Source organism: Tachysurus vachellii, chromosome 2 (genome assembly GCF_030014155.1).
Source record: "Tachysurus vachellii isolate PV-2020 chromosome 2, HZAU_Pvac_v1, whole genome shotgun sequence".
Taxonomy (NCBI): Eukaryota; Metazoa; Chordata; class Actinopteri; order Siluriformes; family Bagridae; genus Tachysurus; species Tachysurus vachellii.
Genome location: NC_083461.1, coordinates 15,256,997 through 15,322,672, shown reverse-complemented (window position 1 = coordinate 15,322,672; position 65,676 = coordinate 15,256,997). Strand labels below are relative to the sequence as shown.

Sequence of the window (65,676 nt, the reverse complement as noted above, 5' to 3'; positions counted from 1 at the left end):
ACTTGGGTTTTTTTTTCTTTTTTGGGTGTATTTAATTTCTTGTTTTGGTTAGCTGACATTAACCATCTATATTTTTAGCCTCCGGTTGTCATATGAAGCTGTCATAGAATGCTTTTTATCCAGACACTTTGCTAAATACATTAATACCAATTGAAAATGCATAAGCTGTACCCCATATCATACATAATACATCATTATAAATTGCAATAACACATTTCTACACTAAATATGTTTTCTTAAAGATTTAGAATTTGAAGACTGTGCCTCTAAATGATGTGATTTGTTGCATGCATTTTCATGTGAAGAAGGAAAACTAAATGATCATGGCTTGAAACAGCATCAAAGGTTTAAATAATTCATTCATTTGTTTGATCATTCATTCAGTGATCTTCAGTAACTTCAGTATGAAGTGATCGTGTTCTTATACCGGACACAGTGGGAACAAGGCAGCTTGGCTGGAACACCAGGGACAATCTAGTGTAGTTAATCCACCTACTATCTTGTGTTTGGAACCCAAAGAAATCCACGCAGACCAGGGAAGAAATGTATCACAGGCTTGAGCTCAGAAGCAAACCTGAAAAGCTGGAGCTGTGAGACTAAGCCAATATGTCACACATAATATATCATTTATCCAGAAGGAGCAACACAACACATCATCACAACAGAACATTTCATCAACACAACAGAACATTTCATCCTATTACCAGATTTAAAAGGGAAATAGAGGTGCACTGCTTGACTAAATGGTCTGCTGCACGGTAGGTACATCTGGTTTGTGTTAACGATGGTGATTACTGGACTCTGTAATGAGCTGTGATGATGAGCGATTTGAAGTGGCTTTAAGGCAGAAATGTTCTGCAGACCTCAACTTTATGAGCAGGTTCATTCAAAATTCTATTTCTACAAGGTCTGCTTGTTTTCAGTGTTGACACTCCAGCACAAGACCTTAGACATGGATGTCAGAAGTAATTTAACATTTATACACCCAACTAATTAACTGAATGCTTTAGTGTTGTGCTACTCACAAGCCCCGGTTTTACACGTTTAACGGTAAAAAGGTCCAGTGTACTATTTTTAGTAATTAGTAAGCTACAGAAATGTGTTTCACATCTGTTTTTATTAATAATGCATTGGTTTTGTAATCCCATATAAATTGTTAAATTCAAATAAACATTTACTGGATTCACATTAAGTGTCATTATAAAGTCTACAAAGACGACGAAGATGAAGTGAATTCAATTCAATTCAATTCAAGTTTATTTGTATAGTGCATTTTATAATTGACATTGTCTCAAAGCAGCTTTACAGAACATAAACATAGAACAAAAGGTTAATATAAAGAATAATATAAAGATTAACAGAATGCAAAATTCAAGATTAATATTAGATAGATTTAGTTCACAATGTGTATGTATTTATTCCCAATGAGCAATTCTGAGGTGACTCAGGCAGCACTGGGGACGAAAAACTCCCTTAGACAATAAAGGAAGAAACCTTGTGAGGAACCAGACTCAAAGGGGAACCCATCCTCATATGGGTGACACTGGAGGGTGTGATTATAAAAATACAAAAATACAGTCAAAGAGATAGATGCAAAAGATCACATAGAAATCATTTAGGATATTTCCTTACTGTGTGTATTATTCCTTGCAATAGTGGATTTTAGTTTGTTTGTTATTTTATCTATTTAACACAGGAAAGAAGCAGGCAGTTTACTTTACTGTATAAGGATTGGGGTGTTTTCAAAATGCATATGTATAGAATCAGGATGTTTTATATAGGGCACACTAGATGATTTTCAGTGGGTTTTTTCCCCTTTTTTCTGTCTTCAAAGAAGGTTGCTTGTGACATCAGGGTGTCATCAGTATTGTCACTCACTATTATGTATGCACTCAATCTTCAGTTCCTTGGGGCCAGGGAGCATACTTTACACCTCACTGGGAGAGTCAGGAGATGGAGGGAAACAAGAGAAGAATATGGCACAGTTTGTCAAAAAAAAAAAAATGATAGAAAAAGATCAAACAAAACAAAAGTCAGAAGATAAGTGTTCATGAGCCTGACTTCTGTTTATTGTGTGTGTGTGTGTGTGTGTGTGTGTGTGTGTGTGTGTGTGTGTGTGTGTGTGTGTGCGTGTGCGTGTGTGTGCGTGTGTGTGTGTGCGTGCATGCGTGTGGGTGGGTGGTTGGCTAGGTGGGTAGGTGGGCTAGAGAGAGAGAGAGAGAGAGTTTAAAGCAGCAGTTACTGTGTATTTGCCAGTGATCTCTAGATCAAAATAAAAAAAGCACATTAATCTCTACTTTATACGAAGCTAATAAGCACTTGGGAATATTGGCAATAAGGACAGTTTTTAAGCAGGTGTTTTATTATATTTTATTAGAACATAAAAACCTTTATGAACATAGATTTTGAACTTTTAATGCTACTCCCATTAAGACCTCCCCTCATGTTAATCTTAACCATTATTTTTGAGCATTTTGCTGTTAACATTACTTAATACCAAAATAAAGATAGATCATTTCACAGAGGGTTATGTTTTAGGCTTTTCCCCTGTTAGATACACTCTCTGCAATGTGTGCTCTCAGGTTCTGTGACGGCAGATCACAGTTTTTACTAATTATGTAATGAATAATACATAATCGTAAACTGTGCTCTAATTTTCCAATACCATTCATTAATCCCATTATTTCTAAAAAAAATATATATATATAATATCTACTTCACTACAAATGTAATATCAAATCACAGTCTCAGTGAAAATGCTAAGTAGGATTTTTGTGGGCTTACATTTAGTGCCACATTACATTTACATATGTAATTGGAAAATAGCAAACAGTTGTTCAGCGTCAGAAGGCTGAAGGCTCAGATTCTTGATGGTTATCACACTTTTAGGGAACTACAAACGTGTTTATCAAACCTTATCTCTATATCATGTTTAATCTCGTTATATGTAGAAAAACACCAGACATGAAAATACTGTAGTCACAAAAAAGTAAAAAAAACCCATATATATATATATATATATATATATATATATATATATATATATATATATATATATATATATATATATATATATATATATATTTATTATTATATTTATTAAAACATTTTTATTATTATTTATTTTGAATATATATATATATATATATATATATATATATATATATATATATATATATATATATATATATATATATATATTCAAAATAAATAATAATAAAAAAAAATCACAGCTTCACAGATGAGTCAGTATTTTCAGCTGGCTCATTCCAAGGGGCAATAACTTATTCCTCACAAAACATCTGCCACTACATTACTGTTCTGTCCTCTTCACTTATTCTGAGCACACACATGCAGACTGACTGAAACCTAGTCTACGTTTCCAAATATTGGTCCACAACATCAACACTTTCCAGCACAAAAGAGAAGATAAATTAACATGTTACTTCTCTCATTAACAAGCACATTGCTGGAGTTTCTGTAAGAAGTAAAAAATATTCACTCATGACTCACTAGTGATGAAAGAAGCATATATAATATACAGCAAGACAGCCAAGATGAATGATGAATAGATTTGAACTATTAGACCAGTTTATCTCTTGCAGCTGGAATTTAAACCTAATTTAAATCCTCATCCAGACAGAATGATTTTTAGGAAGATAACTTGGAAACTTGGAAAATAACCTAGACACTTTTACACTTCTTTACTAATATTTGGTCCCTTAACATACACTCACTGTCAATTTTATTAGGAACACCGGTACAACTTACCTGGCAACTTACCTGGCAGCAGGACAACACAAATCTTCTTCTTTTTCTACTTTCGGCTTTTAGCGTTAGGGGTCATCACAGCGAATCATCTGTTTCCATCTAACTCTATGCTCGGCATCCTCTACTCTTGCACCAATTAACTTCATGTCCTCTTTCAACACATCCATATATCTCCTTTTTGACCTTCCTCTTGACCTCTTATCCTTCTACAGATATAACCATCTCCCTCCTCTGTACATGTCCAAACCATCTTAATCTAGCCTCTCTGACCTTGTCCCCAAAACAGCGAACCTGAGCTAATGTGCTTGTTCCTAATCCTGTCCATCCTCGTTGCTCCTAAAGAGAACCTCAACATCCTCATCTCTGCTACCTCCATCTCTGCCTCATGTCTTTTCCTCACTGCTACAGTCTCTAACCCATACAGCATAGATGCTCTCACTACTATCTTGTACACCTTTCCTATAATTCTTGCTGACACTCTTCTGTCAAACAACACTCATGACACTTTTCTACACCCACTCCAACCCACCTGTACTCGCCATTCCCCGTCACACGTGATGGTTGACCTCACTGACGACTCGCATGTTTAAATTTGGCACATTTTACGCCGGATGCCCTTCCTGACGCAACCCTCTCTATTTATCCGGGCTTGGGACCAGCACAGAAATCACTGGCCTAAAACCCCTATGGCTGGATTAGCAGGACAATGCAAATAATCCTGCAGCTCAGTTAATGGTCACATCAAATATCAGAATCGGGAAAAGTGTTATCTCTGTGATGTTAATTATGGCATAGATGTTGGTGCTGGATGAGTTGGTTTGTATGTTTCAGAAAATTTCCTATGTGTTAAATTGGCCAGGAAGTCTATAGTAACTTAAGTTATCACTCTTTACTACAGTAATGAGCAGAAAAGCATCTCAGCATGCAAAAAACTTCAGGTCCACATCAGGTTCCACTCGTGTCAGCCAAGAACAGATATTATGGACACACACACTTAAACTGGACAGTTGAGGAATGGAAAAAAAAAAATCACTTGTTTTTTTCCCCACTTTCAACTTCCTGATACAACTAGTAAACGAAAAATATTTAAGTATCCTTTTATCCTGTTTACTTGTATACTAGACTGCTATTTAACACATGACAATCAAACCCTGGGGTGTGTTTATGAAGTAAAATCCAAAATACATCAATGTTCAGTCACTGATCAATATCAACAAAAACTGTCCTTATGTATATAAATAAATGTATATATGAAAATATGTCTATGTCTTTTAAAAGCTGTTGCTGCACACATAGTCACATAGTGAGACATTAGATCAGACCTGGAGTGGAACTGACTGTTAAATCCACCTTATTCAAAAAGAAAGATTGAAATGAAAGACCTCTGGGGAGTCCATTTTAGTGAGCGATATCATGGTGTCTTTGCTATCAGATTATGCAAAGGAGACAAAGATCAGTCCTAAACTAATAAGTCTAGACTTTTTCAAAAACCTCCAAACCACAAAGGAATTTTGTCAATACCACATTCTGACACAGGGATGAAGGAGAAGATGATGAAAAAGCAAATGGGTAATTGTGGTCCAGAAAACAGCTTTGAGTAATGATTCTGAATCTTCATGGAAGTGGTTTCTTTAGCTGCTTTTTTTTTTTTTTTTTAGAAAGGTTTTGCTTTATGATGAATGACTGACTAAAAGGTCAAACCTAAAGAAAAGTGCTGAATGTTAAAAAAAAAATAATAATAATGGATTATTGATTTTTCTGAGGTCTGAGCCACTTTAAAAGTGTACATACAGCTGAGCAATTGTAATAAATGCAGGATTATGTAATTTAACGGTTGTTATGTAACATTGCTCCTTTTAAAACGATGCATCTTTTAATTAATTAGGAATTGGTTTAATGGCTTGAATGAGTAAACTCTCTGAGGGTTGGAGATTGTAAGTTAGTGCCTGGTGAAGATTTACTGAAAGTGATTATTTCTCTACATAACTCTTGCAGATGAGGTATTGCAATGAGAATCATCAATGCTTTAACAAATCAGTTATTGTTGTGAAAAGGTCCAACAGATTTCTTTACATTTCTTCAGTTGTAAACAAATACAGGTAGTCCCACTACAGGATGTAAACAACATGTGAAAGTCACATCCTGCATAGGATTGTTGATCAGAAGATCAGGGTTCAAGCCCCAGCACTGCCAAGCTACCACTGTTGGGCCCCTGAGCAAGGCCCTTAACCCTCTCTGCTCCAGGGATGCCGTATCATGGCTGACCCTGTGCACTAACCCCAGCCTCCAAAGTTGGGATATGTGAAGAAAGAATTTCACTGTGGTGTAATGTATATATGACACCTAAATACTTCTATATACTCTAACTACTAGTGCTAACAATCATCCTGCTACTTGATTAGCATTTCCTTATACCAACTCTTTGAACAGAGAGAAATGAATGGAAATCTATTCATGGCTAAAACCTAAAAAACATATACAATATATGGTTATATTATCAAACTAAGCACAGTACACAATAATTCATTAATAAGCAATACTTAGTTACTCAAATATTTAGGGGTGATGCTTATTTCAGAGGAAAGTTACACCGACAAAGCCCTTGAGGTAAGACGAGTCCCTGAGAACGAGCCCCTTTTTTTTCTGAAGGTTTTTGCTATTCATCTCACAAAACAGTCATGAAAAAGACTGGAATTTTCACATCGTCTGTATAAAAGGTCTATAATCAGAGTGAAAGAAGTTATTTCTAAAGCACTTTCATCGGAAATCTATATGTTTTGTCTGTTAGGAAAGGCTTTTGCTGGGAAGGAGAGGTCAGAGGACACTTTTAGGTCTCTTTTCCAGATGTATTTTATGCACAGAACTCTGTTGTCTCAGTGGTCAGCCTTGAACTCAAAAACCTTTTCTGTTTAGGGTTGTTGTTTCTGAACAAAAAAAACATCAGATTATATCTATACATAAAACATGGAAGCAATAATAAGAAGCTATTCCCAAGGCTGAATACACACATTTATACATCTTCATGTCTCTTCAAAAAATGTTCAAAATGTACACATTTCATTACAGTTATGCTAATACAAGACTAATAAACACTTTTAGTGTCAATAAATAAATAAATATATTTTTTCTTGTGTCAGTTATGAATCAGATTTTTTTTACTACGCATGTTGTTGCTTAGGCTACATAATGAATCTGGGGAAATTTCTAGGTCAGTTGTGGCATGTTTTACTTCATTGAAGATATTTGTTTGATAAATACAGTAATATTAATTCATGAGTTTATTTTTATTTCGGGCAAGTAAGAAGTCACACAGTCAGTATCATTAATGTTATTGCCAGTCAGCATGTGTGTGATGAGGCTTAACTTATCTGCTCCATTACTCTGCTCTGCTTTCTCCAATCTAGCAGTACTGCTGTATTTCCTAAAATAAAACTCCTTCTGGTTCCTGGTCAAACTGGCTAAATATACAGGCCTATTAGAATAAGAGAGAAATTACATGTTAAAACATTTGCATCAACCAATTGTTTTGTTCTGACAGTTCTGAATATAATAAGTGATACAAATTACCAATTGAAAGGTCCATTAATCAGGTGTGTGTGTGCTACACACTCTGCTGGAGTAATTTGCATTTATGACTTTCAAGGACACATGTCTGGTGATGAGGTAATGTTTTTCAGATTCTTTGAACTCTGTCTAAGTGTTAAAGTAATGTAAGACAGATGGTGATGATGATGTCCAGAAATATAGCAGAAGTCATATAATAAAATAGATATATAAAATAAACTTAATAGACATAATAATAATAATAACAATAATAATAATAATAATAATAATAATAATAATAATAATAATAATAATAATAATAATAATAATGTATATATATATATTATTCAATATTATTCATCTACACAGCTGTGACAATTGACTCCATTAATATTTTTTAAATTGACCCAATGTCACAACATATATAAAGCAAAAAAAATGCAGAGAGCACATAGACTTATCTGAGATGTGTTCATCTAGACTAACAAAATATTGTCTTCCAGTCCCAGAGAGACCAAACTAGTTCTCTTGCCATTTGAAGCATTATATGAGCTATTGTTTCCAGTGCATGTATTAAAACCCCCCTGCATTAGCCTTCAATATCAGATTTACTAATCTAGACATTTTTTTATTTCATTCCTCTGTACAGATTCAATACACTAGAATAAAATGATGTTCCTCTAGGACCATGATGCAGCACACTACACACAACAGTATATAAGACTACATAAAGTGCAACACAACAACAGTGTGAACCAAATGCAGGACAATAAATGTACACAACTTTTACTAATGCTGTCTCAGTGCTGTGATTTGGTCTGAATCCACACTGGAATTTGATTGTGAATGTGAGTTGTCTTCATTTAAGAACTCTGTGAGAAGACTACAGTACATGTTCACGTATTTCACTCAGAAATAGATTAGAGCCAAAATGAGAGGAATCAAGGTCTGGTTTCTTTAATACAGATCTTTAAGTGCTCTCTTATAGACTTACAAAAAAATATCAAATACAGCAACAATACAGAAGGAAAAATGCAGCTGCATTACTTTTTTTTAATTATCCATAATGTGTTGACATTGATAAATAGTAGACTCCATTAAACAGTATGTTAACATTATATTAGTTTAGATAATATTGATGTACAGTTACAGTTCTGATTAAACTGAAAAATATGTATGTTCAAACAATTGTTAATAAATATTGAGGCTATTTGGAAATGTTGCTGACAGACATTATTAAGTCAGTTTAAGAAAAAGGAACACAAAACAGCTCATCAGTAGATCTTCTGTTAAACAAAATAAATTAACATATAAATCGGTTAATAAAATGTTTGATTGCACAAACTCTTCAAGACTGATTGTAATCCATTCATTTAATAACATGGCAGAGCAGAATCCATTAGCATGCTACAGAGTAATCTACACCTGTCCAAGCAGATTATCTCCAATTAAGTGGTGATGTCCAAGGCACACATTCATTATGGAGATAGAGTAAAGCAGGCTCTTTACCAACTCTGTTCTGTCCGAACAAAAAAGTCTCACGCTGTCATTAGACAAAATAATTGAGAAAGGGAAAAAAAAGGAAACTGGAGCAAACACATTTTAATAAATTCTAACCTGGCAATAAGTGTTCTGGGTCCTTAATTAACAAAACCATAAGAGAAATTAAGAGTCTATTCATTTCCCTAATTAAAATTATTTTTACTTGTTGTATTATGTGAATTTTCCATTGCAAGTAAATTCCAGTTCAATTTAGAATAGTAACATGCCTTATGGTCATATATTATATCATGCATGGCACAGTGCAAGTTTTAAAAAAGTGACAACCTTTTTCACATTGCCTAATGTTTTGTTACGAGTTTGAAACTTATCACTGCTCTCTCTATACTAAGGCTAATTTCCCACCTCTGGACTTACAACAGTGCTCGTAATGCTACTGTTTTTTTTTTATAAATCAATCTGTATCTTGTTGCCTACTAATCTGTCATGCATTATTTCTTTAAAAAAAAATTAACATTACAAACTTTGTTCAAATGATTGTTCTTCCAGATGTTAGGACCGAGCTGGGAAAAAAAACATTTTGAACTTTAGTGCCTCAGCAACAAGAGCACTTAAAACTCTATTCACTGGTTGAATACACGGCAGATCTAAATAGCTTTGAGTATTGCCATGATAGAAGATGTTTCTGCAATATTTGGTTTATATATTGGCTTACAATGTCACAATATGCATTGTGGTTGTGTATTTTGGTCAGGTCACAATGGTTAAACAAAGGTTATTACCTTACTAACCTTCTAAATGATGGAAAACACCTCTCTCTTGAGTACACCAGTTAAACTGTAAACAGGACTCACAGACTAACAGGAAGAGGTGTGAGTGATATGTACCAGAGAGTAGGTTAGTGTTTACTGGCTGAGAAACAATGTGCGAAGCATCTGGGATTCCTGCCATTAGCTGAAAGCTGGCCCATGATTCTACACCTGCTGGATTATTAGAGAAATCCATAAAGGGATCCTTAGAGTAATATATCAGTTCTATTTCTTTCCAGAGAAATCTACAGAGGGACAGTTACTGCTGCTTTAACTAGTGTTTGTCAATTCTGCCCTAAGACATGTGTCATGCTAGATAAACCCACCTCTTATTGACCAATACCTTTGGTCAATACCAATAATCTTTGGCTTCTGTCAATTACGCTGGACAAAATTTGATTATCTTCATAGTTCACGCTTCTTTGACCTACAAGATTAAAAATTAGATGTTATTTGTAGAAAGTGCCAGATGGTGCTTTTATAATGTATCCTATCTTTGCTGTGGGATAAACAACAATTATTGAATGATTTTATGTAAAACTGTCAACACAGGAAGCACGTGAGGTTATGAGCGTGTTAAAAAAAATCACACATAAACACACATATTTGTGTTACTGTTGTAAGATTGTAAATCTGATCTGAAAATGAACCGGATATGAATTTATTATATTCAAATATAAACTGTTATAGTGTGTGCAAGGGGCCCAATTGTATTCATTTAATTATTTTCCGTTAACATGTTTTATGCCAGTAGATCAAAAGTGCCAACAAAATAAGTAAAGATCCAATCTGTTGTTTCACATTAGTTTTCACTGTTCTCATTGGATCATTAGATCACATGATACATCTAACAAATCCATGAAGTTATGTAGATAAAGAAACCGTCATTTATTATATTCATCATATAAAACAATTGGATCTTTGCATTTAAAAAAAAAAGCCTCACAGTTTTCCTAGTGTCCATACAAGGTCAGATTTGTATCCTTGTTCTAGAGTGACTCACCAAGATATAACAATATGCCCCTTCCACCAATCTGTGCCAGGACACTATAAATACAACGCAATTAGTGAACTGGAAACATATCACTCAGGTTGTTCAGTGCAACATTTTAGTATCCAGCTTTGATTGTCTGCCTGTCAAGTCAAATAACTGTCAGGTACAGTATTGTGTGCACAAGTAGGAGCCATCACAATATAGCTTAATTAATTTGATCTAATTTCAGACTAATGAAGAGCTCATGAAGAGAATTGCAAATGTTCTGTTTTGAAAGCCAGGAAGTGAGTCACTACCACTGAGGATAAACATTCACCCATACAGACCTTTCTTGTATTTACTTTAGCTAAGCTTCCTATGGGATGAAATATCATTGTTAGGATTATTGAGAATAGAGAAGAATGCAAAAGCTCTTCCACTAATCTGTTATTATTTGTTTGAAATACTGGACTCTTACTGGGGAGCCTAGTGGTTAAGGTGTTGGACTACTGATTGGAAGGTTGTAAGTTTGAATTGCAGATTAAACCCTCAATTGTATAGAATGAATTAAAGATGTAAGTTAGATAAGGGCATCTGCCAAATGCTGTAAATGTCTTGCTATCGGTTAATTCGAGAAAAGAAGGATGTCATATTATCTTGATGAGCCTATAACACTTATATATAACACTTAATAATATCAAACGACACAGACATTTGACTTTGACCTAAACTGCATTTCTATCCTTTATTTGAAAAATTTTAACTAAATGTCTTTTATGCTAATTTTAAATAATGAAATCAATAAAACAGTTCATATCATACAGATGTGCTGATGTACCAACTAATAAAAATGGTCAAAAAATGTAAACTAATGCAGGAATATATAATAATATTAAACAAATGGTGAACTGTTGTCCTGTTGGATGTTGTAACTTTTTGTGACTTTTTTCTAGGTTATATCTACCCTAATTTTAACTTTGTTTCAATGATATTAATATTAATCCATTCTTCATCTCTGTGAACTGTCAATGTTTTCTGATTTTGGTCTTGATTATTTAAGGCTAAACTACATAAACATGTGTGTGAGCTTGGTTAAAATGAATAGACAGCAAAAAAGACATTAAAAATGAAATGTAATATTTAAATAACATACCTAGAGTATGCCAGTAAGGATTGCATGCTAATAAATAAAGTTATTAAAGTTACATTTGTATTAGGTAATGCTGAATATATACTGTTTTGTAGATAAACGGAAAAAATAAGGCACATTTGTATTTTTTTTCACCTAGAAACCAAAGTAAATTTCCAATGTAGATGAACTAATGACTTGAGCTTACTAACCACACTGTCAACCTCATCAGCACTTTAAAAGTCTCTGTATTCTAGCATTGACTTGATTTTTATAGTTAAGTTTGAGTTTCTTGACTATAAATGCTGTGTAGATTTTACAGGATGTGTAAATGACCTTACCACACAATGTTTAGCACAGTGTGTAAATACTAAATTCATGCATTTACTACCAGCCCAATATTCAGCCATCATTTCTGGCAAATATAAATCGCTGCATTCTGTGGAAAACATTTTTTAATGACACCTTGGAGCAGAATGTTCTTAGTACGGTAGTTATAGTAGAAATATAAGTGACATTGCTGCATTGCTCATTATTAGGATGCATCCACTGTGACCCTGTCTGTGATTTTTGCATTAGCCTTGCTGTTTTTAATTATTATTTCATATGCCTGTATGCGAAAATACTAAAATGAAATATGGAAATGATTTATGGGATGAAGAAGACAGAGAGTGAGCACGGATAAAGAGTGAGAAGAGAAAACAGAAGGAAAGAAGAAGGCAGAAGGAAAAACAGGTAGAAGAAAAGAGAAAAAGATTCAGCCAGGAAGAAGGATTTAAATGAGTTTAAGTGAATCATTTAAAAAAACAACAACAAAAAAAAATAACAACTAAGTGTTCTGAAATGACTTGGGATGAAGATGCAGGACTGAAGCAATTAAGACTATTTCAACATGCACATGGAACCAAAACGTGAAATTGTGAGTGCACTTGGTTGGTCAGCTGTCTGCTCAGAACAACCTATATACAATAACATGAATAAAATGTCCTTTTACATTGAAATAGTAATGCATCCACTTTTCTTCTTTCTTTGCATCTCTGTGTGATATCTGAGTGTGAGGTGAACGTGAGCAACATTCAAATTTGTGCAATATTTGTGCAATATGTCTTCAGTGTAACCACTACTCTTTTTATACATTTATGTTTTTGTATATACTGTATATTATATTATGTCTTTATTCTTTTTATATATTTTTGCTGCTGTAACAGAGAAATTTCCCCATTGTGGGACGAATAAAGGTATATCTTATCTTATCTTATCTTATCTTATCTTATCTTATCTTATCTTATCTTATCTTAGGAACGGTACACGTATATACACAAAATTAACTGGATAAAACTGCATCACTTAAATCTTACATTTCATCTTCTAAAAGTCATTGCAGGAAGTGATGTCACCATTAATTTAGCAATGGATCTAAAGTGATTACTGTAATTGGAGCGCTAACTTCAGAAATATTAACAATGTGCACATTTATTTGATCCACAACTGAAGAAACTTACGGCGCTTGCACGTATTTTTCACATGAAGTCATGTATTAGATGTCAGAAATTAGAAAGACGTGTTCACATGAGATTTTTTCCATAAGGGTTATTAAATGGGGTGTGATTTGTAAATGATTAAGGACATGAGATATAATTAGCTGACATTCTGCAAATTTCCCTGAACCTCCCAACCTCCCATCATCCTCTTGTATAATTTGAGGACTATATGCAGTGTTAAGGTGGCAATTGCACTCATCTGAGTAACTCCAGAATGGGTCTCATCCAAATGGGTTGTATCACTGATGATGTTAGATTATCCACATACATGAGAGTGTAAAAAGCCTACATGATGTCAGTGATTTGAGACACTGTGCAGCTCTGTCAGAGAAAACATGGCACCATTATTAGGGACGAGGTTTCAGAGTGTGTGAACACCAGAAGAAGATTAGTCTCTACATAGAAGCCCATAAGAGTGACATGCTGTTAATTCACATTCCATTAACGTTTCTATAATAATATTTTTGACTAGCGTTGTATATTACGGTCTGCTTGGGAATTGCTTGGAGTGTACTATTTTAAATGATACAAAAAACACTTTGTTCTTTCCTAACTAAGGAAAGATAAGAAATACTGAGAAATGTGACTGCCTTTATACACCAGCTATTTTGGTGAATGCTTTCAACCTATAAAAAACAGAACAATTCTGGTGGAAATTAAACTTTTAACGCTCTGTTTACCTCCAGGAAATTCCCCAGTGAGAGACACAAATCTGTTTGAGCACTGTTGGAGTAGGAAATGGGTAGACAAAAGTATTTTTCCTGCTCCAGCCAGCTGCCTTTCGCCCTCCCAGATCTCCGACATGGGATGAAGACCAGCCCATCTGTGCATCCTCTATTATCCATAAATCATAGAGAAATAGATTGGGGGGAGGGAGAAGGGGGTCACCATTTGCCCCTTAACAACTCCTCCCATTAACTGGGCGCACACTGCACTGTCGGGTTTTACTGTCTGGAAACAGCATGTCTACAAAAACATCAATTCATTGAGTGGAAAGAAAATCTGCTTACTAAGTCCAGCACTATTAAAATGAAAGTGTAAATGATGTGGTATCATTTTTCCACGAATTATAACTCAAAATAAGATATTCATCATAATTGTATTGCAAATATGGTATGATTTATGGTTTAGAGCAAAAAAAATAATGTTTTTCTTATATATGTGCTATAAACACAGCGAAAACTATATCTTAGAAAATGAAAATATCTTGAAAATATTTCTAATTGTTTATTTAATTACTTCATTATGAGATTCAGACTGTTATTTGATGCTTTTCTTGTTGTTGTGATTTAAAGCTTTAATTTTTTATTCTTTTGACAGATCATTTTGCTTCTTTCTAGAAAAAAATACTAGAAATATGGGTCTAAGCTGTTTCTGCTAGCTTTAGATACATTTGAGTATATTCAAGATATTTTCATTTACTAAGATGTTATGCACTTTATTCAGTCTTGGTGTAAACAAATGTTAACTTGAATCATGAATAATCCAAGATATTTGAAAAACGTTAACACAATTAAATACAGTTACTTCCATAGTATTTTAATTTCATTGTTGCTACCTTGATATATAATGTTTTTTTTTTAAAGTAAGGTCTATGATATAGCAGAAGATAAGCAGTTTTATATTCTGTACTAGTTTGTTTACTTGTTTCTTTACAAAAAATGAATAAAATATAAGGATTTTTTTTCCCGCATCCAATATAACTGTTATCACTGCTACAGCTTTACCATTACCGCGTGTGATTGTCTAGCATAAGCGATCAGCTCCGAAAGCACATGCACAGCTGTGTGGAGTCGAGACCAATCATCTCTCAATCCACAAGATTTATAGATGTTCATTTCAGTAGCACTGAAGATGCAGCACTGAGGACCTGGACAAATCTAAGCATTCGTTAATAATATTTGTTGCAAATTTTACACAATATTTCTTCACGCATGAACATTTTGTTTATTTTTATCTCCCTCATGTTAAAATAAATGAAAGACATTTTTTGTTGATGTTGAAGATATTTTTAAGAACATATGGCAATACAGTTGTGGAATGTGTTTAATAGCTTTAAAACAACTTTGAAGTTTTACAAAACCAGACAATATTTTAATTAAAGTCTGTCTGAGGCTTTATCTTTAATCAAGGACTGCATTTTTCTATAATTAATACAGCATGAGAATAATGTGACTGTGTCTGGCAGCTGACGGTCTGGATGACACTTTTCTGGTTTTATTGGAACACACTAAGTGGCAAGCCAAAATGACTGCATATCTTTGCAGGATTAGGAAAAGAAAATCAGCATTTTTTGTTATATGTCTCTCTGTCTGTCGAAAGCCAGGCAGGAGCTCACAAACACCTCAGCAGGCAAGGCTCAGTAGCTGTAGGGAGAAATTTCACCTTCTCCAGGCTGCAACCATAACCCCAAAGGCTGCGCTCATTCTCTGATTACCAGAGCTGATGCACACAGCATGCCAGCATGCCAGGTCATAATCTCTTCAGTTTAATGGACAGTAACAATAGCTGAGCTGTGTGACTTTGGTTTGTCTGGGCTACAGTCCAAACATATGCAGGTGTAATCAATTATTTAAAGTAGAGTCAGGTCACGGAGCACCACACCACCATGGTCTATATTTCTATAACAACATGTCCAGAAACATTTGATTTCTTTTCAATACACAGCAATTTGCCAACAATTAACATTCTCAATCAAAAGAAAAACACATTTTACTTTGGAATAATTTTGGAATGTTGTGGAACGATCGCAAGCCATATTATTTCCTGATTTTTTTTCTTGCTCTCTCTTGAAGTTTAATAAAGAATAAAGACAGGAAACATAGAAGAAAACCTTGAATAGTCATTAATTTGCCTTAAAAATGTAACATAGTTCTGAGTAATAGATCCTCAGATCCAGCTTTGAACTTGAAAGTAGACGAAAAGACACTAAAGAAATTAAATCTCTTAAAAAAAATGTTGTTTTTTTTTCTGATTTGAACAAAACAACTGAACTGTGGTAGGAATGAAAACCCACAGACTTCTAGAACATTTCTTTGCTTATTTATTTATTTATTTATTTATTTATTTATTTATTTAATTTCAGTCCTAGATGTATTTCATAATTCTTTTCAACTTGCATGAGGTTACAGAAGTCATAACACATTATTTTTTGTATTTACTTCTACTATAAAATAAAAAGACATTTTATAAAAAAAAACACATGTCATTCTGTGTATATTTATGCATGTGTCAAATAAAATTTGAAGTTAAATTTGAATTTGAAATCTGAACAATCCAATAAAGTCTGTAACATTAAATGACATGACATAAAATAGTGTTTAAATACAATTTTAATTTATATACCCAATTTTAAGCAGAATTGTAATTGTATTTAAATCAGAAATGAAGGATAAAAAGAGTCAGACTAAACTAAGAAAAAATATAAAGGACAAAATTTGAAGTAATTCTAATTTTATTTGTCACATACACAACCGTACATAGCACATGTAGTGAAATGCTTTATCGATTGTCTGCATTACAAAAAGACAGAAAAATAAAAACTAAATAAAAATAAATAAGAATAAAATAATAATCAAAGAAAGAATAAAAATATACCAAGAATAGAATTTACAAATATAAAAATGCATATATGAATGCAGATGAGTGGGAGAATAGTATGACTGTTAGGAAGTGAAGATGTGTGCAATTTTAGTGTAATATATATGCTGTACAAGAAAGTAAAGTCCAGTAAAAGTGCATGTGTTAAGCAGACAAATCCAGAAAGGTCCAAGTCTAAGTTTTGTCCTTGATGAGGGCCTGAATGGCCTGGGAGAAAAAGCTCCTCTTCATTCTCTCTGTGTTGGCCTTTAGGGAGCAGAAGTGCTACCCTGACCACAGCAGAGAGTAAAATCTATTGTGTGGATGGCTGATGTCCTTCCCTGTCTTCCTGGCCTTGCTGGAGATGAACCGTAGGTCAGTGAGTTCAGTGTGGATGGGTCTCCCAGCTGATTGCACCATCCTCTGGAGTGCTGCCTGTTCTGCTTGGTGCTGTTCCCAAAACCAGGTTGTGATTCTTCCTATCAGGATGCTGTCAGTGGTGCAGCTGTAAAAGTTCCTCAGCACCTCAGAGGGCAGTTTAAAGTCTCTTAAGCATCTAAGATGGTAAAGTTGCTGACTGGCCTGCCTCATCAGGGGCGAAGTCCAAACAAAAAACCTGGGTCATATAAACTTGAGCCAAAATTAACAGTACCTAGGGACCGAATATGTTCAAATAATGTCCAATTAATAAATCCAACTAAAGACTAAGTAAAGAACAAACCTTAAACAAAGCAGAAAACACAAAAAGTGACACTTTAGCCATTTCATGCACATGATTGTACTGTATATCTGTTTTTTACCTGTTACTTACCTTTTTATTTTTAAGCCTCATGTGAAGGACAGACAGACACCACCTCTTATCAAACCTAAACAATCAGGACCTGAAGTTCAGAGTACTCTGTGATTATTTGATGATTTGTGTGTTCTTGTGTTTTACAAAATGTCCTTTCTGAGTGTAAGGGCTCTGTGGATCTCTGTGCTCAAAATGTTCCTTTAAATAAACCAAGTTATTTATGCATTTAATAGCCTTGTTATGTTTCCATGTTTCATGATGAAATGTAAGCATTTTTTTCCCAACTAAACAGGGTTGAGAGCCAAACGTACCACATAATTTCTGACCTTTTCCATTACAGCATGAAGAAATTGAATTAATTCTGAAATGTGGCACTGATAATTTTCATACTAATTTGACAAAGGGATTAAACTGGGACCTGCTAGAACTGGTGCACTGAGAGACCCAGGATGTTGTAGGCCATCTGGAAAGACCCACTGAGACCTGAGATAAATGAAACTGTCACGTGCTGTGTGTCTGAAAGAATGTGATGACAGTGGTAAGTGGACTAGTGTTACGTGAAAATACCTCAGTGTGTGTGTGTTTCCATATATTCACTATTATTCTCAATTAAATAAATCAATGATGGAAAATAAATACATCCTTTACAGGTGATATAGTAATATACCACACACAGTAATGATCCTAACAGAAATAACGCTGCCTCTGGATAATTGTGCGTCAAATGGCTAAATTATTCAAGCATGGAGTAGTGCTGGGATGTGAAGGTCAATAAACACATTTTCTCCCTCAGTGCCTCTCTACACTGTCATCAGAAGTACTCTTCAGTTTCCGTCATGCCAAATCTTTATAAGCTTATTTAGTCTACAAGACTCTTAAAAGAGCTTCCACCACTCCAGCTATAGAGACTGTGTCGTTCTTCACATTACTGTCTAACCGTAAAGATCTTTACACAGAGGGTGCAAACAATTTTTTTGTGTTATTATGAATTGTGGTTCCTGGAGATAAGGTTAGGTGTTTTCCTTCTTTGAATTTAAGTGTCATTGTGTCACAGTGACCAGTGTTGGTGAAATATAGCAAATAGAGACATATGGCAGCATGCGTGATTTTACACTGTTAAACACAGTGGGGTGCAGGAAACAGAGTGAGAGGGAGGCAATGTAGCGCAATTACCCACCAGGAGGCATCCTATACTATAATCCACTCGGCAATCTTAAACAACAAAACAGCAAAATAAAAACACATCAAAGCAGAGTTCGCTTTATCCTGGAGAAAGGTTTGTGTGCCTCAGCAACTGACTCGGGGTGGAGCCGTGTATTGTGAAACAGTCAGTTAAAGTGTTACAGGGACAACATGAGAAATACAGAAATGTGTACATTGGTGAATACAGTGAAAGGAAAAATACATTAAATGGAGAAAAATAAGCCTATAAATAGAGTTTAGGGTGTGCTCGGGTCCTGGGTGGTGCTTTTGTGTAGTATGCACAAACTAATTAAGATACAGTGCCACTAATTTACAAAACAAGTCTCCACAAAGTCTATATACATCAGGGATTTATGTATGTGCCTGGTATATAGAATGGCAAGTGATGCTGTTAGGTTTTTTGTAATTCTGTGCCCACTGTAGTATCATCTGAGAGAAGTGATGCCTGTGGACTTACTATAGACTTCCTGTCAGCTCACACCAGTCAGGTCACAGTCTGAGCTCTCCCACTGGCAAGGTGTTTCCACCTACACAACTGTTTTTTCAAACTCTGTATGGAGATCAGCAGATTCTGAAGTACTGACCCAGCCGTCTGATACTAGCAACCATGTTGCAGTAAAAATCACTGACTTCTCAATTTCGCAGTTTTGAATTTGCGGCCGAATGAATGGCTGATTGGATATCTTCAAGCATGTTCCCAATAAAGTGGTGAGTTAGTATTGGGAAGTTAGAGAGCACTCACAATTAGTCATGCACGCACACCACTTCACACAATGCAAAGGCTAACAATCCCAGCTCAGCTCATGTCTTCTCTCTTAAGATGCTACTTCCGTGTTGGCTGCTTCTGGGTGGTGACTGACATACATGATAAGCCCTGCCTCTCCAACAGTGAGTGTATATTATAATAATTTTAAAATGAATAGGTCAGTATCATATGCTCCTCACAGCAGATCAGCTGTGTGTCTCTCTTACGCAGTGCACATTTTATAGCAACCTTAGTTTCAGAAAATTTTAATTATTTTAATATTATAACTTTCAGTTGTATTATTGCAATTAATAATGTGGCACATGGCCATAACTGGGGCACTAAACAGTGTGGCTCAAACCTTCTAAACTGCAATGCTACTTTGTGCTTCTACACAGCACAGTAGACCAGGTGACATGACACCAACACTGTCTCCATTTAACCTGTAAGTCTGACTGCTTAGCATTAGCCAAAGCCCGAAGATGTGTCTTTTAGCACTTGCAATTTGAAGGTATTTCAAATTGCATGTGCTATTATGGGAGCCAGGAGCACTGAAACAATAATATGTTTCAAAGATATTCGTTCAAACAATACAGTACATGATATTAACTTTATTTAAATAATTTTATACAGCGTTCCAATTAAGTGCACTTGTAATTACAGAAGAAAATCATTACAGTAATGATACTCATTACACCAACAAGAGGAACCAAATTAACACAAATATGCTGTTTACTACCACAGTAAGTAGGGTGAATTTATATTCTGTTGTTGAGGTTAAAACTGTTTTTTTTTTCTTCTCCGTGTTTTTGAGTGTCTGTCATTTGACCTTGCATTCAATAACAAAAAAAAAATCCAAATATATTTTCACCCTTTTCTTTAAGCCATGTCTTATTTATCGGTTGACTGCTTTGTCAGCTTTACAGACCAAAATCTGGGTCACTTATATGCAGGAAACATTCAGCAACATTCAACTTTATTTAAATGGCTGCAGCAGCCAAACAAGCAACAACTTAATTTACATTTACGGTATTTGGAAGACCAAATTATCCAAAGCAACTTACATTTATCTCATCTGTACAACTGAGCAATTGAGGGTTAAGGGCCTTTCTCAGGGGCCCAGGAGTGGCAGCTTGGTTGTCCTGGAGTTTGACCTCAGAACCTTCCAATCAGTAGGCCAACACCATAACCACTGAGCTACAACTTCCCCACTCTATGAAGAGGAAGACTTAATTCACCATAACCAAAGACATGCAAAGTAGTTTGGGAAGTATGTACATACATACTGCTGTTGAGTAAACGGTACGTCCAAGCAGTTCCTTCATGCTGAATTTTCTACAAAGTCATGTCCCCAGACCCATGCTCTAGTTCCCCCCACACTTCACTTCACACTTCACATATATGGGGTTAAATTTCATTGACATAAACAAAGCAAGGTAATTAACTGCTTCCACAAGCAAATCCCATCCTCATCTGTTAAAGTGTTTTGGTTTTTTTTTTTACAAGATTTATATTCATTTCCTGTGTGACCATGGCTTAACAAATCTATCAACTGCTACTTTCAGAAGAGGGAGGACCCATGAGGCCAACAAAATATCAGTGAATGCCAGTTCCAGTGAGGTTTATTTATTAAATATCTATTTAATAAATAAATAAATAAATAAATAAATATTATTTAAGAGCTACTCACTTGGTGTGGCAAGCTAACATTTTAATGTACAATTAGTTTGACTGGATAAATTAGCAAGGAAAATTACAAGAACAAAGAATACAGGAGGCGAAAGGACTGCACGCAATCTATATCAACAGCTCTGAACATTTACTTTCCTTCCTTCAAGCAAAATCAGTGCTTTAATGATTCATTAAACAATCAGGTATTGCTTTTAAAAAATGTTTATATTATGATATGACTAAACTTATTATGAATTATTATATCTAAATACTAATAAAATGATTTTATTAATTGGTTGCTCATTATTGTTAAATTTGATCTTATTGTTGAATTTTCAAACCACTGAAATGTTTGAGATGTTAGTTGTAGTTTAAAAATAAACGATTCTTAATTAGTTAGTTAGTTAGTTAGTTTTGAATTATCTGTGATTTAATTGCTGCTTAAATGTGTTTCTGTTAGAGGAACTATAGTTGTCAGAGATAATGTAAAGCAAAAGAATTATATATCTACAATGGCATATCAAAGATCAGATCAATTTGTTTGTTTGTTTGTTTGTCAAAAACCTTTTTTTCTTCAGAACATTTACTCATTTGATTAATGATTTTGTTCAAAGCAACGTACAATTGAGACATGATACACTACAACAGATGAGGGTCTTGCACCGTAGCAGCTTGGCAGTGCTGTCATTTGACCTGATCAGTAGCTCAAAGCCTTAACCACTGAGCCAACACTCCCATTTTTATTGCCCTCCTTCTGGCCAGGGTTGTACCAAAACCCTCTGGCCAGCAGAATTCTAGAGATGGTTTAGTCCCAGCAATCAGTACCAGAGACTAATCTATGCTATAGTTCCAATGATCTATGATCAAAGTCCTGCTAAATGAGCACTATCAGTAGAGGATGTCACTTTCACAGTAACAACAAAGGGACTTGTGTACTAAATATTGGCTAGAGTAGAAGGGAAAGCAGGACACTATTCATGCCCTCATGGTCTGTGATCAGCTAAAAGTAAACCAGGTCATAAAACAGACTTTCATACTGTACACTCCTTCTTTTTAGATAGAGAATTGATATAATTAGACCTTTTGTTCCCACATCATCTTTTCTCACAATGACTGTTGGAGCTAACGCATAGTCGCTCAGACAAACAAAAAAAAAATAGATGGATTGTTTGTATGCGCCAAAATACTCCAAAGGATAATGACTATTGTAAATACATCCACTGACTGGTTTCCATAATGCTACGGTTAGACCTTGTCTAGTAGCAATTTTAACCGTGAGGAAAAAAAGACTGAATGCTTTGTTCTAAAAATCTGAATTTATGATGTCTGTTTTTGTTTCACAGTCGCTAATTTCCCGACATGGTTTCTGATTGCTGTTTATATCTGTGCAGAGCATAAAATATTACTCAAGCCAACAAAGACTTTCTTGTTGAATACATGATGATAGAGATGTCAAATGCATTGTCATGAAGGTTACTTAAATGAAGACTTATTGTCTGATGTATCTCTTATAGAGTGCTGAGAGTACATTAAAAAAATAATAATAACAGCATGAAAATATGTTTCCTTTTTATTGTGGAGGTAATTCTATTTCTATTTTTGTTGTAGCATTTTATTCTATTTTTATTCCGGTTAAGTCCAAAAGCATCTAATCACTAAAGGTCATACTATATGGTTGTGAAGCTCAAGGTTAATATTTATGGATTATATTAATAAATAAAACTGCAAAGGCATTTATAGTTTGAGTCATTATCATGATGAAAGGTGACAATTTGCTATCTAACAGAGGCTTCGGGGTATTTTTCCAAAATATTGGAATTTGAAACTATCCTTGATTTCTACTATCTAGACTAGCTTACAGCCCCAATGCATGATGCTGCCACCACCATGTTTCACCATGGCTATGGTGTTCTTTGGGTAATTTTTTTAGGGTACCATAAAGGACACCATATACATACAATGTGCTGCTATGAATAAAAAATATGGCAAAAGAAAATGTAAGGGTTAATTTTAGTTACATGAGATTGATGTCTCATGATAAGATTGATGTCTGTAATGTCAAAATTGATGGCAATTAAATAGACTTACCGTATGGCTACAAACAAGTGAGTAGCTCCAACAATAACAACAACAACAACAACAACAACATCATCATTATTCAGCAGCAGTTGATTCAGGAAGTGACATGTTGCTGTTCCAACTGAGAACAAATTACACTACTCTGACAATCAGAAGGTTGATTGTTGCACCCAAAATAGACAATTACACCTTGATTTCCTGTATATGCTTTCTACAATAAAATAAAATGATATCAATGTAGTTAGAGTAAGTTGACAAGCTACAAGCACGGAGAGTGCAACAGCCAAAGAGCCACGTGTGCCTCCACTGAATTATAATACATGCTTAAGCTGAAAAAAGAAATTGACTGTGCATTACTGCATGTTCTCAATGCACAATAGACTGGAATGTTGGCAGTACATATCCTCTTATAAAGCATATGTGTGTGTGTGTGTGTATGTGTGTGGGCGGGGGGTTGGGGGTGGGGGGTTACTTGTGCTTTACAGAACTATGAACTATGCTTATGAAATGGGGTTGATATAAGCATCTAATCATCTCCAATACTGAAATGGTGAATTTGCAAAATAATTAGAACAGGTGAAAGGAAAGCAGCTTTACAGTCACAGTATAGTGTGTCGACTATAATTTACACTTAACAATCTTAGTGCTGCATGCTAATCAATTCACTAAATATGAAAGAGACAGAAGGACAAACAGTACACTGTGTTCTCTCACCAAAGAAGCTGAACCTTCTGATGATTTTTTAAGTAAATTATCTTTATACAGCATGTTCACAAACATTTGCAGCACTGGATATGTATTCTGCACAGGATGTCTTATAATTGATCTAATGTCTAAAACCAATGTGCATCAATGTCCCCCATTTGAAAAAGTAAAAACGCACAATAAGGTATCAGGTCGACTAAAGAAAAATCTGGGTTCTTATAAAATTCTTATAAAATATGCTTTTCCAAAAGATTTCTCCTCAATAATATAGTAGAATTGACTTAAGAAAGATACACAGACATTCTAGTCTCCATTATGACAGTGAATGGTGTATCCCTGTGTAAGTATCAACATCTATGTCTGAAAAGAACTGCATGTTAATGCTTCATTTTTTTCATTGTTTTCCTGTATCAGTCAGCCACAGCATTACCATCACCATTAAGCTACTATTCTTGTCTTCAGTTTCAAAAACATTTAGAATGACATATTCTGATAGATGTACTCATTTTTTGCTCTTATAAATAACACATGCATACAAAACAGACATCAAGTCAAGAAGCTTTGACAGGTGAAATCATGACAGGTGAAATCATCGTTTGTCATTGAAGTCACTTGAAGAGAGCTATTATATCTTGAACATGAAAAGGTAAGATGTAATGGAAAGCTTTGAGATCTCGATTGTGCACGTATAAGGTTACTTTAAGGATACATATCAATATTTTATGCTCATTTGAATGATTGCCTGACAACGATTCTCTGGTTCTGTTAGAAAGGACCTTTGGGGAAAACAGAAATAAACAAATTTTTTTTCTGATCACGAGTCATGACATCTGGCTGAGCACTACAAGAGAATCAATATTATTTTATTAATGTTATCTTTTCTTATGGGAGGTTTTGCCATAGTTTTCTACATCAATTTCCTTGTTTAGAAGTTGTTGTTGTGGGTTTTTTTCTTTTGTTTTTTTTTTTTTTCATTTTATTTATTCATACTTATACACGGTGCCCTTACTGAGACTAGACAGTGATGATAAAACATGCAAAGATTACAAGAATCATTAAGAAATTAAAAAAATAAAATCAAATATGCAAATGGAAAAAAAGAAGCAGGTTCTTCATATGAGAGGAAACAAACCCTATGGTAGTAATTAGATCCAAATTATAGCAATATGAAACAATTCGATTTATTAAAGATATATGATTTAATATAAAGAGAAAAACATAAAATACCTAAAGGTTATTGGAGAATAGCATAAAATTATGTATGAGACATTATTATTGATGAGGAACAAAAATGGAAAAAATTAACATTCCCAAGCTAGTTTCTAAATTCATTCTTTCTGTATTTGAACATGTTGGTATGTGTGTAACTGCAGACAGACAGCTATTGAAGGTCAACACAGAGATCACGGTGATTTGTATGCATTCTGTGTTAGTGTTGAGTGCGTGACCTTCCCAATAAATAATATCCCAATCATTTAGAGCAGATAAAATACTGAAAGATATATCAAAGTATTTCAAATAAAACAAGACTCATTTCTATGCAAAGCATCAAATAAAATGAACATGGATTTACAATGATCTTCTTGTGCACGTTGACTGGTTCCTGTTTCAATTATGATGTTGATTCTTGGATTAGCTTTAACAAACAAGATCATTCAATGCCTTCTGTGTGTCACAGCATGGATTAATGTAATGCTAATATAAGAAGAGCATCGCTGGGAACAAGAGCTCAGTTTCAGCTGGAGTTCTAAATATAAATATCTATTATAGAAATAAGAGCAATGTGCCCTCGAGGAAAACTGAGTTCGGAATTGATTTTCATTTAAAACTAAGCACCATGAAAATATAATAAATAACTGAAAGAAAAACAGAGCACCCGTATAATAGCACTGCGAGCCATAATTGCATAATAATCAGGCAGAGGTATATAACCTGTATGTCACAGTGTTTTTAGAATGAATACCTTTGATTTAGGTTTTTGTGTTTCTCCATAGGAGTTGCATGAACCCTATGGAGAAACACAAAAACCTAAATCAATTCAAGACAGATTTCTTCCGTTTTCTGCAATAATGTGCTTGATGAAAGAAAGCTTGCTCTTTTTCAAACACAGATGGTCAACAAGCTACTCAGTATCATTAAACGAGTCAAACCCAGGTCACGTTAAGGATTCTCAGTATGCAGTACACTTTCACACTGACCAGCAACTCCTTAAGGCTGTTAATCAGCTCTGCCCTGTGTAATTACTTTTGATTTGAGTTCATCAGATCTTTTATGTGAATTAAAATCAAACCATTAGACTACAGCACACAGCTCCTTGTGTTTTACATGGATGAATGCTTTAGTCTCTGAGGAATCTTCTCAATTACATTACAATATTCTTTGTTCTCTGGCTGCAATTTTCTTTGCCTGCTACATTAACGGGATGTCAAAACAAATTTATAGTCTAAGCAGAAAAAAGTGATAAATACGCTTTAATAGAGCATCTATAATCAGCGTTATACTACCTTTGTATATAGTCTTTGTGATGATTTGGAAAAGTTGCTTGTTCACAACCTCATGAGAGGATAATGTTAATAAATACTTTAACTGTTAACAACTAGTAATGATATCTCTATTATGTTAGTAAGTCGGTGTGTGTCAGCTCTATATAAAGCTCAAATTAAGTGCAAATGCATTCATTCAAAACAGAAATAGACCACTGAGAGAAATAAAATAATTCTTATACCAAAATAATAACCTGGAAGCTGATTTCTATATTTTCCACAGAACTTCCACAGTGCAGCTGTATTATTAACAAACAAAGCTGCAAATGGCTGTTATAAAAGACATGGGATTTGCTTCTCTATAAAGATTTTCACAAGCAGTTATGTAAACAGGAAAAACAGTGCCATACAGCAAAACATTATACACTCATCATTCACTTTATTATGAACACCTGCACATTTATGCGGTTTTGTCAGGTGGAAGCTGCAGAATGCATAACAGATAAGGATCAAGAGCTTTAGATCATGTTCATATAAAACATAAGAATAAAGAAAATGTCTGAACTCTGAATATTTCAGAAACCGCTGATATCCTGGGATTTTTACTTAGAGATTATACAGTGTGGTGTCAAAAAAAAAGAAGGAATGAGTAAGTGACAGTTCTGTTGATAATAGAGATTGAAATCCTTGTTGATAAGAGCAGTTACAGGGAAATGGCAAATTGTTTCAAGGGAGGATTTAGTAGCTAATAATCACACTTTGCAACCATGGTAAGCAGAAAAGCATCTCAGCTTGCATAAAATATTGAAATTTGAGGAAGATGGGATTAGAACAGCAGAGAAACATATCAGGTTCTACTCCTGTCAGCCAAGAACAGGACTCTGAGGCTGTCTTGAGCACAGACTGGGCAGAAAACAATGACCTGGTCTTGGTTAAACAACTTAGAGCATAGCACTTTTGATGGCAGAGAATCCCATTTTTATGCACGATCCCATTCGTGGTGTGCACGTACTTCCTCAAGGACTGGTACTTCGGGGATGTGGGCTATCGCATACTGCTCAGTCTGGATCTCCTCACCATGCACGCAAGCATCTTCACCTTAACCGTGATGTGCTTGGAGCGCAACTTGGCTGTGACGAAGCCTCTGGATAACGCAAAGCACTCAAAAAGCTATCGGAAAACCATGGCTTGGGGGGTGTGGATACTCTCTCTAATCTTAACCATGCCTATGATAATCATGGTGAACCAGACGAGCAGAAAGGCCGCAGACGGAGGCGTTAAACGCATGTGCGCTCCCACTTGGGCACCTCATGCGTATAAGATTTACCTGACTGTTCTGTTTTCAATTTGCATATCCCTTTCTTGCAATAATCAGGTATTGTTTCTTTTTGTCAATTTCTCCCTTTAGTCTCATCATGCTCTTATGCTCAGTTGGGTTACGGTCTAGTGAGTGATCTGGCCAGTCTACAACCTTTTATTTTTTCCCCAATAAAGTCCTTTGTTGTGTTGGCATTGTGTTTTGGATCATTGTCTTGCTTTATGATAAAGTTTTTCCCAATTAGATTGAATGAATTTCTCTGTAAAGTGGCAGACAGACTGTTTCTGTAGACTTCATCAATAAAGATTAGTGAGACTGTTCCAGAAGCAGCCATGCAAGCCCAAGCCATGACAATACCTCCGCTGTACTTGACAGATGATCGTGTATGTTTTGGATCATGAGCAGATCCTTTCTTCCTCCACATTTTGTCCTTTCCATTACTTTATCTTGAATCCGGAAATTTTGTGGCTCATGTATTTATTTCTTTTGTGAATTCAAACCTGGCCTTCTGATTTTAACTGCTGGTGACTGGTTTGCATCTTGTGGTTTGGCTTCTCTATTTCTCCTCTAAAAGTCTTCTTTGAACAGAGTACTGTAATATCTTTACCCTGTCCTGTGGAGGTTGTTGTTGATGCTATATTGATTGTTATAGCGCTCACAATAATTCGCTCATCAACTGCTGTTGTTTTCGATGTCTGCTCTGGTAAGCACATCAGTAGTTTCTTTATCTTTCAGGCATCTCATTCAAGATTCAATATTTATATACTGTATACAACCTGCAGTGAAATTATTTTTCTTAGGAGAAGTCTTTACTTGTTAAAAATACATTAGAGCACAGCAACATACTTTTCTTTACATATCCCAGCTTAGAAGAGGAGGCAAAAGCACAGGGTCATCCATGATAAAGCATCCCTTGAGCAGAAAGGGTAAATGGCCTTGGCTTAAGGACAGTATGAGAATGCTGAGGCTTGAACCACCAACCTTTCATTCAACAACCCAAAGCCATGTCCATCTGAGCCATCAACATCCACTTGTTGTATTGGTATAGCTCAGTGCTTATTCTTATACTTGTTCTAATTGATTTTCCTCCTTTTCTCAGGTACAAAATCACATGCTTTTCTCCCATAGATAATTATCTGGACGTCATGTTGGTTTATCCTTTTTAACAACAAATGCCTTCTTAACATGTGCAACCCAAGCCTTGAACACACATACCAGAGGCTAAATACACAAAAACCAAAGAGCTTTCATCACTGAAAAGACACCAGCCTTTTATTTATCTTTGATGTTTTGGGGCTGTTTTGTGGTTGCTGGACGAGGCTCTTATTCAGATGGTACCAGGACCAAGGTGGTTTAAATTAAATTGATATTGTCTGGGACAGGAGATTAAGACTTGACCTAATAACAGAACTCAAGTCCCTTTGGCAGATTTTTTGACTGATTAACAGGTAAAAGACTGAAAGAAAATTTTTAGAAATAAGTACAGTATTATGCTAAAATGAAAACTATTGTGAGCCTAAATGTTTCTATCACTCATTATACAGTATGTGTATTATCAGCATGTGTACACATTCAAAAGCTTTCTCTCGATCTGCTTCTGATAACTGTTTGATCTGGTACAGGATTAATATTTACAGTGTTCTATTATTTTTGCAATAGGTACAGTGCTGAGTACCTTCTGACTTTTGGTAATTTAAAACAAATTCATATTGATCTCTCTCTCTCTCTCTCTCTCTCTCTCACACACACACACACACACACACACACCACACACACACGTACAAACACACACACGCACACACAAGCACAGAAAGAGAGAGAGAGAGAGAGAGAGAGAGAGAGAGAGAGAGAGAGAGAGAGATTACACTAATTAACAATATCAGCAATCATACATATTCTACAGTTACATACAGTTATCTGGAGTTAAATCAATACCGTTATTTGATCAGGTATAATTTCTAACAGAAAAATGAAGAAGGCTGTTCCAATTTCGCGGAATTCTGGAGTAAAATGTTTCTTTTCGCAAAAGCACGCTTGTATTATTACAATTATTACATATTACAATTTCTCTATTCAAATGCAATTAACTGCATAAATATTTTGCCATAAACTATTTGATAAGTATGTTATGATTTAGATGCTTAAGCAGTTATCGATCATTAAAACAATGAAGCGAGCAGAAACGTGAACTATTCTGGCGCAGAGCGCACTGGAACAAGAAAGCAAAGAAATGCACGGGGGGAAAAAATGCATACATACATACATACATACATACATACATACATACATACATAAGCAAGCAAGTAAATAAACTCATTAACAAATAAATAAATAAATAAATAAATAAATAAATAAATAAATAATAGTTTGATCTTATCTATATGCATATATAGTAGTCTACTGTCAGATTTATGGACAGACACAGAAGATGTCGTTAAGGCACTAATGCGGACCGCTTGCCGTCCGTGCGTAAAAGACGTGCCATAACCAAGACCAGCTGTTTCTGGTTCGGCGACAACTGCAGACGAAAATTCCGTAAGTAAATCAAACGTTATTTCGGAAGTTTAAAAATGCATCCTATACGTACATTATTGTTCATTTTTAAATAACCCGTTTTTTTTTTTGTTGTTGTTGTTTTAGCGCACTACTTTAAACGCACCTAATACTAGACAAGACGTGAGATTAGTGCTGATCTTTCCGTTTAAATTAAGAGATAAAGTAGCCACAACTTCCGATAAATCCTTTAAAGTCATTTGAGGCCAAAGACTCCACAAAACGCCAGGAGCGAGACGTGGTGGTGACGTCAGGAGGTGCGATGCGCCGGCAGGAACGCGCATTTCTCAATCCCAGTCTCTGTTGCGCACCTGCCAAAATCACCTCCGCGTAACAGCGCCTTCACGGACAGGACTTATATGAATAAGGCGCGATGAATTTTAGCCGGTCTCGCTCTTTTGCAGGCGCACCACGGAACATCAACTCGGGCTCCACCGACGAGCTGGTAATCACCTCCACTTTTGGCACGCTGCTCTCGCTTGTTTACGTAGTTGGCGTTTCGGGAAACGTGTACACTCTGGTCGTGATGTGCCACTCGATTCGCTTCGCTACCTCTATGTACATCTCTATCATAAACTTGGCGCTCGCGGACTTGCTGTACCTCTCCACGATCCCATTCGTGGTGTGCACGTACTTCCTCAAGGACTGGTACTTCGGGGATGTGGGCTGTCGCATACTGCTCAGTCTGGATCTCCTCACCATGCACGCAAGCATCTTCACCTTAACCGTGATGTGCTTGGAGCGCTACTTGGCTGTGACGAAGCCTCTGGACAACGTGAAGCGCTCAAAAAGCTATCGGAAAACCATGGCTTGGGGGGTGTGGATACTCTCTCTAATCTTAACCATGCCTATGATAATCATGGTGAACCAGACGAGCAGAAAGGCCGCGGACGGAGGCGTTAAACGCATGTGCGCTCCCACTTGGGCACCTCATGCGTATAAGATTTACCTGACTGTTCTGTTTTGCACCAGTATCATGGCGCCTGGCCTTATCATTGGTTACCTGTACACCAGATTAGCCAGGACATACCTTGAATCACAGAGAAGCACGGCTCTAAATAAGGGCAATAAGCGATCACCTAAGCAAAAAGTACTTATAATGATATTTACAATCGTGCTCGTGTTCTGGGCCTGCTTCCTGCCCTTTTGGATATGGCAGCTTTTGCCCCTCTACCACGAACCCCTGGGCCTGGCTCCTCACATACGCACGTGTATTAATTACCTGGTGGCGTGTCTGACCTACAGCAACAGCTGCATTAACCCGTTTCTGTACACGCTGCTCACCAAGAACTACCGCGAGTACCTGAAAAACCGCCACAAGAGCTTCTACCGCTACACGTCCTCGTTCAAGAAGCGGCCGCCGAGCTTGTACTCGTTGGGAAAGTCCGGGTCATCGAGCAATCAGTTCGAGTTTAACTCGGAGACGCTGGTCATGTCACAGCTGAAGGTGCAGTGAAGGGGTGAGGAAGAGGAAGATGACCAGGAGACATATGAGGGGGGAAAACATGGCCATAAGCAGGTATATATTTGTGTCAAATAATGTGAAACTATTTTTTCTCCCTCACTCAGCAAAATCAGCTTCACACAAATCTACAGAAAAGTATGAGAACATGTGATAAGAATGTATTCTTTGTTATTAATATTATAAATATATGTATAAATTACTAGAAATATGCTACTTTTATTTCCTTCTTCACACTCATTTTTCTACAAATTTGACAAAATGTGTTTATTTATGTCCAGACCCAAATACATATATTAGAAGTTCCTCACATTTTTTATTTATTTATTTATTTTTTTGCATATGCATACAACAGAGGCACTTTTAAATCTCTGGAGCCGCTGAATCATCAGTGTATCATTTTCCTGAAGCATATAGTTCATCTGTTCAGCTTTTCTTTTTTATTATGAGAGATTGCTATGCATGTAGCTTTGTCACTGTGATCAATGCATCATTAAAAACATGATTCCACACCCCATTTTGTGGAAATATACAAGGAATTCTAGTTTTAACTCCCGGTGTGACAGATGAGATCTCATTAGTAGAAACACAGTGACACAAATGTCACCCTTTTCACAAAACTGTGAATGTGGTATAATTAAAGTCTTGAGGTCCATACCAATTTCCTCATTCTAGGCTAGCCTGAATTAATTAAACATGAAGCAAACTTGTCCTCCTTTAACGAAGCATTATTGAGAATTTTCAGTGGAGTGTATGTCCATCAAGATATTGCTTAAACATGAATTAAACCACACATTCGTTCATGTATTCCATGCAACTCCATCATGAATGGCTCAACATCTGCTGAACTCCGATCTCTCTTTCACATATGCATAGATAAGCATAAGCATATTCAATTTATATAGGTGTTTGTGTATTCACACCACTCTTACATGCACATTTCTGCCCAACACATAGCACAGGCATGTTCTTCACTACAAGCATGTATTGATTAAGTCAAAGCACATTTAGCTCAATTAAAGAATAAAAATAAACTTAATAAATCTTCTGGACATAATTAACAGTTCATGACATCAGCCTTGAAACACAATTCTCTTTGCACTACAGGGAAAATAAATCTGCTCTTCATTCTGCTGTGTTCTTTTCTCTCTGGCGGTAACAAGAAAAGGAAAAAGAGAAGAATTCAGCACTCGCTGGGTCTCTCGAGATGGCAAAAGAACAAAAGCTCATAGCTAAAACCTGACGTTTTCATGCAGCCATCAAATTTAAAATGGGCTGAAACCCAGTCCAGGGTCAAAGTAGTGACTTGGATTTAAAGCAGTCCTTGGTGCTTGGCTCTTCACTAGAAGACAGTTTAAGCATCGTTTATTAATGCCGGGTTTGAAAGAAAGTGCAACATACGAGTCAAAGACCGACAGTCTTATTGTACCCATTAGCTCTGTTGGGAAAACACTTATTACCAAGTCACATTAAATAATAATTATAATATTACCTGAGCTGTAAAGTGTTGGGTAAAAATAACATACTTATTTATTATTAATTCACATATTAAATTAATTTACTTTACAGAAACAGTCTGTTAAATATTCCAGGAATGAAATCTCTGAGCTTATTCTAATGTTCAGCAGTAAGCACTTTTATAAAATAGCTCCTCTGTGATTTCAGAGTAAACATGCCAGCAGGATTCTTGGCTTACTAACTACTTCAGCCATACAAGCACCAGGACAGTCATTAAGTCTTTTACTGAGCAAGAGGTACTGGCTTTCAATATAGTATTACATGGCTCTGAAAGTCGTCCTGAATAAGAGAAATTACATAAATGGTTGGGTTCTGAAATTACTAACACTATGCTCTGACTCTCCACTGTTGAGCTATCAATAAAACATTGAACCACATCTGGACAGATGTATGACGTTTTTAAGCTTAAACCCATACTCTATCAAAGCAACTGTCAGCAGAGGCAGAAGAAAATGTGCTTCTGTCTCTTGAAGTCAATGAAAAATTATAATAAGGATGTACTGGGATTAACACAGAAAAAAGTAAAGTCAGTAAATAAAGAGGACAACATTCTCATGTGGTGTGAAAATTCTTTATCACCTAACACTTAAATAAACTCCCACACATCATTTGTGGCTAACATCAGCAACATGCCTTCTTTCATATGGTGCTCCCTTGGCCCACATTGTGATGTTAAACGTATACGTCCTCTTGTTCTTAAAACTTTTGACAGTACTTTTTTCTCCCATGTACAGGATTTTATGTCAGAAAACCACTTTAATCCCATTCATTTTAAGAATCCGTGTATCTTCGGTCATCCATAACATCAATCAGCTTCAGCTGTTCAAAGTTGAATGGTTTCACAATGGAAATAAATGACAAGGCTTTAACACATTTCCTCTGTAAAGCACATGGCTGCACCACCGTTGCAACTTAAATGATTAATTAAGCAACCATCACATGCATATTAATACCATTAATTAATAATGAATTAATAAGAATTGATCAATGTATAGTTTATTAATTAAGAATTCCATATCTTTTTTATCAAGCTGGTGCTGATGTTATACCTGTGGGAAAAGAAGAGCCTAGAGCTCAGCCAACACTCAGACTGTGAGTCCATCAAGTCAAAAAAAAAAAAAAGGAAATGGAATGTGCTTTTATGATTCTGAGGTTTTGACTCTTGAATTATAAAGTATAACCAGAACCACATATAAGACACGTATGCACTAAAATCGCTATGAAACAAAAGCAAATTGCAAAAGATGGCAAAGGAGCCTCATTCGTTCAGTTATGTTATGACAGATGGTAAATACTGGTTACCAATTTGCTCATAGTTTAGCAAGGAACTGATTATAGCATAACAGATATAGTAAAAAAAAATAAAAAATAAAAGAAACAAAAAAACACATATTCAATATACTGTCATGCTGAAATCCAGTTGTAACATTATCCAGAAAATGGTTAATGCTGATTCAATAGGATTATGAAGCAAATGCCAAAAACAACTTGGACAGATATGCTGCTGTAGATCTAAGAGAAACCTTTGGATAACCTCCTATAAATAATTCAGTTGTTTCCATGGATAACCATCAAATCTGTTTGATTGAATTATTTCTCAGAGAAACTTTTCCTCTCACATGTGATCTCGGCATCAGACAGACACAGCTTCACTCCATGGCCGGTAGAGAAAGCAAAGAGATCAATTGAGGTTCATAAGTTCAGCTCAACATCGTAATCATTCACTCAGCATGCTTCACATCCATCAGCAAAACCTGGGCTATGCAGTTGGATTTATATAATCCTAGCTGAGAGCCCAGAGAGAATGTTCTGCCTCTTTCTTCAGCCACCAAATACTTTAAATTACAGAATAAAATGCCACCCAATGCCACCCATTATGCACTAGTCGCAATTAAATGCTCCTGAATTTGTTCTGACAAAAGCTGACTTTATTTTGTAATAAATATGGGGTATAACAGTTCAGCACAGCTCTCATTGGGCATCTGTATTTTAAATCCTGATGTGAGACGTGAGTCTCTTCTTCTTTTAAACATTTTTAATATTAATGATTATGTCTTATGATTGTTGCATTTTGCAATTTTAGCCTCTTAAACCTTCATTTTTTGTGGTCCATGCATTAGAGAATTAAATAGCAGACAGTCTCGTTGTGTAATATAAAGAAATGGAAGAAAAAGGGGCAAAAATCAGTATGAGGTCTTGAAACCACAGTTTAATATTCAGTTTAATATTCTTTACTGATGACAGCAATAAAACAGTGCATTTAACATAACTACGCTCAATTAAATCTGAAGCACTGGGATCAATAAATGACATTTATTGCAAAGATCATTTAGTCATGATTTGAATTGGTAGAGTTTATTCTAGATCAAGATGTACTTTCCAGGGAGCGTGCAAATTGATGCATTTCTGTGCATGTCATCAGAGTAAAAGTTCTGGGTGGAAGACTTTGCATTAATAAACTTTTCCAGCACATCAGTTTATTGAGACCTTTGACTCCCTCTGTTGTAGAGAACGTGATTGACAGACAGATAGTGCAACTGATATAGACTTTTTCAGAGGACAATATTCTCAGCAATTAAGAGAATACACATTACTGTGTCATTGTTCAGAAATTTTCAGAGCGAAGTCTAGGAAATGTACTGAAAGCTAAACCCCTGCAAACACTTTTAAATTGCTCTCTCATTTGGCTATGAGCAATTTCATTCTTATCACCTGTTGAGAATTTCTACTTGTGCTGTTTGTCCAAACTGTGATAACTGAGCCAACTGTTGACAAAAGGGATGCGGCCAAGAAGACATTACATATAAAACATGGAAACAGGTAAAGAGAAAGTCAAAAGCAGAAGCACAGGGGTGGATGAAGTCCCAGAGAAAGAGAATCTTTTGTAAGAGAATCTTCTTTTCAATAAAAAAAGACCAATTATTACTCATGCAGGTATTGTTGTTTTTCCATCATAACATGCTCATATTGTCTGTTTGTATTTCCTGAAGAAAACAAAAAAGGGAAATTTCGGCTGAAAACCTAAGTGTCTTCTCTTGTTTTGTTTCTGTCCCAGGGCTACAGCCATCGCAGAAGGACACTATGGTAAGCTGGGATCGGCGATAGCGTAATCGGGGTCACACGTGAAGGACACAGTGATGGCGTAACGCGTGCCCCATGCCACCTTCTCCACATGGTGGAGGTTCTCGGAGCCTGAGGAAAAGAAAGACACTCGCCCTGCAAAGAAAAAGAGCGTGAAGCATAATTCCAACCTTCAACCTGAGGCACTGAATCATAGCTTGTGTTCAGTTTGTGATTTAATGTATGTGATGTTTTAGAATGTTAATGGCAAACAACACAGAGAAGCTGTGCTTATGACGAGTCTGAAAGAGCAGCGGCACAAATTCCCATCGCGTCTCAGGACCCTATTCACACAATTTAAAAAGCTGCCGGCTCACTGGCCGCGCTCGAGCATCACGAAAACCAATTAGACAAGCGTGTGTCTATGGCAATGACAGGAGACATTTACAACATTAACAAGAAATTTATGTAAATTACCTCCGCTATGTCTTATGTCTGCATGAATTTGACCTTTATAGACTGCAACTTAGCATGGAAATTATTTTCAATTATGCTTTTGTTTTTTAAATGAACAACTTTGGGAAAGTGGTTATGCATTTACTGAATTATTGAGTGAAACTGTTTATTCCTTAAAGCTACGCAAATAAAAAAAACTGAGAGGAAGGTTGTAATATTACAGATTGCAAAATTTATGAGGCTGGCTGGAATTTTTCAGTGAGTGTCAGCAATAAGCAACAGCAAACCCAATAATCAATATAATACAGAGAGCTATTTGTGTTGAAAAGGTTTTAACATTAAAAAGCATTACTATTTATACACAGAACTGGATAAAGAAGGATGTGCAATGGCAGGACTAACATTAATAGCACAAGCCTGAGGTTTAATGCGTGTGCAGTGGATCACTGACTCAGACCTTTCACGCAGTGGGTCATGAAGCATAGAGTCCATGATTTTTTATTAATCATCATTGAGCAACCAAACATTCTGAAAGCTGTTATATTTATTATTGAGTTCTTATAGTTATTAGGCTGTTTGTCAACCCCTTCAAATAAAAGTATTTATTTCAGATCTGAATAACGAGAAAAAAATGTCTGTCTAGAAATAATTTGAACTTTGACCTAATGTAATGTGCCCCGTTAATCTTACTTAACAATTGCTTAATTAATAAAAACAAGTGAGACACTCCATAATGCAGCCACACAGACTTCCAGGTTTCACAGATGAGACTCATTAAATGACGTTTTTCTCTATTCTCGTCTGATCCGTATATACAAACTGTGTCTGAGGCCTAGGACTTAGTGAACTGTTCCTTGCTTTTGTGTTTCTTCTTTAAGAACAGTTATATTTTATGGTGCTAATTGACATCTAAGAATAAAAAAGATGATACACGTATGGACTGAGTCCTATATTTTGTAATACAGAGGCAAATGAAATTTGAAATCTTTCTGCTGACACTTTAACTTCACAGAGTAAAAACAATAAAACTCGGCAACATCCGATACGAGTCATATCCCCTGTGTAAAAGGAAAAATATAGAACAGAATGTACAGTTGCTTCGTTGAGTTTAGATACGCCTTGCAGAATCTGCAAAATGTAAAATACGATCATAAACATAACATTTTTTTGTTTTGTACAGCCCTGAATAAGCTTTTTCACAAAACAGATGTTTTATACTTCTGCAGTGAAAGAATCCATTCCATCGTATCCAAAACACATAATATTTCTAAAAGCTCCTCTGTCTCTTTCTCTGATATCGCTCTTTTTGGACAAGCACCGAGGCACAGACGTACCCTCACAGAGCAGTTTGCTGCCACATTTGATTTAAGAAGTAAGAGGCAGGAACACACATATCACTTCCTATAAAGACAATAAGCACTGAAAGAGCGAGGCTCTCTGTAAGGGTGATGCCAGTTTGTCCCCTGTGGCTGGCTGCTGTCATTCGCCAATCTGTCAAAGCACCTGTTCGACCCAATCCAACCATCACCATTACCCCAACCCACCCCACCCGATCTCCTCCAGCACCATGTCCCTGTTTCCTCACTGTGATGTGCAGATGTGCCATTTTTATTTAACACCTTTAACAGTTCCATGCTAGTGAGGCCTTTTGGGTCTTTTCAGAAATCTTTAGTAATCTCCCAGATGGAGGTGCCCTGTATGGCAGCGGCCACTCCAGCTCCGGATAATCATGTGCGAGTTATGTTATATTTATTGATTAATACATCTCAGTCTTTAACTGATTGTCTATAGTAGTCAACACAAAGGTTGGATGTTGAACAATAAATATCAGTTCGTGAAAAAGTAGCACAGACTGTAAAAGGACAATCCATGATAAACATAAATATTTGCACGAGTGGTCTGGTTATTGCACAAGACAAGACTGAAGGTGTGTGTGGTTCATTGCTGACTTCAGGAGGAAGCACACACTTCACACAACTGTTGAGTCGGTGGGAAGCGCCCAGTTCCTTGGGTTACACATCACAGATGACCTAACATGGTCTATAAACACAAACTCTCTTGTGAAGAAAGCACAGCAAAGTTTGCAGTGCAAGACTATCAGACACTGCAAGAGCTTTTTCCCCACATGCCATCAGGATGCTCGAGTCAGTCTGACAATACGGAAAACCCACTGACCTGTCATGACTGTGACGGGTGAACCACACACACTTTCAGTCTTGTCTTGTGCAATAACCAGACTACTCATGAAAATATTTATGTTTACCATGGATTGTCCTTTTACATTCAGTGCTACTTTTCCACTAAAACCAAGGAATGGGAACTGATATTTATTGTGCAACAGCCAACCTTTGTGTTGACTACTATAGTTCTGTACTGTAGTTCTGGCTGCTCGTTGTTGTATGTTTACAACTGCACATTGGAGCTCTGGAGAATCGCAATTCCATTCTGCTAAGCACACCCTGTTGCCTGGCTGAATGACAATATTCTATGACTTTGACTCAACAGAAGCCTTATACAGTATCTATTTCATTCATTGACCTGTGACCTTCTGAACCTCATATCTGTGCTCTTTGTAACCGCCCTCCATCAGCCACCATCCACCGCCCGGTTTCTCAACTGGATAATGTCTGTCATTGTTCCCCTCCTCCCCCTCAGAGGGAGGCTGATTATCAGTCACACCATTGCCAAGCTTACTGCCAGGGTAGTAATTACCTTAGTGAAGTTCATAGGTTCATCATCTGCCCATGATTGCTAATCAACACAAAATGACTGTCTCAGCACAGCCGTGCAGAAAACTGTGGCTCTTGTAGACTAACCCTTTAAACCTGTCACACAGCAATTCAGAACCGACAGCGAGGACAATAACCTGAACATCAGTGGGCTGATGAATAGAGTATGTCCAAAGTTCTTTCAAAACTGAAATGTTGTGAAATATTACAGCACTTGAGTATTTTGGTTGCATCTGTTTTGATAAGCAGAAATGACACTGACTGGAAAAACCCTTCACTGTGTGATTGGAGGGAAGATATAAGCAAAAGCATATCAACTAATCTGCATTCGCCATCGCCTGTCTGCGACTTTCAATGTGTTTAGTGAGCAGTGAGTGACAGATCACCCCCCCCCCCCCCAGCTTACCCCCTTGTAGTACGTGCAGAGCGAGCTACAGATTTGCAGTATAAAAAAAAATACATTTTTTTTAAAAACAGCTCAGTCTCTGAACACGTAGTTTCCAGAAATAGAGCTACTCTACAAAAAAAAAAAGCTTTTCATATAATACATCAGACCATAAGACAGATGCGTGCCTTTCTGCACTGGTCAGCCTAATCAGTCGGCTATTCGTGGATCGTGTTATTATGCAGGTTTAGTGAAAGCTTACATAAAAGAATGAGTCAGTAACATGGGCTTGTTCCACAACATTCAGTACCCTAATGATTGACAAATGGATGAACGAGCATTCACAATAAAAACAGCCCAACTGCTAAATATGACTAATACTCTTGTGTTTCATTAAACATGTAATGTAAAAGTACAAAAGCATGATGATGGTTGTGTTTTTGTCCTTCACCAAATGATACTTTTGTGCTGAGTCTGAGTTCAAAATAATGGCTAATCTAGTGCTACTGGTAAATATGCTCATCACTATCCACATATATCAAGTATCACTGACAAAGTAATAAAGATCCACGTCAAGATCTAGGACTCTAGCATCAGCCTGTGTAGGTTTTGTTTTCTTTCATGCAAAGGCCACCAGCAGTATTACAAGATCTTTTGTAAATCTGACAGACAGACAAACGCTAAAAGAGCAGAGAATGCAGTTAATGTTGTTCTCAATGGACAGGAATATATTTTGATCTCCAAAAAAAGAAGACAAAATGCAGAGGCAGGAACATCGCATTTGTTCAGTCTGAGAACTCTGTTACATCTATAAAATAGACATTTAACATGACACCAAGTCCAAACACACACAAAAATAAGCTTTCTAGCGACTTAAATGTGTTAATAAGACGTCTAGCTGTAAAGCGAGCCCTACATTTACATTTACAGTTTAAAAATACAAAAGAAACATCTGAACTGTAACTAAGCCTTAAGCAAGCAATATCAACCTAGTGTAAGTGGTAGATACATAAATTACAGGTTTCTTGTTAATTGATCCATTATCCAACATTAGTGTAACATACTTACTCAACTTGTATCAGAGCAAATCTGGTTTCACAATTAAATCACTTTCAAAAGGATTATACGTGTAATTCTCAGACAAAGTGATGTGTACCTGCACGGGGCTCCACTGTTTGGTTGCTGTTTGGGTCCATAAAGATGAATCTCCCCCCTCCAAAATCCACATCATAATCTGTTAGGTAGAGCAACGAGGTGTAGTCAAAGGAGCCATAGGTCACCTGTAGAAAGCACAAATTTTTCTCATTCAGTCTATCTTCCTGACACTTTCCAAGCAAATTTCTTCCCCCCCACCAAAAGAATATTTCACAGCTAAATTAAATAAATTACACTGAATGATGTGCACTGTGAAACATTTTCTCCTTAATCTAATATAAATAACCTCTGATTTTCCTTATCACGCGCTGACAGTTTTCCGCTCTTCTGTGTGCCTTAGATTTTTTTAGGGGGGATGGGAACATCCAGAGAATTCAAATCGAATAAGTCTCATATTTCTAGAATTTACGTTTACTTTATTTAAGGTTTAACTTCACTGAGAAGTCCATAAGTCCTGCTTTGGCTGTTTCCTTAATTCCATATTCAGGAAAATTCTCCATTTTTAATCATACTTCACGGTTAAAAGTTCTCTCTAATCTTAAAGAAGCAAATGGTGCCAGCACATGAAATTACATCATGTTAACACCAGAGCAGTTTAATAAGTTCTATGTAAATGGAGGAGGTCTAGGGGGCAATTAGAAAATGTGTGGCAGGAAATGATGAGCGATGACTGCAAGGAAGTTTCTGAATGTAATTTATGAGGTTGTACCATACATTCACAGTGAAATGAAATAATGCCAAAAAGACAAAAATAAATAACTAATAATAATTTGGTCTGTCACCTGCACCCATGGCCTTGTCTTAATACAGTGCAGTAAATCCACTATGTGCATGTCTTTATGTTTATATCAGATTTCCACAGTGTATTTAAATATTTATTTATGATTCAACCTTCTAATCTTAATCACGACACTGAAATTCAAGTAACTTTAACAAAAGAACAAATAAGTAAAAGAAACGGTTTTATAAGCTTATTTATTAGCGATTAGATTAAGGGTTTTGTGAAAGATGAGCTCATCCCTCATCAGCATGCTAGGAAGCATCTTGGGTAAGTGCTGAAGAACACATCTGCTCCCCACATTTATTAACAAGGTTTTTGCAGAAACAGACTGTGGTGAGCTCTGGCTAATATCCTGCACAGTGAGAAAATATATATTAACGCTGACTGAAATGCACTTTTAAAAATATTATAGGATTCAATTAGAAATGCTGACTTCAAATAAACAGATGGAATATTTTTTGTCCTCTCATGTGGCTCATTCGCTGCTCTGATTATCTCAGGAGGTGATGCTTTTTGAAGTCAGGCCAAGAGTCAAGCGATCCCCCTCCCCAATTAGAGTGTGTGGGAGCAAATTGCATCTCCATTAAAACACACTCTGACTTTCATTCCTCAGCTGTACAAATCAACCAAATATCTGAAGATAATTGTAGGGAATCTTGAAACACTGCAATAAAAGCACTATGCTGCAACACTGAGTGTTGAGATCACAAGAAAGCAGAAGTTATAGGACAAACAATTTCACCCAAACATTGCAAGGCAATATTTCTACTATACAAACAAATCATTATGCAGAGGTTTAAAAAAAAAAACAGCTGTTCACAAATATGTTCGCCTATATTATACATTTACACGGAGTAGTAGACTTAGTCATAGTCTGCATCATTAGTCCCCACCCTGCATAGCTGAGTGATTATCCTGCTCTAAAACACCCGTGTTCACTATGAAAGGATTGTTTTCTTCCTCCCTCCTAATCACTTTCATTGGATACGGTCTTGAGGGCATGTTGAGACTTTTCAACAAAATAAGTATTTGCAATCAGTAGAACACAACAATGTTTACCATTTTCTCTTCATCTTATGCTATATGAAGCTATCTGCTTTAATATCTCATGACTATGTTCAGAGCTTCAGGTAACTGTTCCTCCAAAAAAGGGGACATATTTCTGTAAAACCTTTTCACATCGTGAGTGTAATTTTTTATACATTTCTGGTGAAATACTACAGAACTCTGTTCGGCAGGTTCAAAAGTTTCACAATGGTATAAATTGCTCCAGGTAATTTCTGAGTAGAATGTGATTTGTTTAGTTAAGTATAGTGAATTAGATTTTCTGCTAATATGCAAGACATGGAGTTCAATGCAGCCAGGGTCTGAACAGTCTGGAAGTCAAAGACAGGGCTTAATATTGGCCAATTTACGAACACTGTCTGATGACGATATAGTGAGAATGAACTATCTACAGTTAACACATAGCTGTTTGTAGTTCTCTTTTGTAGTGCTGAACAGCCGTCTGAATGTACTGACCACTTCACCATCTACCGTCATCCTTTACTGTGGATTCTGCCACTGTTGCACAGAATTCATTGAGTTGGGATAGATTTAGAGATCTGCTTATTAGTTGGGATCATTACTGCAAATGTGGAGGAATAACACAGTCAGTATACAGATTTTATTTAGGGGTGTAACGATTAGATTTATGGTCCTAAGCTTCACAATTTTGATTCCATCCTCAGGATATTTTGAACAAGAATTTCTGCATTGTAAACACTCTCACTCACTCACTCACTCATTTTCTACCGCTTATCCGAACTCGGGCGCCATCGGGCATCAAAGCAGGATACACCCTGGACGGAGTGCCAACCCATCGCAGGGCACACACACACTCTCATTCACTCACGCAATCACACATTACGGACAATTTTCCAGAGATGCCAATCAACCTACCATGCATGTCTTTGGACCGGGGGAGGAAACCGGAGTACCCGGAGGAAACCCCCGAGGCACGGGGAGAACATGCAAACTCCACACATACAAGGCGGAGGCGGGAATCAAACCCTCAACCCTGGAGGTGTGAGGAGAACATGCTAACCACTAAGCCACCGTGCCCCCATTGTAAACACTATAAAACAAAATTTTTGTCTGTATAAAACTAAATTAAACAAAAATGGCTTTGAACAGAGGTTTAATAATGTATGTAAATTTACTACAGGTGTAGCTTAACTTAAGAATAATTAAATGTATAAATTCCCCCACAAAAATTGATCGAATGAATCTACTGACTGAACTGAATTTTGAAAAAGACAAAATAGAAGAAGAAACAGAGCTAGTTGGCTAAAATATCCCCAATTTCTTCAGACTGTGTCATATTTAAAAATGACTGAAAAGCTTTTTTTTTTTTTTTTGTGTCCTTTGTGCTGTCTATATGCAGTATTTGAACTGTATGGATTGTGTATATTAAATCTCGGGTGTTCAAACAGTGTAACTGCAGTACATGAATAATTAATAGTAAGCTGATGTCACACGTTGCACATTGGCATGCTTTTGCATCACAGTGCATCATTTCACGCTGTATCGTAACGTTACAGCCCTAGTTCCTGTGTGATCAAAGTGTATGTGTGTGTGTGTGTGTGTGTCACCTTGTCAATATGTGGGTGCCAGTACTCATCATGAGCAGTCTTAGCACCGGTGCTGTTGATACGGGAAAAGAAGGTGGGCTTGGTGAGGTACAGATTACTGGAGTCCAGGCCAAATGTTTCAGCAATCACCCTCTGAATGCGGCTGCGCACGGCCCTGATTCAGAGGAGGACAATTTCGTCAGGAATTCATGAGTGTTATCTTTCAAAGTGCACCAGTTAGTAAAAAATGTAGATATTAGATATTATTAGATATTAAAAATAGTTTAGATATTAATAAGGAAATGACGCTTTATTATTCATCCTAAAAGTGATCAAGTGCAATAATTTGTATATATATATATATATATGTATTTTATATATATGTATTATATATATATATATGTATTATATATATATATATATATATATATATATATATATATATATATATATATATATATATATCCTCTCCCTTTAATCTTAGAACTACTTCCACCAAATTTTCGTATCTTCTCAGAGGCTTGTTCTTTAACACATTGATCCACTCTCATTTCCAGACATTTGTTCTAACTTTGCCAGAGTGCTTTGTCAATCTTTGCCCATTGCCCTAGTTTTTGTGACTTATCTGTCATAAATCTGGCAGATGTTTCTCACTGTCTTCATCATATAACTGAGAAGGTTGTGACAAAACTTCTGTGTGTATCTGTTTGTCTTTGCCTCATGATTTGGATCAGGGTCACGTTGCCAGCATACTCAGAGATTTCCTTTCATCTTTTAGCATCGATTCTATTTTTCGAACAAGACAATTCATTTGTGTAAAAATGACCATGTTTAAAATCTACACTCTACCATGAATAAATTGAATTGAAGATATACCTGTAGAGTTTGAAATCGTCTTCAGTGAAGATATCTCTTATTTGCTTGTTAAAATATCTGTTGAAAAGAGATGAGATGAGCCAAATAAAATGTGTTGCTCCTGAACAACCCTGATATTTTTAAAGCCTGCAACAAAAAGACTGGTAAATATATACAGGCTCAGTACAGACAGGCTGTGGCATCGTGAACACATCAACACATATCACATAGAAAAGCAAACACTGTGAGATTGCAATGTAACTCCACAAAATCCAGATCTTAAGAATAAAGGTGAGCAGTTTGAGAAATAAAGGTTTTGCTCAGTCTTTCAATAAAAAAGGTAGTGATTACTCAGATTCTGATGTGTGGATGAAAGACACAGAAGACTCGCTGTATTTGCTCTGAGACATAATAAATTAGCCGAACAGATTTGAGACACATGCAGGGTTTTTACGTACATGCTTAGTGACGTTGGCTTGACTTAATTACTTACCTGTAGATATTGATGAACTTTTTCCCCATCGACAAAGCTCCAGAGTGTAGATCCAGTATAGATGCCTACACACACAGAAACACACACACACACACACACACACACACTGCGGATCAAATAATCGTATCCAAACAGTTGAGTATGTTTGGTGAAAGCAAACGTCTGCGCTGGAAAACACAGAAGAGCAATGTCTCCCCTTTGAGATAAATGAATCCTCCAGATGAAATAAAAATTCAGGCCCTTTGGTACTTTTGGTGTTTACAAGTCTCTTTACACTTTAGTGTGATTAAGTCTGCTGCACTGGCCCAGCAGATAGATGCATGGCAGCTGTGAGATTCTCAGCACAACACATTAATAATTCCAGATGAGTCTGGCTGAAGCCCAAACACACACTGCTGCTCACCCACAGCTCGACACAGTCACACTTCATAAAAAGATGACTTGTATGAAGAGGCAGTGAGGCTGGGTTAGTGTCTTGAACCATAAGCCTCCTGGAAAGCTGACAGGATTTTGAATAGTCTGAAAAACACGCCGATGGCAATATTTCTGAAATTTGCCCTGAAAACTGTAGTACGAAACAAAATGTCGGAAAACTGCAGAATTCTAATTCTTCTGCTGCCTGTCAGTGATTGTTTTTTAAGCAATAAACCAAAGGCTAGGAATAAAAAACCTTGCTTAAGGGTCCAGCGCTTAAGTCAATTATTATTAGAGTGATGAGCTGAAGAACTCTGAAAGCTTCCTTTTCTTATTATGAATGAAGTTATTATGTTTGGATTAAAATAACATTTTGCTCATTAAAAAATGGCATGAATTATTGAGGTGATATTAACTTAAGTGATGGGGTTGTGGGGTGTCAGCTGTAGGTCTCGATCTGAAAGAGTTGATTCATTCAGTGGCTGAATCATTTGCTGAATCATTTAAAAATGTCATGGTTGTAGTTTTAAATGTGTATTTTATTATATTTTAAATATTTAAAAAAATTAAATCACAGCAAAACAACCGTATTGAACTGTAATTTCAGAATTATGATACAGTGAATCCTTAGAAATAAAAGGTTATAAATAATATCAGACTTTTTTCATTTATACATAAAACAAATTAAATGATTTCTTTAACTAAAGACCTCTGTACTCTTTAACACACAAGACAATTTAATGTAATCCTTCAATGAGGCTATGTATGGATTTAAAAAAAAAAAAAAAAAAGTATGACATTTAACTAGGGATGCACCGATACCACTTTTTCTCTTTTCTTTCTCTTCTCTTCTACATTTAAAACTAAAGAATGTATACAACTCACTTAGTTATTAAGATTTATTTGTTTCTGGCAAAGAAATACAAAAATGTCCATTACTGGATGAAAAATGAAAACACAAGAAACCTTAAAAAAGTATTAATGCAGTAGCAAACAGTACTTTTAACAGTTAAACATACAGGTATAACAATCTAAACCATATATACTGCAATTATTAAATTATAAACATATAAATATATAAATATTAACCAATATTATTGATCTTAAAACGTGGGTGGGTCCTGTCCCACCCACATATAATGATTCCGACGCCCATGACCACGGGTATCGGACGTGGATCGGTACCCGATCCACTCAAAATTCTTGGATCGGCGTCGATACCGAAATATCCAAAATATCGGATCGGTGCATCCCTACATTTAACATCTGAGAGTCATCATGAAAGTGTGACTCATGAGCCAAACATCTATAAGCGAGTCAGTCAGATTAACTACATCTTTAAGCAAATGGTCTAGTATTATACTGCCCCCTTGTGTAATTCACAGGAAAGTGCACAGAGGAGCAATTTGCCACCTGTTTATACACTTAACACTCAGCTCAATGTCATCACATGTTTCAGCAATTTTGCAATAAAATTATAGACTGAATCTACGAATAAGAAATTCTACTCACACCTCCATCTGAACCGCCGAGCGCCAGGCCCTTTTCTGCTAACCTGTGGAATCCGAGAAGACATTTTATTTAATTGCAAATGTGTGTGCAGTTCTGTTGTGTGTGTGTGTGTGTTTGTGTGTGTACACCTCTTCAGTGTCTGAGCCTCGTCTGCGGTTACCACGCTGTCTGAAACAGCTCGGCCACATTTGGTAGGTGTGCAACCTGAAGACAAAACATCTTCCACACATTAACAGATAGTTAGTGAACATATAGACTTGAATTTTTCAATCAACTCTTCTGTTGTTAACAACATTTTAATATTATGAGGTGACAAGACTGCGTTACAGAATAAACATCTCCAGTGAACATCCCTAACTCGTTTTGTGTGTTTCCATGATCAGTATCTGGCCTGCAGGGTTTTTGCTTCTTCCAGCTCTTATCCACATGCTGATTTACAGCGTGTGAAAGATGCAAAGGCTAAACAGAGCCGGGAAACTCTCGTTAACTGCAGAGATTCTTTAGTTCTGGGTGCGTCAAGCTTTTTGATGCCAGTGTGAGAGTCAGTAATGACTTCCATATGGAGCATTCTGAACTAAACCCAGACTGTCACTCATAACCAAAAACATATCTCCTCGGAGCTAAATGCTCTGATCATGTGTGTCTTTCTTTTTTGACAACTTTTAAGGACTAAGCCCAATATTCAAATTAAATTAAGCATCTTCTCTTGCCAGGTAAAAGGAGTATGAATTATTTGTTGGCAAACTAAAAAAAAACTCCTCAAGCAAATTGCTATGAAGCTGAAGCAAAACAGTGAGTTCTTCCATTGGAATGAGTGCTGGACTTCAAAATAAATTCAATTTAAATCAAATCTATTGTATATTAACCTGCCAGAGTTGTGCAAATCTGAATGGCATTTTCCTCAGCTAGTGGGAGTCAATAACACAGATTAAAGCTGTTAAAGTAATACTCTGAGTGATGGATTTCTTTACAACATGACTCACAATATGCTGTTTTTCTTTGCATTCGATCACTTAAAAAAGTAATCTGACAAGGAAATATCTACTATGACTTTAAACGCGTCCCAGTGTTCTAACAGTAGCTCTTGTACTGCCAGAGATATAAACAGAGTTCTCCAGGTGCTGATCAGGACTGCGTGTCTCAGTATATCTGCCTTCCCTTGTCAGCACATAAGCACTCGAATTTTTACCTCAGAAAGCGCAGACTGGGTTAGAGTGGTTTATTCTGATCAAACCTGCATGCATGGCCAGAGAACCACACTCATATGTAGAGTGATGGCCGTTATCAGATCAGGCCGGATATCAGGAAATTTCCTCTTACACTGTGACCTGGGATTAGGAACAATTCCGAGAATTTCTGTAGAGTTAAAAGTATCCTAAACAGCCAGGTATTAAGAAGTGTAGCACAGGGTCCCACTTCTCTTCTTTGACTCACAGATTTAATCCGAAAGCAAACTATTTAAATCATTTCCATTTCGGATTTTGTCACATATTTGATCTCAAGAGTAAAAACAGCACAAAAAAAAGCACAGTCCTGTTATAAAGTGCTTCAGGCCCTACACCAATTATCCTGCATTTCCTCACATCTAATCACAGTTTCATCCACTTTTGCCTCTGCTGTAACTCAGCACAACTGCACGGCACAATTGTAGGTGCACAGCAGACTTTAACTTTGAGTCCAATGTCTGCTGTTTATCAGATTATATATAAATCAGGGCTGGAGAAAGCATGTGTGGGGTTTGCATTCTATAGATTCATCAGATTACTGAATTCATTTGTATTAAAGAAAACGGATGAATGTCAATTGTTCTTGCTTATAGTTTTCTTCTTGTGTCCCACAAAGATATGGTGTTTTTTTTAAATCAACAGTCATAATTAACACCTACTCCTCTTCAGCTGATCATAGAGCTTTTATAACACATCTTCCCTCTGTACTACGTATTGTTCTCAAGATATGAGTGAATGGCTGATACAGAGTCTTATGTTGTTTTTATAAAATGAATGAATATTTATGAATAGTGGGGACTTGGACCGTCCACTTTAGAAGGATGACTGTGATCAGGTGTGTTACATAAGGGCTCGACCTAAATGAAAGTATATATATATATATATATATAAATGCATGTAATAATACCTGGGAAGTGCTTGTATTTTTGATAATCTTCCGAGCACTGGACCATGAACACTCTGGGTTGTGTGAGTATTTCCCCTCTGGAGACCATAGTCTCTGTTATGTCATTAGTCCAGACTGAACAGATCCAGGTCAGAAGCGCACATGTGCCAATGAAGGCCAGCAGGAGAGCAGTGTATCCTCTGTATGATGAAGTCTGTGTGATCACCCTGCCCCGAAAACATGCCACAATCTAATACACATATAGATATTAGAGCTCTCTCTCTCTCTCTCTCTCTCTCTCACACACACACACTGTATACACACACACACACACACACACACACTGTATACACACACACATCTGTAAGAGATGCAGAGCATATAAGACCCTTGATCTTAGCACTTTATTATTCACATTATAGTAATTATTATGCAACATGCACTGCACTGCACTGCTCTCTCTCTCTCTCTCTCTCTCTCTCTCTCTCTCACACACACACACACACACACACTAAAAAAAAAAAAAAAAATATATAAAAAAATATATATATATATATATATATATATATCTATATATATATATATATATATATATATATGCACTTTATTATTCACATTATAGTAATTATTATGCAACATGCACTGCACTGCTCTCTCTCTCTCTCTCTCACACACACACACACACTATATATATATATATATATATATATATATATATATATATATATATATATATATATATAAACACATCTCATCAACATCTGTAAGAGATGCAGTGCATATAAGACCCTTGATCTTAGCACTTTATTATTCACATTATAGTAATTATTATGCAACATGCACTGCACTAAATGTAGGCTGCTGCAATAGTGTGTATAGAGTCATTTGGGACTGAACCCAGACTAAACCCAGGTGCTGTTTAGCAGATGAACCGCTGGATGGTGGGCGGGTAAGCAGTTTTTTATTCATTCATTCATTCATTCATCTCCTACCGCTTATCCGAACTACCTCGGGTCACGGGGAGCCTGTGCCTATCTCAGGCGTCATTGGGCATCAAGGCAGGATACACCCTGGATGGAGTGCCAACCCATCGCAGGGCACACACACACACTCATTCACTCACGCAATCACACACTAGCGACAATTTTTCCAGAGATGCCAATCAACCTACCATGCATGTCTTTGGACCGGGGGAGGAAACCGGAGTACCCGGAGGAAACCCCCGAGGCACAGGGAGAACATGCAAACTCCACACACACAAGGTGGAGGCGGGACTCGAACCCCGACCCTGGAGGCGTGAGGCGAACGTGCTAACCACTAAGCCACCGTGCCCCCCCAGTTTTTTATTTTAATGTAAAAATAAAAAAATAAAAAAGTTACCTTTTACTTTGTTTCTCAATGGTGCTTGTGTCTGCGGTTTTAACGTTTCCTCTGCGTTGCAGTGCCATTGTAAACTTCACCTAATAAACTGAAATGGTAGAAAATCCACCATTCATTCCTCTGTTTACTTGCAGCACTCAATGTATTTCCGTATTGTATTTTGTGTCATTTCAAAATAAAAGTCCCAGGCAACACACGACAAATTGACAATTCGAAGATCAGTCTGTTCATAAAAAAATATAAAAAAAAAAACTGTACACTAGATACCACAGCGCTGTAGGATTCTTCATCCTCTATATTGATCACAAGTGATTATTATTTTTTTTATAAAGGCAGATCTGAAAATAGCGCCTGCTTTAATGACTATATAACAAAGTTTAAGCTATCAATATATATTTATTAAATTTTTTATTTTTTTTGGTTCCTGGATTTTCAGTAACAAGTCGTTTTTTGTTTATTACAAGTAGTACTAACTCATTTTTATTGATGTTTAGACCTGTTTAAAATAAACTTTATTTCAGTGATGACATTAATTAAATAAGATTAAACTTTGCATTAAATAAGATACAGATTGTGTTTGAGCAAGAAAGGGAGAAATAGTTTGAATGGTGCAGGTTTTTGCACACATTTTTTATTTAATTTTTATTTGAAAGCTAAGAAATGCTGATTATTTCATGATCTCTACACGAAAAGCACACACAATGTTATATTATCAGTAAGGAGTCATTCATTTTTTATTTTTACTCAGAGCTCTAAGAGATTGGATTTCCCCTTATTCAGAAAACGTCAAAACGTCACACAAGAAAAACGTCAAAACGTCACACAAGAAAAAATAAAAGTCCTCCACACAAAGGTAGAATGTTAATTGGTATATTCATCAGTAACCACATGTTTAGTATTTTTGTTTTGTTTTTGTTTTTTTACAAAAAAAAACAAAAGCAAGCATGAACTTCCCAAAGTATAAAATGTCCAAATAAATCACAAAGACATACAATAAACCTGAAACAAAAAATCTGTAAAATAAGGTCAGCTTGTGTCGCAACTGCAACACACAGCAGGAATCAAATGAGATCTGTGTTTTAACACATGGAGAAAAAGGTCATTCGTATCCCGGTGAAATTACACTGCATTTTAGAAGGAACTCTTATTGTGGAGCTTTTATAGTTCAGTGGAATAAAAAGAAATTTATTTCTACGTTAGCATTTGTAAAGCTATTTTTATAACAGGACAACTCTTGGGTGCTTAATACAGCAAACATGTTTAAAGATTTAAAGACATTGTGGATAAGGAAAAGTATACTGCCAGAGCAAGTGTTAAACTGTATAATACATAACAAAATGGCTGTGATGGTCTGGCTGCTGGCAAGTGTGCTTGCTACAGAACTATCATCTAAGGCCCTAACCATGCAAATGTAATAAATGCCTGGTTGTGTCACTTCCTAATGGTATCCTCCTGCACACAGGATAATACATGTTCCCTATGATGACTAAAGGAGACAGCCACAATTACCCACAGTTCCCCCTTTTCCCACAGTGAGGTCAGTATTGCACCTTAAGAGGCTGTAACTTAAACCGTAGAAGAGTTATACAATGCTATACGGTGACTTTATGAGACTTTATTGTAGTTGTACAATATTCCCTGATGGCCATGTTGGCTGATGAGAGATACATCGAGGAGGAAAAAACATCAAAATTAAGAAGAGAAGGATGAAATTGTCCATTGAAAGAGGAGTTAAAAACTCAGTTGGAACAAGTGAATCCCGTTGAAATTTGTGATTCTTACTCTACATTGTCCCTTCTCGCCTTGACAAAAAAAAAAGTTTCCACATGTTGGCCACACAGATGCAGACATACACTCACACACATCCACTCTGCAGAGCAGCATCCTTTGTGTTTGTTCTGTAGAAGAGACGAACAAAAAAATAATTCATACCACAGGTCAAAAGACAAGTAATTTAAATAAATAAAACAAACATTAACAGTTGAAATATTTATGGGTACAGAGCTTTATCAGTGGATACAAAAATTAAAGTGCATTAAATTTGAAACAAACCTATGTTAACTTCTTAGCTTTGTTGTACAGTGAGTCCACAACTTTGCTCATGTTCTGGATAGTTCCAATGGCTGCCTCGTAGGTCTTATCAACAGGATCCTCAAATATGATCAGGACTCCCTCAACTTGGTCGAGGATGCCTAGAATAAAGAGAGGCTTTGAGTTACTCTATATAGACATCACACCCAAATCCCAATGCAGATTTATTCCCCATTTGCCACTCTTCTGAAAAGACTTTCCACTACATGATGGAGTTGACCGTGGGATTTGCTCATTCAGAAAAAAGTGAGATCAGTCAAGTGAGGAGGACTGGGATGCAACTGATGTTCCAGTTTATCCCAAAGAGATGTTGAGGTCAGGGCTCTGTGCAGAACACTTGAGCTCTTACACTCCAACCTGTCTTTATGGAGCTGGGTTTGTGCACAGGGGCATGGTCATTCTGAAACAGGGTTCTCGTGAAGGGAAATAATGCTACAGCATAATAAGGCATTCGACACAGTAGTGTGCTTCAACATTGTGTCAAGACGTTTGGGGGACGACCCACATGTGAGTTATGATAGTCCAATGTCCAACTCTTGCTAATATAAGTGTTTATAGCAGTCTTATCTGTAACATCTCAAACACCTCCAGGTGAATGAACTTGAATGGCTTACCATGAAACTTCTTGTCCAGGATCATTTTTGACAACTTTCTCTCAACATCACCCTGCAAGACAAAGCAATAAAGATTCCAGGTTCACAAGCTCAGACAGAATGGTTAGATGTCAGCTTCAATTATTAGCGGATTCTGATTTCACGTCATTAATAAGCATGTATTATTATATTATAATGTATATGTGACAAAATCAAATGTGTGTGTTTTGCTCTGTAAAGTAATATTAAGGCTATTGTGACTCCAAAATCGCAAACAAATTCAATATGGTCCAAGCTACAGAAGTAACTTACCTTTGAGAGTTTGATGAGATCTGATATGTGTGTTATCTGGGAAATGAAATGAAACAAGACCATCAAAGGCAGAAAGCAATAAAGCCAAACAATCCAATAAAAACCAAAGGCAGCATTAAGCTACAATATCAGCACTAACAACTAAACCAATACATAAATTACCTGTACTCTGGAGAAGGGCTCGATGACCCGGATAACGTTCTGCTCCAGCAGGTTGTCATAGAGTTTGGCCAGGTGTGTGCTGATGATGGGATCATCTCTCAGCTCTTTTGTGTACTCTTTCAGCGCCTTCATGTTTGGACATGCACAAGAAAACAGGCTTAGGCAATAAAGCAAAAGAAAAACCTTGAATTTGCCTATGTAAGCATCAGCAACTCTCACCTTTTCAAAATCTGCTAATGACCTGTTCTTGCTGGCTTGCGCTACACACTTTAGCGCATCTGTCTGTTATGAGAATAAGAATCAGAATCAGGTTTGTTGGCCAAGTGTGTTTCCACACACAAGGAATTTGGTTCCAGCTGTTTGTGACTCTCAAAGGTACAGACATGAATAACATTATACTATACAAGACAAGATAATACAGACTATACAAGACAATACAGACTATAAAGAAAAGGCACAAAAGGAGACATGCACAATTTGTACACACACAGGAATACAATCCTTAAACAAACACAAATACAGAAAGGAAACAAGGCTTACCTGTCTCCCGGCGTAACGCAAGGCCAATTTGCCACTGATCAAGTCTTGGACTTCCTCTGGCCTGAGGACAAAGTGAGATTTTCAGGAGTGTGTACAGACCACAGATTGTCTGCTAACAGTATGATGCTATGTTCACAACTGAGAAAACAGTCACTAGTATTTATAGTCTGTCTTTTGGATGTGTAGAGACCAGTATTGGTGTCACATGACTGTATTCAGCAGTTTTTTTTGGCAGTATTCATGTTACAAAACACAATTAGAAACTTTTTCCCTAAACAGTGTTTGTTTGATTTCCAAAAATGTTGATTACATGTGTCCAAACCATCCAGGGACGTCCACTGGGCCGAGGTTGGGTGAAGCACCGCGCACCGATCATCACGCTGCAGGTGGGATTGTTTCATCGGGAGGAGATTCGATTCTTGGTGCTGGAGAGCTCCACTGTCAGCGTGATCCTAGGGAGGCCGTGGTTACAACAACACGCCCCGAGGTGTTCCTGGGACCCCTGCGACATCCTTGAGTGGAGCCCTCACTGTAAGGAGCACTGCCTCACACAGCTGCCGTCCAGAAACCACAGGGCCACTGTGGGTGCCACTCGGGTGGAGGAAGCCACAGCCCCCTCACGGGTACAGGTCCCAGAATGCTACCAGGAGTTTCAGGATGTGTTTTGCTCATGGGCAGCCACTCGTCTCCCCCCTCACCGGCCCTGTGACTGCAGCATTGACCTGATTCCTAACGCTAAGCTGCCCAAGGGTCGGGTGTATCCCCTGTTGGCTCCCGAACAACATTCGATGGAGGAGTATATCCAGCAGGCACTCCACCAGGGGTTTATCACACACTCCCCCTCCCCGGCCGCCTCCAGCTTCTTTTTCCTGGGAAAGAAGGACGGCGGGCTTCGTTCCTGCATCAACTACAGGTAACTGAACACTCAGGTCATTCCACTCCCTTACCCCCTCCCGCTGGTGCCATCTGTGCTGGAGGATCTAAGGGAGGCGAGGGTGTTCACAAAGCTCGACCTCCGCAGCGCGTACAACCTGGTGCGTATCAGGAAGGGAGATGAGTGGAAGACCGCCTTCATCATGCCGTCAGGCCACTACGAGTACCGTGTCAGAGGTACGTCATGGTGCACACTGATGACATCCTGATCTACTCAAGGAACCTGGAGGAGCACCGGAGGCACGTGCATGTCATCCTGGAGGTACTGCTCTCCCATCAGCTATACCTCAACTGCTCCAAATGCGAATTCCACCGCTCTAAGATCCACTTCCTGGGGTACGTCATCAGTGCGGAGGGCATACAAATGGATGAGGGGAAGGTATAAGCCATAAGGGACTGGCCGGTCCCTGAGTCCGTCAAGGAGCTCCAACGATTCCTGGGCTTCACCAACTTCTACCGCCGGTTCATCCAAGTGTACAGCCAAGTCACCGCCCCCCTCACGTCTCTTCTCCGGGGGAAGGTAAAGACCCTGAGATGGACCCCAGAGGCTCAGGAGGCCTTTTCCGGAAGCCGGTTGTGGTGGAGGTAGATGCTTCCTCGACCGGCATCGGCACCGCTCTCTCTCAGTGGTCAGGAACCCCTCTGCAGCTCCACCCCTGCGCCATCTACTCTCACAAGCTCTCCTACGACATCGGCAACCGGGAGCTCCTGGCTCAAACTAGCCCTAGAGGAGTGGAGACACTGGCTGGAGGGGGCGAGCACCTGTTTACGGTGGTCACCGACCACAAGAACCTGCAGTACCTGCGGGAGGCCCGGAGGCTCAACCCCAGACAGGCTCGCTGGGTCCTCTTTTTCACTCGGTTCCTCTTCCACATCACATACCGGGCCGGAGCACAAAACGGAAAGGCCGACGCTCTCTCCCGGATGTTCGGACCCGAGGAGCCCAGTGACCCAGAACCAATCCTTCCTCCTGCACTCATTCTGGGTCCTATCCTCTGACCTCGATCAGGAGATCCAGGCGGCCACTTGCCAGGAGCCCGCTTCAGGGAGCTGCCCTGAGGGACGTGTCTACGTTCCCACCCCCTGTCAGCGTGGGCTCATCCAGTCTGTTCACGAAGGACCAGGCTCAGGCCACCCGTGGGAGAAACGGATAGTCCAGCTCGTGCAGACCCGTTACTGGTGGCCCGGGATGGTCCAGGAAGTGACCCACTACGTCCGAGGCTGCCCCGCCTGCGCCAACGTCCCTGGTCTCACTTGGGGGTCGACTTCGTTACCAACCTTCCCAGGTCGGAAGGGAACACCTGCATCCTGGTGGCAGTGGATCGGTTCGCCACGTGCCCTTGAAGGGCCTGCCGACTGCCCTTGAGACTGTGGAGACTCTCTTCCATCATGTCTTCCGGAACTTCGGCCTCCCGGAGGAGATCATGTCGGATCGTGGACCCCAGTTCACATCACGGGTCTGGTGGGCCTTCTTCCAGCTCCTGGGGGTTTCAGTGAACCTCTCGTCAGGCTATCACCCACAGTCCAATGGCCAGGTGGAGCATAAGATCCAGGAGCTAAGCCGGTACCTCCGGACCTACTGCGGCCGGAGCCAGGGTGACTGGTGCCGTTTCCTGCCGTGGGCCAAGTACACCCAAAACTCACTCCGCCAAGACTCTACGGGCCTCACCCCCTTTCAGTGTGTGTTGGGATTCCAGCCTCCTCTGTTCCCGTGGTCCGACGAGCCTTGCGACGTGCCCTCCGTGGACTACTGGTTCAGGGAGAGCCACAGGGTTTGGGAGTCGGCGCACACTCAGCTACGCAGGGCCGTCCGCAAGACCCGCCGGGATGCTGACGCTCGGCGACTGGAGGCGCCGCATTTCCGCCCAGGGGATCTGGTGTGGCTGTCCACGAGGGACCTCAGGCTGAGGTTACCCTGTCGCAAGCTGAGCCCTTGGTTCATCGGGCCATTCAAGGTGGCCGGTCAGATCAGCGGCATGGCATACTGGCTGGAGCTGCCACCCAGGTACCACATTCACCCCACCTTTCATGTGTCTCTACACAAGCCCTGTGTTTCGCCCGTGTCACAGCCCGTGGTCTACGCTGTTCATGACATCTTGGACTCCCGTCGGCGCCGGGGTCGCCTCAAATACCTGGTGGACTGGGAGGGGTACGGCCCGGAGGAGCGTGCCTGGGTGGGCCGTCAGGACCTGCTGGACCCTGCGCTGCTGGTGGACTTCCACGGCGCGCACCCTGGCCGCCCGGCACCCTGTGCCGGGGGCAGGCCTCGTCGCGGCTTTGGGGCGTCGGGTGCCGCCCCTGGGGGAGGGGGTGGTGTCAGGGAGCACCCTGCTACATCTCCCGTGCGCGTCCCACCCACAAGGAGCTCCTTGCCATCATACTAACCACACACCTGACTCTCATCAACACACTCATTTCACCGCCTATATGAACATTCACTTCACACACACTCCCGGTCCTTTATTATATGTATCCGTTTGCTCCTGTCGATGTGTGCAGGTTTGTGTCGGACGTTTTTGTGTGTGCTTTCCCCGCTACTAACCGTTCGTCTCGGACTCCTCGCTCTCGCCTCGGCTGCACGTCCATTTCGGCGCGCATCACGGACTTTCCCTCTCCTCCCAGAATCGCTTCTTGAGTTACGCCGAGCGGATTATGTTCCCCCGTTTTCAGCCCGGCGCTGCGCTTCTCCAAACATGCTAGTGGACTTTATTTCACAGACTGCCTCTCATCAGTTCAGGACAATGTGGGCCGCGCCCTCGGAGCGCACCACTGGATTATTCCTTTTTTGCAGCAGGTATTTGTGTTGGCTCCGCCTTTTTTGTTTAGAATAAAACTTTATTTGCTGCTACTTCGGCTTCCGCCTCCGTATCCGCATGACAACATGTTGGATTCGTAGGGAGATTAGCAAAGCATGCTACCAAACACACCAATTGATCTCTGCTACTTCCTTTAAAGGCCTACTTTTCTATTTTACTTTTTTGAAATTCACACAATAAAATCTGAACCAGGATGGGAACTGAAGAAACATCTGTCCAAAATAACTACTGGACTACTCAAAGGTATCACTTGAGGTAATAAGATTTGTTGTGGTACTGAACCATACATAATTGGCAAATAATATACAAATCTCATTCAGTTATTGTATTTATAGCTCAGCAGGGCTCTCAAGTTTTAAAAAACAGGCAAAAGTGACATTTCCAACCCCACAGCACCACCACCACCACCAACACCCAAAAAAAAAAACAAAAAAAAACTGTGTTTCACCAGGTTCACTGACCACATTTTAACTAAATACAAAGTATTTGTTTAAATTCCATTTATTAATGTGTAAAAAATGTAAAAACATTTGTAATGTTGGCTCCCATTTAACACAGTTCCGCTCAAGCCCAGCCATTTTTAGGGTCATGATTGAGGACAGTGTCCCGTCCAGAGACAACCTGTTTTGCGTTGAGGTTTTGTTCAAACCGACCATCGAAAATACCCTCTCTAATGAATGTCTTTCTATTGTTTTCATTGGTTGTTGCATTAAATCTTACCCATATACAATAGTGCTATTTTCTGATTGGCTATTGTGTAGCCTCTTTTTTTGATTGGCTGATAAGTGGCAGGCTCGACTAAGAACTCCAGGGGAGACACGCTTGCCCGGTTCCATAGAGACAGCGGTGTGGACTGATACATTTTGGGCGCTGCGGCATATTAAATATATCATAAATAGGTTATGGTAATTTAGGTAATTTTTCTACGTGAGAAATACAGTGTGTGGCAGGAGAGTGTGACAAAAGACCCAAATGCGTGACTGTCACTCTCAATGCGTGACACTTGACAGCCCTGGCTCAGTGAAAATGAACAGTTGCCTGTCATTTGCTAGAGTGCATGTAGGTCGAGCCATCGCTGTGTCTGTGTATAAATACTTCCAGTTAAAGGTGGGGTGTACGATGTTTGAAAGCCAATGTTGACATTTGAAATCACCAAAACAAACATGCCCCTAACTCCAGGGGCATCACTAGGCCCTAAAAATTTAGTTGATTAATTATATTTTTGATCGCTTCATCCCCTTTAAAAACGCATTTGAAGCGGCGACAACCTGCGTCGTGTTTCGGCTCCTCCCCTGAACTGAGTCTGCGTGGATTCAGCGCGTTTTTCAATCCGCAGGGACGCCGAGCAGAGCGAACATCAGAGAGTACAAGGTGTGTGTGCTTTTATTGATGGATTGCTATGATATGACATCTGCATCGGTGCAGTTCTTGTAATTGCAGTTTACTGGACCAATACACAGTTCGGTTTCTCATCCAATGCGTCTTCGCTGCGTTCAACTTCAGCCCTTATCTCAGTGTGATAGTTGTTTTTTCTTCCAAAAAAAATGAAGCGATTAACACCCATGAAAACATACTTTAGAAAACGACCATGATTTATTTTAATTGACCTTTTAAAATGTAAAACATATTATTGTGTATTTCGGCATTACAAATATGCAGCCATGCAAAGATTAAAGACACACATCATTATATTGTTTGAAAGCACTAAATGGCACAGAGAGAGAAACATCATGTGAGTTATTTTGTTTTGTTAAACATAATTTTAATTATATATATGAATCATTAGTGTATCGTGATACATATATTAGAGTAAGAGTAAAGGGATTTGTGATTTTTTTTAAGTAATTGATTTATAGAAGTGGCAAATTGATAATTATTAGTATACAACCCTACCCTGGGGGCTGAGCCCCCCTAAAATGAAAATTCTAGAATCGCCCCTGCCTAACCCAAATGGGTCCCACCCCTGTATTGATTGCTCCATCTATCTCTCACAGAACAACCCAAGATCCCAACCAGTCTGGCTTTAAAGCAGCCCATTCCATAGAGACAGCCCTCTCTGAGAAACTACATGTTGCTAGATCAGCCAAACTGTCATCCGTCCTTATCCTCCTTGACCTTTCTGCAGCGTTTGATACGGTCAACCACAAGACTCTCTTGTCCACCCTCAGGAGTGGGATTTGCGGATCAGCTTGGGAATGGTTCGCTTCCTTCCTGGAAGAACGCTCATATCAGGTAACATGGAGGGGAGTGACATCTGCTCCACGCAGACTCTCCACTGGTGTCCCACAGGGCTCAGTACTTGGTCTACTTCTTTTCTCCCTGAATACTCACTCTCTTGATGAAGTTATTTCGTCACATGGGTAACACGTTGCAGTAATCCAAGACTGGATTACTGCAACGCACCGCTGGCAGGTCTACCTACGAACGCAATTCGTCCTCTGCAAATGATCCAAAATGCAGCTGCATGACTTGTTTTCAACTTGCCTAAGTTCTCACACACCAACCCACTGCTGCGTTCCCTCCACTGGCTTCCGGTAGCTGCACGCATCTGATTCAAAACACTGATGCTGAATTACAAAACCAAAAACAGACCAGCTCCCTCTTACCTCAAAGCCCTCATCACTCCTCGCACTGCACCCCGCACCCTCCGAGCTACCAGCACTGCTCGATTGGTTCCACCATCTCTCATGGTAAGAGGCAAGTATACTACAAGACTCTCAAGACTCTCAAGACTTCTCTGTTCTGGCACCAAGGTGGTGGAATGAACTTCCCCTAGGGGCCCGGACAACTGAGTCACTGGCTATTTTCAAACGGCGGTTGAAGACCTACTTATTCAGGAAACATTTCAACTAGCACTTCTTTCCATATCTTCTGCATTTATTTTTTTTTAAAAACTGACACTTTTTCATTGTAACTTTGAACAAAGTTTTAAGCTCATGGTATCTTAAGTATGTAACCTTGTGAGCCAGCATTAATGTATCCAATGAGATTTAAGCACTTACGTACGTCACTCTGGATAAGGGCGTCTGCCAAATGCTGTAAATGTAATGTAATGTAAATGAAAAAAGCAACCTCGGCATCCCATCGCAGGCCTTCCCACTCCTTCAGTTCTCTCCAGCGCTGGAAAGCTGATCCTACAGTATATTAACACGGGTCCTGCTTCTTGCCTTATCGTAAGCTTTTTTTTGCTTTTCATTTTTATCTGCCACGTCAATCGCTTTCTGCTAATGTCACACATGAGCACTGAACACTCTCTCCACTGCATATCGACAAGACACGCCTCTTTCTGCTCATTGGCTACACGTTTGTTTTGTTTGTCGGCCCGACTCTGAAGCATTTCTCAAAGCATTTCTCAAAGCTTTCTGAAGCATTTCTCAAACATCGTACACCCCACCTTTAATGTGTGAAAATTACTTCCAATATCATGTCCTAAGATTTATCTACTAACAGATATTTATTGGCCATTTGTGATTGCACTGATGAAATAGCCATTATTTTAACAACAAATGTACCTGCAAATAATCCAGCATTATCTAATGGACTCTTACATAATTAAAAAACATTACCCAAAATTGGACAAAAACAACTGCAATTTATTCTCCAAAGAGAGTCTCTACCAGCTGCTCTTTTACTTACAAGTTTAGCATTATTTTGCAGAGAAGCAAGTATTTCAGCGCAGTTATGGCACTGGGGCTGTCGATGGAATCATATCCTTTAAAAGCCTCAAAGAAGTAAGAATAAGCTGTTTTCCAATCCTTCTCTTCAGCAGCATGGATAATGCCTGCAGAGCATGGAAGCATCTCATGTTAGAGACAATACATGAAGGGATATTAAGCTTAGAAAGAAAGCCATGTTTCCTGAACAGGATAATATTATAAAAATGTAAAATAATATTCTATTCCTTAAAATGAATTTGCTCTAAAGTTGAGCAATATATTTATAATTATCATTTCGGCCATTACAGTGCAAGGCAATAAACACTGAAAATGAATTATAACTGACAGGTAATATGAACACAGTTCCAGTATCTCAATATGTACAATAAACAACCATGGCACTATAGTGTTTACTGCCTGGGCATTGTGTGTTAACACTTACCTGACTGCATGTCCAAAGCCCCCTGGAGTTTGGGTGCACATTGGATGGCATTGGCTGTGATTCTGGCAGAGGTAAGGGAAGCTCTGGCCTTGGGCAAGTTACTGAGTGCATGATAAATTTTACTCTCAAGCAGCTGGACTTCCGCAAGTAAAGCTTTATCATGCATCTCCTTGAGCTCCTGGAGTAACTGGGAGCCTGGAAAAACAAATCAGATTATCCACACAAAATAAAAAAATCCTTGCATATAATAAAAATTGATAATCATGTCTCAATTCTTCAACACACCATTTTTTTCCAAATGAACAGTACATTTTAGAATTATTTACACTGCATCAGCTCCATTAATCAAGCAACAGCTACAAAATCAATGCTTAAAATCAACTGCACTTAGGAGGGGGAAAGGAACTTTCTGTAAAATAACTCACCCAACTGCAAAGCCTCCTGGTACCTCTTAGTGTCAAAATAAAGTGAGATCAAATGAGCCTATTGGAAAAAAATGATACATCACACCTGAGACTCAATTTCTCACAATACCTCTTATCCCTGTGACTTCTCTATGTTGAAGAGTATATAGCAAGCATTGTTACCTCAAGAGACTGTCGGAGGAATGTTCTCTTCTGAGCTTTGGCCCGCTCAATGCGCTCCAGACACAGCTCAACCTCTTGTCCTGTGGCTGCCTCCATATCCAAGAAAAGATCCACCAGAGAGCGCACTAGGAGACCACCAAGCTCTGTAAAGTCAAACGTATACCATTATGTTGATGTGTGTGGTATTCTCAAACAAGGGGTCTTAAGAAATATCTGAATCAGAATCAGAATCCAAGTGTGCTGACACACACAAGGAATTTGGTTCTAGCTGTTTGTGACTCTCAAAAGTACAGACATAAATAACACTATACTATACAAGATAATACAGACTATACAAGACAATGCAGATGTGATACAATAGACATCATGAGTATTAAATATGAATGCAGAATATATGACTGATCAGTTATGTACATAAAGTGTGGGAAGCAAATAAATATTTTGTGCAATATTATGCTTTTTGTACAATATGCAGCAGCAGTAGTGTGTGTAACATACAGTACACGGATGATGTGACGACTGACAGTTCTGATAATGCAGTACTTATGCTATGAAGCAGGGAATATATTTATTGGTCAATTTGACCTGCAACATACTGTAATAAGAGGATTAAAGTCTAAACAGGTCCTAGATGCATGTCATGAAAATACCTCAGATCAAATCACGCTCTAGCAATACAGTATATTTGTCTTAGTTTTCATTTTGGTAAGTAAAAATGAAATGAAAAATGAAAAAAAAATCTGAGGATTCCTATTAAAACTGATGTCTCTAATAGTGCAGTGTTGTTACGCTTGGTGATGCATGTTTTATCATGTTTTATACATATATATAATAACTTTAATTTGCACAAGTTCAAAACCCACACTGTCACCAAATACAACATCCATCTGTCTGTCTGTCTCTCTCCAGTGTGTGATAATGACATTAAAGTTTCAGGTCCTTCCTACTATCTTCCTGCTGGACAGGTAAAAGGTGAAAGAGAAAACTGCTTCTATGCTCTTAAAAAAATGTTGTCTCTGACCTGTAAAGTCAGGGTCAGAAAGTGTTTGTGAGCAAAGCCCCATCTTCAGGTTGTGCCCTGGAATTGCATTACAACAGCTAAAAATGGGGGTGGCTACATTAGAATATTCACACGTCCTTGATTGTCTGTAGAGAGGGGGGCTCATGACAACAGTCTGAAAAAAGTGTGATAAAGGTGTGATGGATGTCTGACTAAGGTCAGTCACACGTTGAAAAAGAACAGTTTTGAGCCGCTGCATCTGTAATTGCCACAGGATCTGCTGAAACAGTTGCCACACTGCCATCATCGAATCCATCCTCTGCACTTCAGTGACTGTTTGGTTCAGCTCAGCTACCAAATATGACCTCAGAAGAGTGAGCAAAAGGGCAAAGACAATCACTCTGGACCCCTCACCTTGAGCACCAGAAGGACCAGACATAGGAACAGATTCTTCGCTCAGGCAATCCATCTGATGAACACTTAACATACACGGAACACACAATTATCAGAATCAGAATCAGAAAAAGCTTTATTGACAGGTATGTTTCACATGTGAGGAATTTGTCTTAGTGACAGAAGCTCACATATATATATACAATATACAATTTGTATGTACAAATTTGCAAGTGTGAAATATAAATAGTATGTGTTTTAAGTAAATGTTAGAATTTTAAGTAATGTATAAGAATAGAGTTGTGTGTTCCGCATATGTTAAGTGTTCATCGGATGGATTGCCTGAGGAAAGAAACTGTTCCTATGTCTGGTCATTCTGGTGCTCAGGGCTCAGTTCGAAGAGTGAGTGTGCTGGATGTGAGGGGTCCAGAGTGATTGTCTTTGCCCATTTGCTCACTTTGGAGAAGTACAGGTCATGGAGAGTGGGGAGAGTTGTGCCAATGGTTCGCTCGGCAGTCCTACCCTCTGTAGTCTTCTGAGGTCAGATTTGGTAGCTGAGCTGAACCAAACAGTAATTGAGGTGCAGAGGATGGATTCAATGATTGCAGTGTAGAACTGTTTTAGCAGATCCTGTAGCAGGTTGAACTTCCTCAGCTGGCGAAGGAAGTACAACCTCTGCTGGGCCTTTTTCACAATGGAGTCTATGTGAATGTCCCACTTCAGGTCCTGGGAGATTGTGGTTCCCAGGAATCTGAATGACTCCACTGCTGTCACAATGCTGTCCATGATGGTAAGTGGGGGGAGAGCAGGGGGGTTTCTCCTGATGTCCACT

General features: G+C 38.0%; 3 protein-coding genes across 5 annotated transcripts; 1 reads left to right on the top strand and 2 right to left on the bottom strand.

Moving 5' to 3' along the window:
- The first annotated feature begins 30,628 nt into the window (after positions 1-30,628).
- Positions 30,629-31,973, top strand: LOC132859618 (urotensin-2 receptor). Its single transcript, XM_060890400.1, has one exon. It carries the CDS (start codon positions 30,769-30,771, stop codon positions 31,849-31,851), a length of 1,083 nt encoding a protein of 360 aa, XP_060746383.1. The 5' UTR covers positions 30,629-30,768; the 3' UTR covers positions 31,852-31,973.
- Positions 31,974-35,713: 3,740 nt separating this feature from the next.
- On the bottom strand, positions 35,714-51,466 carry uts2r2 (urotensin-2 receptor 2). 3 transcript variants are annotated; one of them, XM_060858751.1, is made up of 9 exons: positions 51,320-51,466; positions 49,961-50,166; positions 47,956-48,046; positions 47,828-47,870; positions 45,902-45,966; positions 45,430-45,486; positions 44,575-44,728; positions 41,162-41,285; positions 35,714-36,591 (listed from the first exon to the last, which is right to left on the bottom strand). In XM_060858751.1, exons 1-9 carry the CDS (start codon positions 51,385-51,387, stop codon positions 36,455-36,457), a joined length of 945 nt encoding a protein of 314 aa, XP_060714734.1. In that variant the 5' UTR covers positions 51,388-51,466; the 3' UTR covers positions 35,714-36,454. The 3 variants fall into 3 exon arrangements, with proteins under 3 accessions (XP_060714734.1, XP_060714742.1, XP_060714748.1); XM_060858759.1 differs by having other exon boundaries at positions 47,956-48,031; XM_060858765.1 differs by having other exon boundaries at positions 49,961-50,189; positions 51,320-51,448.
- Positions 51,467-52,919: 1,453 nt separating this feature from the next.
- Positions 52,920-63,547, bottom strand: LOC132857818 (26S proteasome non-ATPase regulatory subunit 11B-like). The gene is made up of 11 exons (XM_060887894.1): positions 63,452-63,547; positions 63,290-63,347; positions 62,865-63,059; positions 62,403-62,547; positions 55,018-55,078; positions 54,697-54,759; positions 54,478-54,603; positions 54,316-54,351; positions 54,025-54,076; positions 53,372-53,511; positions 52,920-53,217 (listed from the first exon to the last, which is right to left on the bottom strand). The coding sequence occupies exons 1-10, from the start codon at positions 63,545-63,547 to the stop codon at positions 53,372-53,374; spliced, it is 972 nt and encodes a 323-aa protein (XP_060743877.1). The 3' UTR covers positions 52,920-53,217.
- Positions 63,548-65,676: the final 2,129 nt, after the last annotated feature.

What these genes read in the sequence shown, in the direction of transcription:
- uts2r2 (XM_060858751.1), bottom strand. Translation starts at nt 51,387, where the DNA reads ATGGCACTGCAACGCAGAGGAAACGTTAAAACCGCAGACACAAGCACC. An exon ending in ATTGAGAAACAAAGTAAAAG is followed by an intron (nt 50,167 to 51,319) that starts GTAACTTTTTTA and finishes TTTTCGGGGCAG; the next exon opens with GGTGATCACACAGACTTCAT. An exon ending in GGCACCCACATATTGACAAG is followed by an intron (nt 41,286 to 44,574) that starts GTGACACACACA and finishes TGCTTTCTACAG; the next exon opens with GTGACCTATGGCTCCTTTGA.
- LOC132859618 (XM_060890400.1), top strand. Translation starts at nt 30,769, where the DNA reads ATGAATTTTAGCCGGTCTCGCTCTTTTGCAGGCGCACCACGGAACATC.
- LOC132857818 (XM_060887894.1), bottom strand. Translation starts at nt 63,547, where the DNA reads ATGGAGGCAGCCACAGGACAAGAGGTTGAGCTGTGTCTGGAGCGCATT. An exon ending in CCAGGAGGCTTTGCAGTTGG is followed by an intron (nt 63,060 to 63,289) that starts GTGAGTTATTTT and finishes TTGTTTTTCCAG; the next exon opens with GCTCCCAGTTACTCCAGGAG. An exon ending in ATCTCATCAAACTCTCAAAG is followed by an intron (nt 54,077 to 54,315) that starts GTAAGTTACTTC and finishes TTTGTCTTGCAG; the next exon opens with GGTGATGTTGAGAGAAAGTT.